The sequence below is a fragment of the Benincasa hispida genome, chromosome 1 (genome assembly GCF_027475165.1).
Source record: "Benincasa hispida cultivar pf3 chromosome 1, pf3_genome.v1.1, whole genome shotgun sequence".
Taxonomy (NCBI): Eukaryota; Viridiplantae; Streptophyta; class Magnoliopsida; order Cucurbitales; family Cucurbitaceae; genus Benincasa; species Benincasa hispida.
Window position 1 is genome coordinate 56,734,042 of NC_143478.1, and position 72,089 is coordinate 56,806,130.

Here is a 72,089-nt window from a genome sequence, read left to right on the forward strand (position 1 = left end):
CACTGCTGTAACCTTGTTGAAGAACCTTTCTTCAAATCAGTTTTTCTCTCAAAACTCTATAGATTGCATGCCCGATTTTCACTCCAATCTCTTCATTATATTGCAGATCAACATGCAAAGAGAAGAGTTGCATGAGTTGCTGATAACGAGCAGAAATGCACGTTATCATAGTGCTAAGTTCTTAAACAATGTTGAATCGCGTTGATAGAATATGTTAAATTGTGTCCATTAAGCATAAATTTTATACTTTTGCGGTTGCATGCATCCAATGCATTAGAAAAATTAATCTCTATATTTTTATGCAGAATAATGTGATAACGCAGTGCAAAGAATGCGATCATAGGCATACATCGGTTGAGCACAACTTCATCGCAAGACTTTGCGTTGATCGTGCTCGCAAATATTCACCTAAGAAGAATCATTGCAACATGGTGGGCGCATCTAGACGAAAGGACAATTAAGATCGATGGGACAGAAAGCTGATAGCAGTTGGATCTAAACTATGTTGACAGCTGATAACGGTCACAAGTACATCCAGCTTTATCTGTGACAAATATCCAGCGCGTCAGTCAAGAATTAAAGCTATCCCATCTATACAACAAGGAAAGTGAAGCTGCCTTTCACTTTTGATGCCCTATAAGTAGCAAGAGCATTCTTCAGTTAAGGGGTTAAGTAGCCGACTACTTCAACTCTTACAAGTTGCCACCTTTGTGCATAGTTTCTTTACCATTTTTTACGGTGGAGCTAGAGAAGAGTGGTGACACTGGAGATCGTCTAAAGCAGCTCGAGAGAGAACCTTGGGGCGTAAGAGCAGAGAGCGGGCCAACTCTCGTGAATGCGAGAATATCTTTAGACCACGAGTAGAAACTGTGTAACGCCTGGTGGCAAGAAATTGCTCTAGGCTCTTTACTTTACTTGCATTGTTATTCTGTACATCTTATATCTATTCAATGGAAGTTCTATTTCTACATCTGCTCACTCTCTTAATATGCATGAGTCGCTAAACTAGTTGATTGAGTTGAGAGGAACTAAGCTAACATGATCTAGGAAGTTCATTGCCCATGATTGTCTTGTTTTATGTTATGCAAAATACCCCTTCAAAGTTACTCGAGAGAGAATCTAAAGAAAGAACCTAATGTCTCGAGAGAGCTAGGTTAGAATCTGGACTCGAAAGAGCAGGATTAGGTTTGCATAAACAAGAGATAGGGACTTAGAGGTAAGCTCTGTTTACCAACTTGCATCGCATGCATCCTAGAAATAGGAGTGATATTATGTGGTCGCATATTTGTGTGAATGTCATGTCATCATCGCATAAATAGAGATAGAGGTTTATATGTAAACACTGTAGACTTATCGCATAATTATTGCATGTGTTCTAGCCCTAGAAGTCATGGCATTCATGTCGTTAGGTGGTTTACTATTGTATGCATGTTGCATGATCGCAAGGCATGAACGCATCCTAGGGAGTGTTAACCGAAAGGTTTCTCAACCCGTTCACTGCATATTCATCATATTTCCCATTACTAACTCTTTTCAAATTCTGCCGCATTTATTATTAATTTCATCAACACAACAACCACTCAACACTCACTATTTACTTGGTTACCACAAAGTTTTCATAAATATCACCAACATAACATTTTCACAAGTCCCTGTGTTCGACCCTGAACTTATCAGGAAACTCAAAGAAATTTACACTTGGATTCTACTGGGGAAACTTGAGTGCACAATGCTATCCATCAACACATATCATCCATATTTCCACACTTCATAAAAATAAGCATCAGTTGCAGCTCATGCTTGGAGAAGACAAAGGCAAGAAGATGCAATATGTGTGAGCTACTTCAAAAGATGGATAATGGAAAAATCATTTTTTCCATTTTGTGTTTTGTTTATTTTTCCTTTTTCAATTTTATCTCAAAATCAAAATTTGATTTTGTAAATCTATTTTGATTTTAAAAATGAAAATTTAAATAATTTCATAAATTAATTATAATTATAAAATAAAACTTAATTAATTTAGTATCAAATATTAAATTAATTTCAACACATATCCATCTTTATATATTTAAATCATATTTAAATATATAAATTGTCCCTATTCCGTTTAATTCTAAAATTAAACATAATTATATCTCATATAATTACTAATTCCCTTAATTCTAATTTGAACGTTTCAAATTAACATATCATGCTATTCTAGAGCTAGTCCGTTACGAGCTAGTAGGGGGACCTCGCGGACCTACAGATCATGGGCTCCAACGATCCGAGATTAATTGGCTAAACTCATTAGACCAAATTAATCTCTATTTGTTAACTAATGGGCCATTCCACTAAAGCCCATAGTTGCACTCCCCTCACTGTATATATATTATGTCCACATGATTTAACCATAATCTGTAAGTCGACCCTTCATAGGTTGTTCGTAATAATGGCTGGGTCAAATATCTGTTTTACCCCCGAGATTACGTCTTATTCCTTAAGTCCCTACTGATCCTCTAATGAACGACTGTTTTGTGATCCAATCACCAAACCAACTCTCTATGCCTAGTGAGAGGATGGGGCCCCTTATTCAAGACCTGGATTCAGTACTTGAGAGAACAACCTTTCTCCTATCCCTAATCAGGTAGGCGTGAACTCCAAATCTTGTACCCTATGTCCCCAACTATCTATCAGGTCTTACCCCTGAAATGGGAGTCTTATTGAGCCAGCGTTGTTGAGCCAACCCTCAACTATGCAAATCTAAGGGCAATCTCAAATAAACAGGATTTCATAGTTAGCTCAGGATTAAGATCGAGTACATAGGTCATCTAGGTGAATGGTTAGTCTTAAACAGTAAACAACATTATAAAGTAAGAGTGACTTATTTCTTGGTCTTGATCTTATGCAAACTCATTACATAGGATGCCCCCATTCCTCATGTCATAACATGTACGAATTATGATCAGATTGTATGTAGCACTTTACAACTCTTTGTAACAACTATATAGTAGGCCGCATCCAATTGTGTTACCAGAATAAGGTACCCAACCTCATTCATGTACCATAGATCATTTTGACTATTTACTCGAACCCGATCTACTCTTATGTCTCCACATAAAGTTCAAGTACTCATACAATAGTCATGGGTCTTAGTTTATTGGATTTAGACTTTTATACAATTTATGAGACCAATAACAAGTATATTGATAATAGAAAATGTTTATCATTTTACAAACTGTGAGTTTTTAGGACATAAAACCCAACAATACTCTCACTTGGACTAAAACTCCAGTGGATCAATATATACAAATATATACAATGTTGAGTTTTCATGGAGAGAATAACATGTACAAATACAATAAACTAGAGCATTACAATACAATAAACTCGTAGACCTAGTCCTACTAGGTGATCCTCGAACACTTTAGCCTAGAGGGCCTTCGTAAATGGATCAACTAAGTTGTCTTGGGAAGCAATCTGAGTGACAATAACGTCTCTTTTGTGTACAATCTCCCTGATGAGATGGTACTTTCGTTTGATATGCTTTCCCCTTTTATGGCTTCGTGGTTCCTTTGAATTTGCAACTGCTTCACTGTTGTCACAACAGAGAGTGATAGGCAGGTGCATGTTAGGAACTACTTCTAAATCTGTCAGGAACTTTCTGAGCCATACTGCTTCTTTTGCTGCTTCGCTTGCAACTACATACTCAGCTTCCATTGTGGCGTCCGCAATACAACTCTGCTTGATGCTTGTCCACACAACTGCTCTAGAATGAATACTGACCCCGAAGTTGATTTCCTCGAATCAATATCGATCTGAAAGTCAGAATCAGTGTATCCAGTAAGGATCAGATCCTTAGGACAATACACGAGCATATAATCTCTCGTTCTCCGAAGATACTTGAGAATGTTTTTAACAGCAGTCCAATGGTCATGACCAGGATTAGACTGAAATCTGCTGACAATTCCTACGACATAGCATATATCGGAACGAATACACAACATTGCATACATTAAACTCCCAACTGTAGATGCATATGGAATTCAATTCATCTCCTCAACTTCTTGAGCTGTCTTAGGACTCTGTTCCTTAGACAAGTGAATTCCATGCCTAAAAGGTAAAGATCCTTTCTTGGAATTTTGCATTTTATACCTAGACAACATCTTGTCTATATAAGATGCTTGAGATAATGCCAATGTTGTGTTCTTGCAATTCCGAACTATTTGGATTCCAAGAACATACTGTGCTTCTCCCAAATCTTTCATTTGAAATTGTGAAGCCAGTCATCTTTTAACGTCAACTAGATATTCTACCTCATTCTCGATGAGTAGAATATCATCAACATACAACAACAGAAAAGCGACAATTTTGTTGATGATCTTCTTGTATACACAGGGTTCGTCAATATTTTGTTCAAAGTCATAAGATTTGATCGCAGCGTCAAATCTCATATTCCAGGATCTAGAAGCTTGTTTTAATCAAATGGATCGATTAAGCTTACAAACTTTTTGCTCTTGACCTTGCTGTATAAACCCTTCTGATTGAGACATATAGATACTCACTTTAAGATAGCCATTGAGAAAAGCTATCTTAACATCCATTTGCCATATTTCATAACCATAAAATGTGGCTATGGACAAGAGCAGTCTAATAGACTTTATCATGGCAACTAGAGAGAAGGTTTCTTCAAAATCTAACCACTCTCTTTGGGTAAACCCTTTTGCCACAAGTCTAGCTTTATAGGTCTGTACCTTACCAGTTTGTTCTCGTTTTCTCTTGTAGATCCACTTGCAACCGATGGGTTTTACCCCTTCCAGTTGATCTACAAGATCACATATAGAATTGGAATACATATATTCCATTTCAAGGTCCATGGATTTAATCTATTAGTCTCTGTCCACATTGTTCATTTCTTGATTAAAAGACAACGGATCCTCTAAACCATCATCTGGTATGATGACTTGAGTTTTAGTTAAACCCATGTACCGGTCAGGCTGTTGCACAACCCTTCCACTACGACGAGGCATTCTCAACTCTTGAAAAGGATGTGGAGTATCAGTTTCATCAATAACTCTTGTTGACGAACCAGCTCTATCAACAACTCTTGTTGAAGGACCTGCTCGATCAACAACTCTTGTTGATACATTTGTCGTTTCTCTGGACATCTCTTCTATTACTAGTTTACTGCGAGGTTGATGGTTCTTTATATAATCTTCCTTTAGGATGGTTGCATTTGTCGATACAAACACTTTATCTTCCTGAGGATTATAAAAGAAACCACATTTTGTTTTTTTTGGGTAGCCTACAAATGAACATACTTTTGAACGGTATTCCAATTTTTTAGGATTTTGCACCAACACATGTGCTGGACAACCCCAAATCCTGAAGTGACGTAAATTTCCTTTATGTCCCATCCAGAGCTCATAAGGCATTTTAGAAATGATTTTCGATGGAACTATGTTCAAAATATACACTGTAGTTCCAACTACGTGTGCCCAAAAAGAATTTGGTAACTGAGCGTAACTCATCATGGAACGAACCATGTCCAACAAGGTTATGTTTCTCCTCTCTGCCACACCGTTTTGCTGAGGGGTGCCGGGGCTGTGAGTTGAGACTGAATTCCATGTTCTATCAAATAGTTATGGAATTCTATGTCCAAATACTCACAACCTCGATCCGATCAAAGTGTTTTAATCTTTTTACCTAATTGGTTTTCAACCTCAGCCTTATACTCTTTGAACTTTTCAAAAGTTTTAGACTTTGGCGCATTAGGTAAACATGCCCATACCTGGAATAATCATTTATAAAACTGATGAAATATTCATACCCTCCTTTTGCTCTAACATTTAGAGGCCCAAAAAGGTCTGAGTGAATCAGCTCTAGAGGTTTTTTGGCTCTAAGACCTTTTCCAGAAAAAAGATCTTTTTGTCATTTTACCCTCAAGACAAGACTCACATAGTGGTAATGAACTAGCTTCCAACTTATTTAGATGACCATTCTTAACCAATCTCTCAATCATGTTGAGATTTATGTAACCCAGTCTCAAGTGCAAACTATAGGCATTTGGAGAAATCTTCCTCTTCTTATGAGTCCCAGCAGTTTTAAACATCTCTATGTTCAACACAACTTTGACCTCAGTTGGTTTTAACATGTAAAAGTTATTTTCTAATTTTGCAGAAAAAATCTTTTTATTTCCCATTTTAATGAACACTTCACCATTTTCGAAATAAACTTTATAATTTTGTTCTAGCAAACAGGAGGCAGATATTAGACTTCTTTTCATAGAAGGAATATGATATACATTTTTCAAATAAATGTACATATCTCCTATAAATAACTTAATATCTCCCATTGCTTTGGCTGAAACAATCTCCCTGGTCCCTACCTTAAAAATTGTTTCACCTTCTGTCAACAGTCTCCAGGAACTTGTTTCCTTTGAGATAGTACATACATGATTAGCGGAACCTTAATCAATTATTTAGATTTTATCATTTTCCACTAAACATGATTCGATAACTAGTAAATCATATTTATCTTGTTGTTCGAATTCAGCATTCTCATCTACATAATTTATAATTTTAGATGAGTTGGGAGATAGAGGACAATCCTCTGTTAAAACTCTGTTGGTATAATCAACCGCTAGTAATTTTCTTGTTGATTTGATTTTACTGTTATATACATCGAAAGTGAGTAGACTAGAATTCGACATGCTGATAAAATTCAAACAAATTCTAATTAGCAAATTGTAACTAAATCCAAAATCAAGTTTTAGCAAAAAGAAATAATGTACCCACAATCATTATTTATTTGCAACGATATTTTAATGAGTCAGAATATGTGCTACCATGGGGCAGTCAGATACTCCTTCACTAAAACAAACAAATTTGACTAAACGCTATCCTCGGAATAACTCTTATTCCTATAGTCGTTTAGTTATCGTTTTCGGTCAAGATATTTACTAACTTAGTAATTCTTGTATGTGTGACCCGCCATTTTTTCAGATCCTATAGGACGGTATGAATTTGCCTCCGAAATAGAAGGCAACATCCAAAACGGAAGTATAAGACCTTATTCATTTTCCTGAAGCCTGGGTTGTTTTGAATCCTATGTTACAACCCTCCATGGGGATAGCCATCACTAAACGACTAGCAAAGGACCGCTTAAAGCTAACCAGTAGGTGCAACATAGGAATCTTACGGTTCAGACTAATGAAGGAGACCGTAGGATATACTGACACATATCCTTCACCTACTTACTATGAACTATTCCTCCATTTACCTTGATATTGACTCATACAAAACACTCTCCATAGGGAGGCCACTTCCAAGGTGACACGTAGTGTCATATGAATCTCACGGTGTAAACTATATGGAGATGTGGCAGTTGAAATCTATTTATCGTATAATAGACTTATGTTTGAACAACTTCCTCTTATTCACCAAAATCTAGATTTAAGCTAAAAATACTTTCCGTAGGGAGGTCACTTCCAGGGTGACACGAAGTACCGCTTAAATCTAGATTGTGAACTCTTAGAGATGTGAGAGCTAAAAATAACGTATCATATATGTTATTAATCTCCCACTGAAGTTTTCTAATAAATCTATCATATAGAAGTTATTAAACTTCCACTGAAGTGTTCTATTTGGGTATATTTATACTTAGGTTCTTTTCGGCTAATAAAACAACCCTAAGTCTATGTGGTTTATCCAAGTATAACTCTTATAATTGGATTTTAACCTAAGATGTCTAGGTGATAAACAATTTTTTTACCTCACATCACTCACGTATACTCATAAAATCGGTTACCAACACTCAATTATTCGGCCATAATCCTTAGGTAGGAGGTGTTCTGTAAACCGTCAACTTAAGTACCCCCAGCCTTAGATAGGATTATAGACCGATTGAGTTTGTAACCTAGGTTTTATAAGTTTTAACAATTAAAACAGGTGGTCAACCTACGTGAGCATGCAACTGTTGTTTATGGATTTTTAATGTCTAACCTAATTTTATAACAACTTATAAAACTTTAAACATGCGTATAACATTTAACATTTCATATAACATTTATATTAAATACGAGAAACATTTATATTAAATACGAGAAACGCTAACATGCATACTATATATTATAACAATTATAACATACTTTCAATGTATGTAACATGCTTCCTATGGTGGGATTTTAAATCTAAATGGCATACTATATGCATTTACAAGATTTATTTAATTATAACAATACATCAAATGCATTAAATAATTAAACCTCTGATTGATTGGTTTCTTTCTTTGGCACAAAAAAAAAAAAAAAAACAACAAGCAAACAAAACCGAATTATTATAAAACAAGCTTCCGAACCGCTCCCGAACTGCTCGAACTGCTCCAAAACGAACTCAAGTAGCTTGAACCAGACCCGAACCGTCTGAACTAGACCAGCCAAGTCTGAACTGGACTAGCCAAGAACCATTCGAAGCTGAATTGGACCAGGCTACAAGAGAACCGGTCGAACCGACATACCTTGCACATGTTCAACATTTCGCTAAATCTCATTGTTTAGCAATGACGACCATCGTCTTGCATTTTTCCTTATCGTTTAGTAAATGCTTGATCATTTAGCGCGCATAAAAGATAAACGATCATTTGATGCCATCGCATAGCATTCAACGCATCGCCCAGCTATCGTAAAAAGGTATGCGATCGCCTAGTGCTATCGCATAGTAACTCGACGCATCGCTTAGCTGTCGCATATAGGTAAACGATCGCGTAGTGCTATCGCATAGTAACTCAACGCATCGTTTAGCTCTCGATCAAAGATAAACGATCATAGTAAGTGATTGCTCAGGGCTATCGTATAGCTCTTCATCACATCGCTTAGTTCTATCGTATAGAACCAAATGATTGCTTAACACCATCGTCTAGCAATGCATGTCATTGATTAGTATCCACTTAGCTAAACGATCGCTTAGCTCCATCGTATAGAACATCATCGCATCGTTCAACATTGTAGATAAACAATTTGTTTAGTTCCATGGCATAGAAACTTTAACTCATCGTTTAGCACTTCGTCTACATGATCGCTTAGCTCCGCATCTAAACGATCGCTCAACGCTATCACATAGCACTTCATCGCATCGTTTAGATCGCATCGTTGCTGAATGATCGCATATTACCATCGCATAGTAAATTCAACGTATCATTTAGTTCCCACGCCAAAGCTAAACGATCGCTTAATGCCATCGTATAGCAAATTGAACGCATCGTTTAGCTCCCGCAGGTACACGATTGTCTAGCGCAAGATACCTCAACGATCGACGCCCAAAGCTACACGATTGCTTAGCTTTTCTTCACATCGTCTAATGCATGAAACTAAACGATCGTTGAGCTACTGAAGCTCAACGACGATAAGAACGGAGGCTGATTTTCTGGAATTCCAACTCGGCCCCTTCGCTTGTTTCTTCGATTTACAGCTTAATTTCAACTCTATTGAATCCAAATAAATTACAGACTCTTGGGAACACATTAAATCTCATCAGGCAAGAGCCAATTACAAATTTAAATGAGAAATTAAAGAGAATTAAACAGCTAAAACTCAGAAAACCATATCAGTGCACCAGTTTCATATTTCTCATATAAAACACCCATCAAACCAAAATTAAACCGAATTGAATGCTTATTTGATGCTTTGATACCAATCGTAGGATTGTATCAATAGCAGCGGAAGCACAAAGATCATCTAAGCATTCAAATTCACTAATTTTGGCAAAATATAAAGCATGCTTTTGCAAAAAAAATTGAATTTCAAGACATACCTCTTGTAGAACTTCTTCAAAGCTCCATCTCTACTGTTATCTTCTCCATATCCTGTTATAGACCACCTCAATATCTTCCCTACTATTCTCTTGGTACTCTAGATTGAGTTGTCAGACTCAAAACAAGCTTGAATCAAGGGATGAAGGAGAAAAGCTCACTGTTGCAACCTTGTTGAAGAACCTTTCTTCAAACCAGTTTTTCTCTAAAAACTCTATATATTCCATGCCCGATTTTCACTCCAATCTCTTCATTATATTACAGATCAACATGTAAAGAGAAGTTTTGCATGAGTTGCAGCTCATACATGGAGAAGACAAAGGCAAGAAGATGCAATATGTGTGAGCTACTTCAAAAGATGGATAATGGAAAAATCATTTTTTCCATTTTGTGTTTTGTTTATTTTTCCTTTTTCAATTTTATCTCAAAATCAAAATTTGATTTTGTAAATCTATTTTGATTTTAAAAATGAAAATTTAAATAATTTCATAAATTAATTATAATTATAAAATAAAACTTAATTAATTTAGTATCAAATATTAAATTAACTTTAACAAATATCCATCTTTATATATTTAAATCATATTTAAATATATAAATTCTCCTATTCCGTTTAATTCTAAAATTAAACATAATTATATCTCATATAATTATTAATTCCCTTCATTCTAATTTGAACGTTTCAAATTAACTTATCACGCTAATTTAGAGCTAATCCGATCATGGGCTCCAACGATCCGAGATTAATTGGCTAAACTCATTAGACCAAATTAGTCTCCATTCATTAACTAATGGGTCATTCCACTAAAGCCCATAGTTGCACTCTCCTAACTGTAGATATATTATGTCCACATGATTTAACCATAATCAGCAGGTCAACCCTTCATAAGTTGTTCGTAATAATAGCTGGGTCAAATATCTGTTTTACCCCCGAGATTACGTCTTATTCCTCAACTCCCTACTGATCCTCTAATGAACAACTAGTTTGTGATCTAATCACCAAACCAAACTCTCTATGCCTAGTGAGAGGATGGGGCCCCTTATTCAAGACATGGATTTAGTACTTGAGAGAACAACCTTTCTCCTATCCCTAAATCGGGTAGGCGTGAACTCCAAATATTGTACCCTATGTCCCCAGCTATCTATCAGGTCTTACCCTTAAAATGAAAGTCTTATTGAGCCGGCGCTGTTGAGCCAACCCTCAACTATGCAAATCTAAGGGCAATCTCGAATAAACAAAAGTTCATTATTAGCTCAGGATTAAGATCGAGTTACCTTGGTCATCTAGGTGAAATGGTCAGTCTTAAACAGTAAACAGTGTTATAAAGTAAGAGTGACTTATTTCTTGGTCCTGATCTTATGCAAACTCATTGCATATGATGCCCCCACTCTTCATGTCATAAAATGTATGAATTAGAATCACATAGTAGGCCGCATCCAATGGTGTTACCAAAATAAGATACCCAACATCATTCATGTACCATAGATCATTTTGACTATTTACTCAAACCCGATCCACTCTTATGTCTCCATATAAAGTTCAAGTACTCATACAATAGTCATGGGTCTTAGTTTATTGGATTTAGACTTTTATACAATTTATGAGATTAATAACAAGTATATTGATAATAGAAAATGTTTATCATTTTACAAACTGTGAGTTTTTAGGACATAAAACCCAACAAAAATGGACCATTATGTTCAGCATATGTTCATGAACAGAGGTGCCTTCCTCCATTTTAGAGTTGAAGATGTATTTCAGAGCCTTATGCTTGAGTTGTCCAGACGGTTGTTCGAACTTCCCCTGCAGGGACTCTATGATCTCACGTGCTGAGACCATGGGCTCATGCTTCTTGGCCAACACGTCACTAAGACTGACCAAGATATAGGCTCAGGCTTTCTCGTTTGCCCGTGTCCATCTCTCGTACGCCTCTCGAACATTTTGAGCGACGTTTGGAGTTGGAATAGGAGGACAAACCTCCATAAGCACAAACATGAGACCCTCGATGATGAGTATCATCGTGATCATATGTTTCCAACTCGAATAGTTGTCGCCAGATAGTTTTTCAGCGCTTAACAAAGCAATTGTGGCTATAGCCATTTTAAAACCGTAGCTAAAAAATGAACAAACTTTTATAAGACTTTGCTAAACCACATTTTAACCAATTAGTTTGAGCAAAATAGTTTCCAAGTACCCTAAGTGAGTAAGACTTCTATTTTGCAATGATGCCTCAACGAGGAAGGACAAACATCACTGGTGGGGTGATCAGATGCCCCTTCATTGGTTCGGTCCAGAACTATTAACCCTTAACAATTTTGCGTAAGTGTGACCCCCCTATTTTCGGCCCTAGAGTCCCGCCCTAATGCGCCCACTGTAGGGAAGAAGCAGATTAGGACAAGAGACTAAGTAACCTTATCATCTTATAGGAGATCAAATAAAGAAACACACAAAACTGCCATCCTATAGGGGGACACTCTCAGGGTGCCTCTAGGCGATGCGCAAAAACTTTATTCAACCTAACGAGAGAGACTATAGGATATACTGTCGCACTTCCCATTCCCACTTACTATGAACATTCTCTCCATCCACCTTGATATTGACCTACCCAAACACAATCCTTTAGAGGGACACTTCCAGAGTGCCACGAGGCCGAGGATAGGTCTCATGGTGTGGACAACAAAGGGAGAAACACGAGAGGTTTAAATGAAGCATCAAATGCCCTAAATACCTCCCATTGAATGCTCTACCTAGGGGTTCATTAACCTAGACAATCCGACTACTGATTTTAGTCTAAGTCATTCTTTAAGTCAACTTAAAAACAACTTTTGTCTTTGAAATAAAACAAGTTCAAGTAGTCACATTAAACTCTTTAATGGACTGTCCTTAACCTTGCATGCATGCATTAAATCTATCTAATTCACCTTTTCAGGTAGGTTCCTAGGTAGGGATGTTCCATTTCCGTCACCTTAAGAACCCCAGCCTAGACAGAACCCACCTTAGACAAAAGGTCCCTTATAGATAGATTTGCTACACTTTAACCTTTTATTAGTCAATTTAATCCTATTAAACTGATTAAAAGATTAAAGCCTAAGGTTGCTAATCATATTAGAACCGTGATCTTAGGTCTATCTCATCCAAGTTTTAAACATTTTAAAACCATGGTTTAAACCTAAGTTTGCATGCATGTATTTCTTATTGATTTTAGTTCTAATTTCTTTATAACTTTTATAAGAAAAAAACAACTAAAACCATACATTGCCACACAATGAGGTATTTATAACGCTTATAAATTTAACCTATGTGTCAGCTTCATGCAATGTCCAGTCATTACAATAAATAACTTTTATATACAAGTAACAACCAAGCACACATGCTTTCTATACACCCCTATACTATAACAATTATAATATAAAGATAATGCATGTCAATGCTTTATGCATGCATAAAGATAACTCTTATATTATATGATACATGAGCATCCTCTTACGTAATTTGAATCATACTTTTCTAAATCATAACACTTAATAAAGAGATGATGCATGACCAATGCATAACCTAAGGTGGGATTTTCTATATGTGCATACCATATGACATATAAATAAAACATACATCCTATGTATATTAACACAGATTAATGGACCGGGATGAACCACCTCAAAAACCAGAATGAAAAACTCTATCTATTAAATTTTTCCACTGAGCAAACCGATTCACAGGCAAACCGAGTCTTGAACCGTCGGGCAAAGCTCCGATCTTTTAGTAAACATCTCCAAGTAAACGATCGTGTAGTGCACAAGACGAAAAAATGTTGATGCTAAACGATCGTTTAGACGACAACAAAGTCGTGAAGACCGATCGTCTAGACGATCACTTAACATGCGATAGGTAAATAATTTACTCTGCGATCAAATAGTCAGTAACTAAGCGATGAAGCTTACTGAGCTATACGATCGTCTAGTGCGCGCGTGTAAAATAGCTCCCAAGAATCTGATACTCAATGATCCTCTACCCCATCGTCTACATAACTCGACCAACAGTTGGTCGTCTTCATCCTCGAAGAACAGCAACCCTTGTTACGAAGCTTCTTTGCGAACAACTTACAGACTCAAACTCTTTGAAATTTCAGACTGATAGTAGTTAATATGCTAAAAAACACAGGGGCTCTTACAATTAACTTCAAATGTAAAAGAATTTAACAAACTAGAGGTTTCATCCCCGAGACTCCATTAATCCACACATCCACAAATAATTTAACACTTAAACAGAGAGTAGACATACTTTTACCCATCGAGAATGCAAATGTAATTCTTTACATAGATGAATTTGGAATATCAAAAACCTGACTCTAATACCAATTGAAGGAATTCTTGTACAAGAGTACCTCTGAGCGGATACAAATCTTTCCAAAGACATTGTGAAAGAACAACCACATTTACGTTCAAACAAACAGATATGCATCATATTGTAAAATTATCCGCATGTTATAAGATTAACAAACAAGAGAACAAGAAAACTTACCAGTTGAAGACTCTTTCTTCTCGAAAAATGTCATTCTCTCCAAGGAACGGGTGCTCTCACTCTCACTGGAACGTCAAGCTATCATTCACCAAGACTCCAATTGTCTACCACGAACGGCCTCCACACAAACAGATGAAGATGGGGATGACACCACCACTTGGAACCCTTAGTATTCTCGGTGTGAGAATCCAAAGGGTGACCTCTGTTCGGATTTGGTAGAGAGGTGGAGGAATGACGATCGTATACAACGATCAAGCAAATGGGAGAAGAATGTGTCTATCATATAGACAAAATTCTTGATCGTTTAGGTGAAGTACACGATCGTGTAGTAAATAGGTAGCGATCGTCTATACGATTGTTTAGTAAAAGGTACGCGATCGTTTAGAAAGATGGGACACATGTGTAAGCGATCAGGTAGTAAAAGTGAGCTATCGTATAGTCTCTCAATTTACTAAGCGATAGGAAGCCAACACTTCGTGAGCAATTAACCATGATATCTGTAAAATGAAAACAATTTTCATTATATTCTTTAGTTATGAAAACCGAATGGAACTTCCTGCTAACGCACAGTTACGGAGAAAACGACATGCTTAATTATCCTATAATTGTCAAAAATAAAATAATAAATATAATCATATTATATTCATTAACCTATAGTTTAATATCATATATCAACCATAGTGTTTTTTCTTCCACTAGATATAAATCATATTTATATCCAATTCCTCCAATTAATGTATCTCAAACATAATGTCAATCATATCAAATATAATTAACCAGTTCAATCATATCATATATAATCGAACTCCCTCTTGTCAATTTGAATATTTCAAACTGACCCAAAAATTGATTCTCAACTTGAATCCATTGAACTACCAAGGGGACCTTATGAACCTATGGCTCGAAGCTTCAACGGTACGTGAATAATTGACGAAACTCTTTAGCCACGAGATCCACCACCTGTTAACTGCCAGGCATTCCAATAAAGACGGATAGCTGAATTCTCCTTACCACAACTATATTTTTGTATCCATCGGATATAACCAATCAAAAGTACGATAACCTTTCACAGATGCTCGTAAGTACAGCTAGGCTAATTTACCATTTTGCCCCTGTAGTTACATCTAACTCCTTAAGTATCACTGATCCCTCAATGAACAATACAACATAGTCCTAGTATATGTAGACACCTCTCGGGCCATGAAAAGGTGTGTTGCGCCACATCGTTCAAGTCCCGGGGTCAACCCTTAAAGGAGCAATCTATCTACATACCCTTGCTTCGGGGAAGGAGTGAATTCCATCTTGTGTAGTTGAGTTCCCAACTCCCAAATCAGACGAATCTCCAAAGGACAGCCCTCAAAGGAAGGAGTTCCCAACTCACTCAGGATTAAGGTCATATTACCTATAGTCATGAAGTGAAGTCTCTGTCATGAATGGCGTTATATAACGAGGCGTCAACACTTCGTGGTCAGATCTTATAAAAACTCTTTGTATAGCACGCCCCCCCTTGCATTTCTGCACACGAATGATCAGGATCAAGCCATCTATAGCACAAGCCATAACACTTGTAACTATTCCACAAAGCGGGCCGCATCTATAGCGTTACCAGGATAAAAGTTTCCTTCCTATATCCATATACTACAGACCATTTTGATTATCACTTAAGACATGATCCACTTGTGTGTCACCATATACATGCTTAAGATACATAATGTCAACGAGGGATTTTAGTTGATTTGTTTGTGGTAAAGTAAATAAAATATCCAATGTTCATAAATAAGTAATGAAAAAATATCATATATTATACATCACAAGCATTCGTACAAACTGTGTTTACAAACTACAGGACACGAGACTTTAAGGCATCATCCCCAACAGTTACAACCTGTACAACACTCATTTTAAACCTCACAGATACGATTTTGAGGCAGGTAATCAATGAATCTACAACTCATGATGTCTAGGAGAAATTGAAGTTGTTATATGACAAAAAGAACCTACCTAATAAGATCTATGTTCGTGAGAGATTTTTATCATTCAAAATAAACCATTCGAAGTCTCTTGATGAGAACTTTAATGAGTTCAAGAAGCTCACAAACAGCTTCAACTAAGGGAAGAAAAACTTGGGGCAGAAAGTGAGGCTGCATTTCTTATAAACTCAACACATGAAGCTTATAAAAAGTTAAGTCAACCTTAAGCTTACAATGTGACGGCGGATTCAGTGATTAATGCGCTAAGATGCAAAGAACTTGAGCTGAAGACAAAAAATAAGGCTTGAGAGGCCGAGTCTCTTTACTCTGAAGGAAAAGACTTCACTAGAGGGAATCGTTTACACAAAAATTAGAAGAACAATCATAACAGACCTCCCTTGAAGTTCTTCATTTGTCACAAGGAGGGGCACTTCAAGAGAAACTATCTTGAGAAGGGAAAACCCTATAGAAGAAATTCAAAAAAGCAAAGAGACAATAGAAGAAATGACAGAAACAGAGATCATGAAAGAAATGACAACAAAAAACCAAGAGGCTATGGTAGAGGTAATGTTTCAATGGGTGAAAACTCTTATGAATACACTGAAATTTTAACAACTCACTTAAAGCCCATGGGATATAAGACTGAGGAGAAGGGAGACTGGGTCATGGACTGAGGGTGTACCTATCATATTACTTCGAAAAAGGAATGGTTTGTAAGTTACAAATCACGGGAAAGAGGCTTAGTCTACATGGTTGATGATCACGACTGTAAAGTCGTAGGAATTGCCTCTGTATGCCTAAAATTAGAAGACAATAGAGAAATACTTCCAAGGGAGTTAAGACATATACCTAAACTTAAAAGGAACGTAATCTCATTGGGAATGTTAGTTGACCAAGACTGTTACTACATTGGTAACAAAGAAAATCTACAAGTAAAGAGGGTTGGGAAGACAATCCTACTTGGACTAAGAATGAATGGTCTATACTACTTGACAAATTTGTCTCTTCCTAACATTGCTTTACTATCTCAAGCTAGCAAGTCAAAAAGCATTGAATTATGGCATAGGAGACTCTCACACATCACTGAACAAGGCTTGAACGAACTAACAAAACAAGGGCTGATTCAACCTAAAGACACTAAGAGACTAAGCTTTTGTGAGCATTGTGTATATGGTAAAGCTAAGAGACTCAAATTCACAAAAGGAATCCATACTTCAAAAGATAAACTCAACTACATACATGCTAACTTATGGGGACCAGCTTGAACTCATTCAGAGGAATCCATACTTCTATCTCTAGTAGATGATTACTCTTGGAATGTGTCGACTTATGTGCTAAAATCTAAAAATCAAGCCTTTGATAGATTTAAAGAATGGGTTGCAAAAGTCGAAAATCAAACTGAAAATAGAGTAAAACCTCTTAAAACAGATAATGTCTTTGAGTTTATGAATAATATGTTCACTAATTTTAGTAATGAGCATGGTATAACCAAACACACAACATTTACTTATACACCCCAGCAAAATGGGTAGCTGAAAGGATGAATAAAACTCTTGTGGAAAGGGTGAGGTACATGCTATCAGAGGCTAATCTCAAAGAAGTCTTTTGGGCAGAAACTCTAGCACAACCACCTACACCATAAATAGAAGTTCCTACACTTCCATTGACATGAAAACACCGTAAGAAATGTGGACAGGTGTACCTCTAGAGCTATCAAACTTAAAAACCTTTGGGTGCACAATATATGTACTTGTGAGGCAAAGGAAACTAGAAATTAGGGCCTTAAAGTGCATGTTCATAAGGTATCGTGAAGGAAAAAGGTTTAATGCTTTGGGACTTCAGTTCTAATTGAAATATTATGAGTAGAGACATAATTTTCAGAGATGAAGAGATGTTTATAGTGTCAGAAAAGGGAAAACAGCCTGCTGAAGAAGTGTTAAATGAGAATTCCACTATTTGTAAGGTGGAGCTCTTACCTATAACTGAAAATGCCTCATCAGAGAGAGATAACCTGAATCCTCAGGTCATTGGAACAGAAGCAAGTGAACAAACAGCTCAAGACCAAGACTCCAAGCCTGAGAACCTAAAAGATTATACTTTGACAAGATATAAAAGAAGAAGGGAAATCAGGCCCCCAGCTAGATATGCAAATACTGATTACACATCAAATTTTGCTAATATTACATAAAGTACTCTTGATGAAGAACCTCGAAACTTTGAAGAAGCAATTTAATGTAAGGAAAAAGATAAGTGGGTGCAAGCTATGGAAGCTAAAATAAGTTCATTAAAGAAGAACAATGCTTGGGTCTTAATGTCTCCACCCTCAAGTAAAAAATCCATAGCCCGTAAATGGATTTTCAAGAAAACATCCTTGAAAGAGTAAAATTCAATGCAAGACTAGTTGCCAAGGGATTCAAATAGAAAGAAGGCCTACTATACAAAAATTCTCTCCTGTAGTCAAACACACCTTAATCAGATTGCTACTTGCAATTGTGATTCTCTCATGTAACTTTTCTACATGGAAAGTTAGATGAAGAAATCTACATGGATCAGCCCATGGGTTTTGAAGTTGAAGGAAAAGAAAACCTATTATGCAAACTGAACAAATCACTTATGGCCTCAAATAAGCACCAAGATGTTGGTACAAGTGCTTTAATGAGTTTATGAATAAAATTAACTTTACTAGAAGTCAGTATGATGCTTGTGTGTTCCACAGAAAAGCTAAAGATGGAAACCTAGTCTACTTACTACTATATGTTGATGATATGCTCATTGTAGGGAGAGATATAGGAGAAGTAAATCAAATTAAAGAACGACTAAGTTCTGAATTCGAGACGAAAAACTTAGGTCCAGCTAATAGGATTCTAAGGATGCTCGTTGAAAGAAGAAGATCTCAGGAAAAACTGTTTGTCTCTCAAAGTGACTATACTAGAAGAATCCTAACTAAATTCAATGTTGGATGTTAAGGATATTGGTAAACCCCGGGCACAACACTTCAAGCTCTCTATTAAAGATTCTCCTAAGTTTGAAGAAGATATTCAAAAAATGAATAAAGTTCCCTACTCAAGTGCAATTAGCAGTCTAATGTATCTAATAGTCTGTACAAGACTAGATTTAGCTCAGAAGTCAATCTTGATTAGTAGATACATGAGCAATCCAGTGAAAACCCACTAGGAAGCAACTAAAGGGGTCTTTTGTTACATAGTTGGAAGCATAAAAAGAGGTTTATGAAGGGAACTCGAGATGAGGAGATCCTTGAGTAGAAGCGAATCATCCAGATTCCATTAATTATTAAATACATAATTTATAGTAAACATACAAAAGATATGCATTTAAAATTAAATTAAAGCATGCTATTCGATGAAAAATAGGTTTCAAGAAACCTCACCTTTGAAGAACCTTTCTTTAAGTAATCCCACAAACAGAACTCCTTCTTCCTGAATCTTCTTTTTCACGCACGGACACTACCAGTCGAGAACTCTCTGTATTCACTTTTGGGATTCAAAGACTTAAGTAGGAGTTGAGCGCTTTACTTGAGTCTTTGGAAGAGGGAAGGAGATGGAGAGTATGAGAGGAAAGTTTTCTTCTAGTGAACCTTTCTCTTAGATAAAACTTCTTTGTGTGTGTGGATCTTGGAAGAAGATGATAACTCAACTTCTTTTATCACAGTTAGTTATTGAGAGAAAAATGGGAGGGAGTTATAACTTCTTCCCTTTTATTAATTTCAAATAAATTAATAAAATAGAATATATAATAACTACTTTATTATATATACACTATATATTATATCAAATATAACATATTGCCTATAGTTTTATGTATCAAATACACATAAACTATAAATTTTGTTCTCTCTTAACTATACATGGCACTTAATATAAATCAAATTTTTGTTAAATTCATTTATATGACTCTCATCCGTATAAATGATATTTGGATCATATCCAAATATTTTATTCCTCTCAATGCAAATCATATTTATATTTAATTACATAAATCTCATTCATATAATTGGTATTTGAATCATATTCAAATTCCTCTCATAATGTATCAAATACATTTTAGTTAATTATATCATATATAATTAATTCTTTCAATTAATTTGAACACTTCAAATTAATTCAAAAATTAAATCCCGGTTGAGCTATAATGGGGACCTTATGGACCTGTAGATTGAAGCTCCAATGGTACACAAATAAATAATTAAACTCTTTAATTAAATTATCCAACATCCATTAATTGTCGATCACTGCATTAAAGATCGACAACTGCACTATTTGCACTACAAATAAATTTCTGTGTCCATTGGATATAACCAATCAACAATGCGATGACCCTTCACAAATTGCTCATAAGTGTAGCTAGACCAAAATACCATTTTACCCCTGTAGTTAAATATAACTCCTTAAGTACCACTGATTCCTCTAATAAACAATAAATCATAGTCCCACTATGACCAAGTTCTCTCGAGCCAAGAGAGGGTGTGGCCATTATGTTCAAGACCCAGAATCAGCCCTTAAGGGAGCAATTTATCTACTTGTCCCTGTATCTGTTGGGGTTGATGCCCTAAAGTCTCGTGTTCTTTAGTTTGTAAACAGTTTGTACGAACGCTTGTGATGTATAATATATGATATTTTACTTCACTTCTAGATTTTGTTTAGCTGAATGTTTTATTTGCTTTACCACAAACTAATAAACCTAAAATCCCTGGTTATCTGGATGTAACTTAAGCATGTATGTGGTGACATACAAGTGGATCATGTCTTAAGTGATAACCAAAATGGTCTGTAGTATATGGATATAGGAGGGAAACCTTATCTTGGTAACACTACGAATGCAGCTCGTTTTGTGGAATGATCATAAGTGTTGTGACTTGTCACAGATGGTCTCATTCTGATTAATCGTGTAGGGGACATGAGAGTGGGGACGTCCTATACAAAGAGTTTGTATAAGACCTGACCACGAAGTGTTAATGTCTCATTATATAACATCATTCATGACAAGACTTCACTTCACTAGGATGACCATAGGTAACATGACCTCAATCCTGAATGAGTTGGGAACTTCTGCCATTGAGGGCGGTCCTTTAATTTTCATGGGTGCGAGTGGCCAGGTCGCCGACTTAAACCTACCACTTTGGGGATTCGTCTGATTTGGGAGCTGAGAACTCAGCTACACAAGATGAAATTTACTCCTTCCCCAATGCAGGGGCAAGTAGATAGATAGCTTCCCTTTAGGGCTGATTCCAAGGCTTGAATAATGTGGCGCCACACACCTCTCGGCCCGAGAGGTGTTCACTCATAGTTGGACTGTAAAACCCGAACCCTAATTACTTTAAGTAAGAGTAAGTAATGAGATGTCTCCTAATGAGTTAAATGAAGCCATGTTTTAGAAGGGTTAGAGGTTGGAAGCAAGAAGAAATAAGCTCTTGTTTAGCTAAGTGTAAGCCCCGAATTCAAAGTTTCCTAAACCATCATGTTTGGCTAAAGGAATATATATTAAATATCATATAAGTGAAAATCCATGTTATTTAAAGAAGTTTTTTAGAGAGGAAAAGAAATACACAAAATAAAGAAACTCACTTATTGGCTTGGGCTGGAGGCAATAAATTTGAGTTGACGTGGCGGTTACTCCTTGAATTTGGGAAGCAACAGGAAGGTGAAAAGGAAGAAGAATTTCGAAAGTATGGTTTCGGCAATTTACATGAGAAAATTTAGTGAAATCAGTGCCATTTGAAAGCTGGGAGAATCTAGTTTTCAAAGTTTTCATGTCGAAGAAAGATGGCAGGAGAAGAAGAACGGAAAGTGATGAATTACAGAAGAGACAGAATCTTGGGTTAATTAGGACTCGAGATGAATATTGAGAGCTCTAGGCCAAACTATAAGGAATTTATGGCCGAAATTTTAAGGTAAGAAAGTTAACTCAATTCTAAACATGTTTGTAGAAGGAAGTTTCTTCAAAAGAGGTTTGAATTTTGATTTATGAATTTTTAAAAGATGTAACAGAGAACCTGTGCATAAGCAGACAGCTGCTTGGGAAGAACAAGCAAACAGTTCACCGTGGAGATTATAGCGAGATTTTGTGAAGAGGATCTCGCTAATGAAGGAGATCTCGCTAATGAAGGAGATCTCGCTAGAATTTGGGCTGGTAGCGCTGACATCATTGGTAAGGAGTATCGCTGGTGTCGCTGGTAATGGGTATCGCTGGTGTCGCTGGTAAAAAGTAACACTGGTGTCGCTGGTAATGAGTATTGTTGGTGTTGCTCGTGGTGATCTCGCTGGTGTCGCTCATGGTGATCTCGCTGGTATTGCTCTAGAGGATCTCGCGGTGTCGCTCATGGAGATCTCGCCAGTAGAGCTGTCTGTGTAAAATTCCTTTAATAAATGAATTAATTCAGGTATTCTACTAAGAATTCTCAATGGTTTAACTGGGAATTATATCCTTTTAGGCCAAGAAGAACTAGGAGAGGCGTATGACCCGTTAAGAGGCCAACAAGCTGTGAGTGACCATATGATGGCTTACTATTTTAATGATTTAGAAATTATGATTTCTTTGGAAATATGTCTCATGCTAAGTGTTTAAATGATGTGCCAAGCAACATGTTTGTGAAACTGTTTCTCATGCTAAGAAAAGCACGTTTTTCCGTGGGATTGATGTAGATATGTTATCTTGTCCAAATACTTTCAGTAGGTTTAAGTAACTCCATTTTTATGATGAACCAGTATGATGGATGAACTAGTATGATGATTTGAGCACTAATCTTTAGTGTTCAACTAAATGTTTGTGACTAGTTATGTGACAGATACTGAAGGACAATGAGAAGGTATCCTTTCAACTAAATGTTTATGACTAGTTTTACTTAAAATGAGGTACCAAAGGACACTTTAGAAGGTACCTGGCCAATTCGATACGGAAGAACTTTTGAGAAGGTATCTGGCCAATTTGATACCAAAGGACATATGAGAAAGTATCATAGAAGCTCGATACTGAAGGACAAATTTGAAAACGTATCTGAGCAAAAGTATCTAAGGATATTGAAGGACAATGAGAAGGTATCCTACTCAAGTACCTGAGGATACTGAAGGACAATGAGAAAGTATCCTAGTCAGGTACATAGGTATGACGATACTCCGTTATAGCCACATGCACGTAGGTAATACGACGTCGAGGGTTTGAGCAAAAGAGTTCTCCCCGATTAAGATTGACGTTGGGGTTAGAACTATTAGTTCACTGTCAACTAAGGATAAAGGCAGTCATATATTCTTCTAGGCTAGAAGGATAGTTTGAAATTTCCAATGTTTGTGAATGTTTATCAACGCTTGATGTTTACTAATGTATGAGTTTTTCAAGTATGTTTTCCATGTCTAACGCATGATTAGTGGTTTTACAAGCTAGTTCGATATGTTTTAAGCCAACTTGTTTCACAAAATATGAAGCATGCGTTAAGGTTAAAGCTAAGATTGAATGAAGTTTGACATACTATGTTTTAAATACCTAAGGTTGCCAAAGTACATGCGTTGGTATTTCTAAACATAATGAGGAGGCATACTGGTAGGGAAGGTATCTGAATAAATGTACCTAAGGTGTTGATGGTACATAGCAAACTCCATGTGTATGTAGGCAGGTGTGAATGAGAGGTCGAAGTATGGGTCTTTTGGTCGATAATAGACGTTGGGAGCTAGAGCGGTGTATGCTCGTTCTCAACTAGTATGTAATGATGATTATTGATGTATAAGAGTTGTTGTCAACATTTATGTCTTAAGGATGTTGCTTGAGATGCCATCGGTATATTTAAAGAGATCAACGTAGGGATCTCTTTTACCGAAGTTTAATGTGAACAGGTCGAGGTAGAAGTCTCATCTGGCCATAGCTTGACGTTGGGAATTAGAGCAGTGGATGCTCATTCTCAACTAAGATTCAGGTTCCAGATACAATGGTTTTAAATGTTTTTATGTACACGTTTGCTTGGTATACTCTAGTATTAGTATTATGTTTGCAAGCTTAGGGTTTTAAGCATGAGATTTATATTTTTATTAAGTCACTCACTGGGCTTCTAGCTCACGTTTTCGAATGTTTTTCTTTTTCAGGTAGCGGTTAGTTGCCAAAGGACTATTCTGCCGCTGCTCTTCCACTCAAGACATAGGTTGAAGGAAGTGTAATTGAAGACCTGTATTAGTTAGTACACTTATGTCTGTCTAGTGACTACAATTCTTGATGAGGCTGACTAGGTTGTATTATCTATGTAAAAACAATGTTGCAAAACCCTGTAATGTAAATGTGTTAAGCTCTGTGTTATTATGTATGTATTCAGGGTTTGTATTATTTTAAGGTAAAATAGGCAGTAAGTGCCAGCAGAAGAGCTGGTAACTGCTGCAGTCACCATTCTGTCCAGGTTAGGAGGGTAATCTGGTGCGGGGTGTGATAAGTTGGTATCAGAGCAAAAGATTTTGGGAAGAGATGGGAAAAGTTTATATATATAAGTCTGAGTCTTGAGTCTTTAGCATGTGTACTACTTAGGTAAGAGGAAGATGTCAAGAAAAGTGGCAAGCAAAGCAGGCAGACTGACAACGGGAATCCTGACCCTACCTTTAGAAGTTCTGAGATTTGAGGGAATTCAAATGTTAGTGAACAGAAAGGTAAAGACCTGGTAAATCAGGAAACGACTTCTAACGGGGAGTCGAGGATTCCGCAAACAATAACAGATCCTCAGTTAGAGGACAAAATATTTAACACGATCGCCAAGAGGTTGGCAGAAAGTGTTGAATCTATTCTGGCAGATCCGGAAGGGAAGTAAGTTATTGAGTATAACCTAATAGGTATTAATAAAGGACAGAGAGTTACAAGTCAGCATAAGGTAGGAAGGAAGAAGCCAAGACTTGTGATTGGTATGGATGATAGACCAAGGTTTTGGCATCTTACTAAGCTGGTAGCTGACACAGGTAAGAAAACTCTTATGTACGAATTGTGGTAAGCATTTACGAGAGACAGGTTATAAAGGGGAGAAACGTATGTTTCCAGTATGGACAGGTAAGACATTTCAAGAAGGAATGCCCAGCTAGGTTGAGGAGTTCAGATGGAATGCGGCATGACTTTACGGATGATAGATAAGCCTAGTGGCTCAAGAGCCGAGGAAGTTATTCAAAGGAAGGGAAATGAGAAAGGAAGCAGGACGACCTCAGCGTTAGGGCGGGTCTTATGAAGTGTCCTACCGGGAGCTAGATAAAATGGTGGTACCGGAGGGATGGTTAGAGTGGGAAGGGGTACCAGTAAAGAACTTATTTTATGGTGAGTACAACAATCGCGTTCCGGGAGCTGATGTCTCTAAAAGAATTAATTGGATAGATTTTCATGTATTAAATGAACAATCGACCATTACAACAATTTCATTAAGGGATCTACTTGATTGCCAAAAACTGGCATACCTTTCAAATCTGGACTGTAATTATGCTGGATGAAATGATTGAATTTCCTTTGTTTATACACTTGGTTATTTAGTAAATATGGTTTTTTTTTTTTTTTTTTTGTGTGTATAACCTTTCTATTTTAAAAAAATTAAAGAGATTAATTAATTATAAATTTTTTTGTATGCGGGTTGAAATCTCAACATTTATATAAAACCTACATAACCCTACTATTGTTTAAGAAAATAAATAATAAATTAATTAAAGATCCCTTATTATTAATATTATATTCATTTTGGAGAAAGATAACATGCAAATTTGATTTAGTAATAATAGGCACCTATGTGTGAGAGAAGAGAGTAACTTATTAGTAGTTGAATAATTCTTTGATCATGGCACTGATTTTAATCGAGGGATACAAGCCACATAACGATTACATTTAATAAGATTTCTCATTGTTAATGATTGTAATAACAATGAATAGGAGTTATTATAACGAGCTTGCCACTTTGGAGGGACATAGTATCCTTCAAAATCATCAAAACATCCTGTTATAGTGTCAGCACTTCCAACTGGTAATTGTTCTACGTCTATACCTTCTCATTTTGTGAGTAAAATTTGCAGTGTTTCTTGTAGTCTTGTAATTCCTAATTGAAAAATCCGATACAAGATTCAAACATTTCTTTTGTAGTATGATCAAGCTTCGCAGAACTTATCTCATTTTTCAAGAACAAAATGCTCTTGTTGAAGTCATTGTTGCTATGATTTACAAAGAGAATCAAAAGACCAATTAAGTTGGCCTTCAAATCTTCACGAGGACCTGAATCTACTTCTGGAATGCATAATTTATCTAGTTCCTCATACTTAATTTTGTTGCAAATATCATGAGCAAAATTGTGGTTTGTTGCATTCTTGTCTGTTTTTGTGGGTTCTGAGAGAATGGAAATTAAAAAGAAAAAGATCATAAAAACAAAGAGAAATTGTGGGGATCGGGAACCCATCTTCTTCCTTCTCAAAATTCTTTTTCTTTCTTATTACTACGGAAGAAAAACATGTCTAAAGTCCATATTTATAATGAAAATCTTTATTAAACACTTTAAACATTCTTGGAAATTAATTACTACATTTTTAAGAAGGGAAGAATTAGCTTTTTTATATGGCATATGATACAATTCTTCATAATGAATAATTACACCCAATAATTATTATTTCTAAATATATAAAAAAAGAAGATTTTATTGTAATGGGTTAAATACCTTGTGCGGTATCCTAGAGAAATTACCTTATGTATTGGCCACAAATATTTACCTTACATTTCACTACTTGAAACACATATGGTAATGTTTCAACTGGGACACCCAAAAATTTTATTTATTAATTATTTTTTATACAAAATAATGTACATATTCATAATAAATAATTAGATTTTTCTCTAATATGTTGTTAGGAACCCTCCTAACAAGAACAATACTAAAAAATATAGAGAAACTAAAGGACCATTCAATTATAGAAATATAGGAAAATGTATTGAAATATGCTATAAACTCACAAACAAAATAACAAGATAAACCCTAGCTTTTCAAGAGGGCTAGTCTCTCCCAAATTCCCAATTAAGAAATCCTCACATAAAGTTCTTCACACCCTCTCAATACTCACTCTCCTTCTATTTATAAAAATATTCAGTAACTAACTTCCCATTTAATTACCCCTATACCCCTTACTAATACCATACTAATATTCTACTAATACTCCTATTATTTCTATAGTTAGGGCCTTACATAATTATTCTATGTTATATGAACTTAACTTAATACTCTACAAAAGCTCTAAAGCAAGGAGATAGATCTTGATCGTACATTTGAATGTTTGTTCCTCACATTAAGTGAATTGAAAGTCGGATGTGGACTGTGTTTGACTGTTTGGTTTGTTATCAGTTTCCTTCAATGATATTTTAGCTCTACCTTTTATAAGTTTTTATGTATTGTCTTCATGTGCTCAGTTAGATTGATAATGTTGAATACTAGCAAAGGAGTCTGCTTTGTGAGGGTCTTGACCATATGCATATTACCATTTTGCATATAAAACAAATTGGAACTTCTTTTGTTCTGGACTATTGGTTTCTTTCAGAGCTATTTTAGCTGTTGGTGGATGGAAATAATTGACACAAAATGATTAATGTTTGCTTGAATTCTGATTGTTACCATAGAAAAGTAGCAAAAGAGTTTTGTTTGTGAGGAATTTGATCTGGGAAGTTGCTGGCTTTGCCCCATATGAGAAGAGAATCACCGAGCTTCTTAAAGTTGGAAAGGATAAGAGAACACTAAAAGTGGCTAAGAGAAAGTTGGGAACTCACAAGCGAGCAAAGAAGAAGAGAGAAGAGATGTCCAGCGTCTCCACAAGATGAGGTATTTTCAGATGGCTTTCAATTTTTCCTCATTATGATTGAATTTTATCCTTAATTCACTTCTGACGTGCTATCAATGGTAATACATAATTTAGTTACGTTTTTTTCCATATACTAAAACTTTTTTCTTTGAATATCTTTTTGATACAAAGCTGGTGGAGGTGGCGAGAAGGAGAAATGAAACTTGTGTGGTTAATTCCCACAATGTATAAGGACATGCTCTAGATTGATATTTTTCTTATCCAGAAGGAAATTGAGTGGATTTTTTAACATTATGTTAGATATGATAACTGTGATAAACGAAAAGAAACCAACAATAGACATAACCTAAGTTTGTAATACCATCCTTAGATGTTCTTTATGTTTTTCCGCACTACTGGAATACACTAGTATGTCATCTATGAATACTATCACAAACTGATCTAGATAGGAATGGAATATCCTATTTATCAAGTCCATAAATACCGTAGGAGCATTTGTCAATCCAAACGGCATTACTAGGAACTAAAAATGTACATATCTAGTTCTGAATGCAGTTTTATGAACATCTGTGTCTTTCACCTTCAACTAGTCATAGCCTAACCTCAAATCTATCTTAGAGAACACCGTTGCTCCCTTAACTAATCGAAGAGATCATCTATACGAGGCAATTGGTACTTATTCTTAATGGTCACTTTATTCAACTGTCTATAATCTATGCATAATCTAAGAGTATCGTCTTTCTTCCTAACAAACAAGACTGGCGCTCTCCAAGGTGATACACTAGGTCGAATGTACCCCTTATCCATAAGTTCCTGTAATTGAATTTTTAACTCTTTCAACTCTGTTGGGGCAATCCTATATGGTGCTTGGGATATAGGTGCAGTACCAGGAATTAACTCAATAGTAAATTCCACTTCCCTATCAGCCGGTAAGCCTAGTAATTCTTCAGGGAACACATCTAAGAATTCTTGTACTACAGGTACATCCTTAGGTTTTAGTTTCTTATCTTTGGAAACTATTACAAATGCTAAATAAGCTTCACATCCTTTACTCAACAGTTTTCTAGCTTTTACTGCTGATATTAAACTTCCTGGGAGTATTCTTTTACTTCTTACCAAAGTTATTTCTTTTTCACCGAGTTTCCTAAATACTATTTCTCTTCTAAAGCAATCCATAGTGGAATAGTGTTTACTCAGGAAATCCATACCTAAGATAATATCAACTTCTAATAATTCTAATAGAATCAAGTCGACCCAAAAACTTTGGTATCCAAGAATTACTTCACAATTCCTATAATACTCATGTACCACTAGAGTATCTCCTACAGGCGTAGAGATAAATAATTCCTCATCCATACGTTCAGGTATTTTATATATATGTAATGCACACATACTAGATATGAATGAGTATGTAGCACTGGGATCAAATAATGCATAAGCGGATTAGTTACATAAAGTTATCGTACCAGTTACGATATCTGAAGCCTCTTCCGCTTCCTGGTGTGTCATAGCGTACATTCTACCCCGCTGCTGCTGCGGTTGCTGTTGGGGCCGTTCAACTACCCTTTTCTGCTTAGCTACATCGGATCCCTTACCTCTAGTTTCGGTCGTTCTAGATTGGTTTACCGTCTGTGTTCCTTGTCTTTGTTCATTTTGTGTTCCACGACTTAGCTGAGGACAATCTCTCCTTAAATGCCCAGCTTGTCCGCACTGGAAACACACATTCCTATTACCGTAGCATACCCCTGTATGAGGTTTACCACAGTTTACACACAGCGGTTTCCTCCCCGTACTAGCTACTGACTCGCTAGCGCGACCTGATACCGATCTACCACTCAATCCAGCTACAGGTCTTGACCTCTTACGACTTGAACTTTGTTGGTTCATACCTCCAAAGCTCCTTATACCCGACTGTCCAGAGAACGGGGGTCAAATTTTTTTACTTCTCATTTCTCCAGGCATTCTAAACTGTCCTTCTCCTGGTTGAAGTTCATCCTCCTTCGCTACACCCCGCTGTACTCGGATGGCGGTCTCAACTAACTTAGTGAAACTCACCCAATTAGATGTAGAGGTAACAGGTGTACAGGCCACTCTCAAATCTCCTACACCTCTCATTCTCTTCCGCGATGATCGAAAGGGCATACTAAGATAACTCAGTAAATATTTGCTCATACTCAGCAACCGTCATTACTCCCTGAGTTAGCCTAAGGAATTCCTCCCTCTTCGCATCTCTAAAAGAACTAGGGTAGTATTTATCCTGAAATACTTGTCTAAACTCAGACCAAGTCATAGTTTCTGAACTACTCCTTCTAACCTCAATCACTTTTCACCACTTCTCAGCCCCTTTTAGATGCAAGAATGCCACTAACTCGACCTTACGGTCTTCAAGGAATCTCTAACTTTAAAACACTTCTCAATCAAATCCAACCAAATTTCAGCATCTAATGGATCTGTGGTTCCATCGAACGTCGTGGCTTTTAAAGCTTTCAGCCTCTTGACTCCGAACTTCTTTTCTGGATCATTTTGAATCAATCCTACACTCGCCGCTAATCTTTGATTGATTCTATCGAATACTCGATCCTCCATCTGGGATTCTACATCTACTTTTGGTGTACTAGACTCGTTTTCAGAAGTTGCCTCCTGTTCTACTGAGTTTCTAACTCTTTTTCCCTTCAGATCTAGGTCCCGTCTAACTTCAGGACCTCCGCTGGTAGGGTTAACATTCCTCTCCTCAGTCTGCTTGCTCCGCTTGCCACTTCTTCTCAGCATCTTTGTCTAATTATTAGGTACACATGTTAGGGACTTATCTATGGGACTTAATCTAATGCATGAACTCTCTCTTTCACCCAAAGTCTTATGTTTTAGTACTAAGCTAGCTTAAATCTTTCCCAAACTTATGTATAACCCATCCTTTAATACCAAGCTTGTACCAATTTAGACTTTACACTCAACCTTTTCCTAAGTTTTACGTAAACCTTTGTTCTGATACCAAACTGGTACCAGTTAACTCTTTAACCTTCCCAGAAACTTATACTGGATACCAAGCTGGTATAAACTAATTCCTCGATTGTCCCAAAAACATTGATGGATAAGTTTGGTATCAATTCGATGTGTGACGTTCGAATCGGACAAAGCAAGGCTAACGCATAGGCGCTCTCACTCTTTCCGCTCTCGGCAGTGTCACTCTCTCCACTCTCAACAGTGTCGCTCTCTCCCACTTTCTCGATGGTCTCGCTCGCTCTCTCCAGCAATCTCACTGGTCTTGCTCTCTCCAATCTTGCTCTCTCTCTCGCTCTCTCCAGCTTTCTCTTTTTCTCTCCACTCTTGCTCTCTCCAACTTTCTCACTGGTCTCGCTCTCTCCAGCTTTCTCGCTGGTCTTGCTCTCTCCAATCTCACTCTTTCTCTCACTCAAAATCTTGCTCTCAATGATCTCGCTCTCAACGATGTCGCTGATCTCACTCTCAACGATCTCGCTCTTAGCTACTGTGAACATTGTTTGTCTCCGTGCAATTTCTACACGATTGTGCCACTAGTCACTTGCCTTCCAGTGCTTTGTGCATAACACACATTTCACATAAATTTTCCATACTTAGCCAATTTTTCTCTGTCCTTCAGCCATAACCCACATCACCTAATTTCTCCATACTTAACTGAAGTTTCCCCAAATTTTCCAAACTTAATTTCCATATTATTCCACACTAGTTCAATCTACTTATTATTTTGCCCCAACTTTCCAACTCAAATCCATATTTTTCTTTTCGAATCCCCATTCTACACTAGTTGTTTCATCATCCTACTTATTAAACAAATTTCATCACAATTTTACCAATTAAAGCTCAACTTAATTTATTCAAAGAAAAATCTACTTAACACTTAGAAATTTCCTTCCTCTTAACTTAGAATTTAACTTTCACTTAGTTAATTCCTTTTATCACTTGCTTAAGTAAGGAAAATAGAAATCCAGGTTTCACACACATACTCAATCAACTTTGAAATTACAGATTCGATAGCAGTTAATTTGCCCAAAAACACAGGGGCCCTTACAATTAACTTGACAAATAAAAGAATTTAGACAACCAGAGGCTTCATCCCAGAAAACTCCATTAATCCCACATCCATAAACTATTTAATGCTTAAACAGAGAGCAGACATACTTTACCCACCGAGAAAGTAAATGCAATTATTTGCATCAATGAATTTGGAATATCAGAACCTGGCTCTGATACCAATTGAAGGAACTCTTATACAAGAGTACCTCTGAGCGGAAGCGAGATTATTTCAAACTCATTGTGACAAAATTACCACATTCACAATCTAAATAGAATAGATATACATTTTATAGTTAATTACAGGCATGCTTTCAAAATTAAAAAATAAAAGAACAAGAAATACGTACAATTTGAAGAACCCTACTTCACAGAAAACTCGTTCTCTCTAAACGAACTACTCCCTTTGCTCTCGCTGAGAACGTCCACTTCAGTCGTTCACCAAATCACGATCGTCTACCCACGAACAGCCTCCACACGAACACAACAATGGAGAGGACACCACTTAGAACCCTCATTATTCTCGATGTGAGAATCTAGGAGGCGTGAGCTCTGTTGGATTTGGCAGAAGGAAGGAGGAAGAGAAGATCACATTCCACGACCAAGCAAATGGGAGAAGGCTGATGTCTATCATATAGACGATGCTTGATTGTTTAGAAGGTACACGATCATTTAGTAAATAGGCCGTGATCGTATAGACGATCGTTTAGTAAATGCCCGGTAACGCGATCGTTTAGGAAAGAGCTAGAAGATCATTTAGCAAATCATATGCGATTGTTTAGAAAGAAGCACGCGTGTATACGATCGTGTAGAAACGTTGAGCTATCGTGTAGGCTCTCGATTTGCTATGCAATCTGCAGTATACACTAAAACGTGAGCGAATGACTGATATCTTTGCAAAATGAAAACGATTTTCATTTTATTCTCCGGTTACGAAAACTGCAAGCAACCCATTATCACACAGTTACGGAGAAAATGCCGGCATAATTATCCTATAATTGTCCAATTAAAAATAATTAATATAATCACATTATATTCATTAACTTATGGTTTAATATCACATCATATGCAATACATTAACCATAGTTCTTTTCTCTTCCACTAGATATAAATCATATTTATATCATATTCCTTTTCCCCTCCAATGGTACGTGAATAGCTGACTAAACTCTTTAGTCACGAGATCCACCATCTGTTAACTACCAGACATTCCACTAAAGATCGATAGTTACACTTTTCTCAGCACAGATATATTTCTGTGTCCATCGAATATAACCAATCAACAATATGATAACCCTTCACAAATGCTCGTAAGTACCAGCTGGGCCAATTTACCGTTTTGCTTCTGTAGTTACATCTAACTTCTTAAGTACCACTGATCCTTCTAATGAACAATACAACATAGTCCTAATATGTGTGGACACCTCTTGGGCCATGAGAAGGTGTGTGGTGTCACATTGTTCAAGCCCGGGGATCAACCCTTATGGGAGCAATCTATCTACTTATCCTTGCTTCGGGGAAGGAGTGAATTCCATCTTATGTAGTTAACTTCCCAGCTCCCAAATCAGAGAATACCCAAAGTGATAGATTTGAGTCGGCGATCTGGCCACTCGCACCCATGCAAATCAAAGGACCGCCCTTAAAGGCGGAAGTTCCCAACTCAGTCAGGATTGAGGTCATGTTACATATGGTCATCCTAGTGAAGTGATGTCTCTGTCATGAACGGTGTTATATAACGAGACTATAACATTTCATGGTCAAGTCATATACAAACTCTTTGTATAGGACGACCCCACTCGCATGTCCCCACATGAATGATCAAGACCAGACCATTTGTAGCAAGTCACAACAATTGTAACTAGTCTACAAAGAGAGCCACATCCGTAGCGTTACCAGGATAAGGTTTCCCTCATATATCCATATGCTACAGGCCATGTTGGTTATCACTTAAGACATGATCCACCTGTATGTCTCTACATACATGCTTAAGTTACAAATGACAACCATGGATCTTAGTTTATTGGTTTGTGGTAAAGAAAATAAAACATCTAATGTTCATAGACAAAAGTGAAGAAAATATCATATATTATACATCACTAACATTTGTTCAAAACTTTGTTTACAAATTACATGACGCGAGAGTTTAGGGCATCATCCCCAACAAATACCTCCACCCTCAAATAAAAAATCCATCCCCTGTAAATGGATTTTCAAGAAGAAACTAGTTAAAACATCCTTGAAAGAGTAAAATTCAAGGCAACACTAGTTGCCAAGGGATTCAAAGAAAGAAGGCCTAGACTATACAAAAATTTTCTCTCATGTAGTCAAATACATCTCAATCAGATTGCTACTTGCAATTGTGGCTTGTGAGAACTATGAACCTGAGTAGATGGATGTGACAACAACTTTTCTACATGGAAAGTTAGATGAAGAAATCTACATGGATCAGCCCATGGGTTTTGAAGTTGAAGGCAAAGAAAACCTATTATGCAAACTGAACAAATCAATTATGGCCTCAAACAAGCACCAAGATGTTGGTACAAGTGCTTTAATGAGTTCATGAACAAAATTAACTTTATTAGAAGTCAGTATGATGCTTGTGTGTTCTACAGAAAAGCTAAAGATGGAAACCTAGTTTACTTACAACTGTATATTGATGATATGCTCATTGTAGGGAGAGATATAGAAGAAGTAAATCAAATTAAAGAACGACTAGGTTCTGAATTCGAGATGAAAGACTCAGGTCCAACTAACAAGATTCTAGGGATGCTCATTGAAAGATGAAGATCTTAGGGAGAATTCTTTGTCTCTCAAAGTGACTACACTAGAAGAATCCTAACTAAATTCAACATGTTGAATGCTAAGGCTATTGGTACACCCCTGGCACAACACTTCAAGCTCTCTATTAAAGATTCTCTTAAGCTTGAAGAGGATATTCAGAAAATGAATAAAGTTCCCTACTTAAGTGCAACTAGCAATCTAATGCATCTAATGGTCTGTACAAGACCAGATTTAGCTCAAGCTCAAGCTTGATTAGTAGATACATGAGCAATCCAGTGAAAACCCACTAGGAAGCAACTAAATAGAAACTAAATGGGTCTTTTGTTACCTAGTTGGAAGCATAAATAGAGGTTTATAAAGGGAACTCGACGTGAGGAGATTCTTGAGCAGAAGCGAACCCTCCAGATTCCATTAATTATTGAATACAAAATTTACAGTAAACATACAAAAGATATGCATTTAACATTAAATTATAATATGCTATTAGATGAAAAATAGGTTTCAAGAAACCCCACCTTTGAAGAACCTTTCTTCAAGTAATCCCTTGTACTAGCCACGAACAAAACTCTTTCTTCTCAGATCTCCTTCTTCACGCACGGACACTACCAGTCGAGAACTCTCTGTATTCACTTTTGGGATTCAAAGACTCAAGCAAGAGTTGTGGGCTTTGCTTGAGTCTTAGGAAGAGGGAAGGAGATGGAGAGGATGAGAGGGAAGTTTTTTTTTCTAAAGAACCTTTCTCTTAAATAAAACTTCTCTGTGTGTATGAATCCTGGAAGAAGATGATCTCTTAACTTATTTTATCACAAGTTAGTTATTGAGAGAATAATGGGAGGGAGTTATAACTCCTTCCCTTTTATTAATTTCAAATAAATTAATAAAAGAGAATATATAATAACTACTTTACTATATATACACTATATGTTATATTGTATATAACATATAGCCTATAGTTTTATATTGTATCAAATACAACATAAACTTTAGATTTTATTCTCTCTTAATTATACATGACATTTAATATAAATCACATTTATATTAAATTCATTTATCTGACTCTCCTCCATATAAATCATATTTGGATCATATCCAAATGTTTTATTCCTCTCAATGTAAATCATATTTATATTTAATTACATGAATCTCATTCATATAATTGGTATTTGAATCATATTTAAATTCCTCTCATAATGTATCAATATATTTTAATTAATTGTATCATATATAATTAATTTCCTTAGTTAATTTTAGCACTTCAAATTAATCCAAAAATTAAATCTGGTTGAGCTATAGTGGGGACCTTATGGACCTGTAGATTGAAGCTCCAATGGTACTAAGATAAATAATTAAACTCTTTAATTAAATTACCCAACATCCGTTAACTATCGATTACTCCACTAAAGACTAACAGCTACACTATTCGCACTACGGATAAATTTATGTGTCCCTTGAATATAACCAATCAACAGTGCGATGACCTTTTACAAATTGCTTGTAAGTATAGCTGGGTCGTTTTACCCCTATAGTTACATCTAACTCCTTAAGTACTATTGATTCCTCTAATGGGCAGTAAATCATAGTTCCACTATGACCAAGTTCTCTCGGGCCAAGAGAGGGTATGGCCACTATGTTCAAGACCCGGAATCAGACTCTAAGAGGGCAATTTATCTACTTGCCCCTACATTGGGGAAGGTGTGAATTTCGTCTTGTGTAGATGAGTTCCCAACTCCCTAGTCATACAAATCAAAGGACCGCCTTCATTAGCAGGAGTTCACAACTCACTCAGAATTCATGTCATGTCACCTATGGTCATCCTAGTGAAATGTAAGTCTCTATTATTAACGGCGTTATTTAAAGAGATTATCATTTCATGGTCCGGTCTTATATTAGCTCTTTGTATAGGATAACCCCGCTCGCATATCTCCCCATAAATGATCAGGATTAGATCATTTGTAGCACTTTACAATACTTGTAACACCTACAAAGTGGGTCTTATCCGTAGTGTCACCAGGACAAGGTACCCAACCTTATCCATCTACTACAGACCGTTTAGGTTATTATTTAAACAAGATCCACCTGTATTTCTCTACATACTTGTTTAAATGACATGAAATAACTTCAGATCTTAGTTTATTGGAATGAGTATATGCTTATAAAATAACACTTATTATATTAACGACAATATATTTATACAAATTTTACAAACTAAAAGATTACAAGGAGATTTAGGACACCATTCCAACAGTTTACTCTATAAATTCCCTAATTCCACTAAGTTGGTGCTTAAAGGTTATGTGGACTCAGATTTTGCAGGTGATCTAGACAGAAGAAGGTCTCTCACTGGGTTTGCCTTCCTATTTGGAGGCAATATGATCAGCTGGAAGTCTAATTTGCAATCAATGGTTGCTCTCTCAACCATCAAAAAAGAGTTTATAACTACATTAGAGGTTGTTAAGGAAGCACTATGACTATAGGTATTAACTGCTAAGCTATTGTATGAACAACCAGAGGTAGAGCTACTTTGTGACAATCAAAGTGCAATTCACCTAACTAAGAATCGACCATTTCATGACAGATCCAAGCATATAGATGTAAAATTACACTTTGTCGGAGATGTAATTGAAAAAGGCTCAGTGACAGTGACAAAGGTAAAAACAGAATACAATGCAACAAACTTCTTAACTAAATCAATAGCAAAAGCTAAATTCAAGCACTACCTAAATCAACTCAATATAGTATATCAGAACGAGAAATAACATACCAGAAGAGTAAGAAACTTCAAAAGTCAAAATTATTTCTAGGTGGAGATTTGTTATTCTCTGTGAAACATTTTTGCTTCTCAACTGAATCATGTAAGAACCTGTAACAAAAGGAAAGGAAATTTTAGTTAGTTACTTTTTAACTAACTCTTTTGTAAACCATTACTCTTATAAAAAAAGAAGAAAAAGAGAAGAAAAATGCATGTATTATGTATAAAGAAACAAAGACTTATCTTGAAATAAAATCCTTGACAGCTGAATGCTTTGAAAGTGGATGTAAGTTGTAATAAATCAAACCACTATACATCTTCTTTTCTTCTTCCCCTTCTCTTCATGATTCAAGTGTTGCATGCTTGATTCACCTAAAATTTTAACAATCAAAGTTCATCAAAAATGAAGGAGAAAGGAAAGGGTTTCTCAGTAAGATGATGAAAATCGAGAGAGAGAGGGAGAACTTAATCTTATATGCCATTTTTTCAAGTTTATTTCTGATAGACATCATAATCTTAAAGTTCTATAAAAAGGAAAAAAACAATTGCCATGTTTGATATCGTTCATTGTTTCTCAAATTGAGAAATAAACTTGTCTAATAACTATTCTCGTTTCTTATTTCAAACTTTCAAGAAATGTTTCCAAAAATGGTCCAAATTTGTGGACTAGAAAAAATAATTTCTTTCAAATTTGTTTCCATTTGCTATTTATATTTAGTGTTTCATTATAATAATCGAATTTGATGATTGGCTTGTTGGTGTTAGGTCACTTATGAATTAGATACTTTCAAGTCTTAGGTATGAAACTCAGTCTCATAATTCTTATGAAAAGAAAAGAATGAAGCAAGAATTGGATAAATGAAAGAAAATTAAAAAAAATAAAAAATAAAAAAAAATAAGAAGCAAAAACTAGAGAAAGGAAAGAAATTTTTTATAAAAAAGGAAGAATGAAAAATCGGAGAAAGAAAAGAAAAGAAAAAAGAAAAAAGAAGGGAAAGAAACAAAAACTGGATAAAGAAAGAAATAATAAAAAAAATTAAAATAATAAAGGGAAGAAGTAAAACCGGAGGAAGAAAGAAAATAAAAAAAAGAAGGAGAAAGGAAAGGAAAGAAGAAAAGAAGCAAAAACCGGAGAAAAGAAAGAAAAAAAATAAAAAAGAAACAAAAGAAGCAAAAACCGAAGAAAATAAAGAAAGTAAAAGAATAAAAATAAAAAGAAGGGAAGAAGAGAGAATTGACCCCATGAGTTTAGAGTGGTTTGATTATTATACTAGATCCACTATATTGAGTGAAGAATTTTATTGAAGAATTTCAGAGGAGTTTTATAGCATGAATCTCAGATAAGCATGAATCTCACTTGCATTCTAAATCCCTCCTATTTATAGATTTTAGTCCTGCATTGATTTGTTATAAACTAAACTACCTTAACTGATTTTCAATTTCACACACAAATAACTTTTAGGTCATTTTTTCTTCTACAAATTTTCCATTTGAAATGAAAATTAGTAAAATTTCTAACTCACTTTTCTGTCCTATTTTAGTTCGCCTCAGTGAAGCCAATCAGCTCGAGGTAGTGCATAAACCTCAATCGAGCTATTGGCTTGGTCAGCATATCGATAATGTTTTCTAAGGTATGAACCTTCGAAACTTCAATTTCTCTCTTCTCTGTTTGATCTCGTATAAAATGAAATTTGATGTCGAGTGTGCTTGGTTCTGCTGTTTTGATTCTTTGACAAATGTATTGCACTTTTGCTATCACTGTATATTCTTACTATTTTCTTGTGTAATTCCATAGTCATTTAAGAGGCCTTTGAGCCATAGGGCTTCTTTGGTTGCTTTTGATAGAGGTATAGATATTCCGCTTCAGTGGAGGAAAGAGCCACTATAGATTGAAGTTTGACTTTCTGACTCATTAGGTTGTTTCTAAATAGGAAAATATACTTTGTTAGAGACCTTCTCCAATCTAAATCTCCTCCATAGTCTAAATTAATATACCCATAGATCTCATATGGTTCATGTTTAGATTGTTTTTACGTTAGTTTAGCTTGTTGAGACCCTTTGAGATATCTTAGGATCCATTTTGTGGTTTCCCAGTTCCTCTTTCCACGATTAGCCATGTACCTACTTACCAAACTAGTTGCATAAGATAGATCAAGCCTAGATAAGATTATCAGATACATCAAGCTGCCAACCACGTGAGAATATGGTACCTATGACATATAGTTTAGATGATATTCATCATCCTCATTAGAAGAATTTTCAGCAAATAGTTTGAAATGCTAGGTTAAAAGGATATTGACAGGTTTAGCTTCAAACACATTGAATCTCTTTAGGATCTTTATGCTACAATCATGTTGGCTTATACATAAAGTTCCCTGTTCTCTATTTCTAAGGATTTCCACCCCTACAAAATTTATTTAATGAAAACTATAATACACCTACAAAATTTCATTGCTTTTCGTATTAGTAGCATTTATAAATTTTTGACAGCTTTCTTGAAGGTTATTATTACATTTGTTCATAATGTCATTATCGTATCTCATGCGATACAAATTATAAGTCATATAATCCATAAAATAAATATAATCAAAATGTATATATATCTAAATAAGCATTCATACAAACTTCATATAATCCAATAAAAGAGAGATGTAGTAATTAGTACTAGACTTGGAGATGAAACAAAACACAAACTTTATAAATTACAAAAGATGTCTATATTAAAAATCAAAATAACTCCAACTTAATTGTGTTATGGTCAAGACGTTGCATGCATTGGTAGTCCATCAACCTAAAAAAAAAATATCAAGTAGAAAAAAATCAAGTAAAATTATTGAAATAAAAAGATAAATAAATAAAATAATCAATAGATCGATCTACGTACTAATTAAAATTTTGTCACAAGACCATGTAACTATACTACTTATTGGTATTTAGTAAGAAACTGGGCACGAGGTGGTTTAAATTATTCCCTTCTCTGCAAGTTCATAATAAGAGCTAATTTTTGTAACTTTCAAATGTTGAAAATATGAAAGGCTTGACATGGCAGCTATAAATATTATGGACCTATTGATAACGGGAAGAAATGCACGTTAGTACAACGCAAAGTCATGAAACAATGCAGGATTGCGATGATAAAAATATACAATATTGCGTCCAAAAGCATTAAGTTCACAACATTGCGATCGCATGCGTCCATCGCATTAAAACAGTTAATTATGTATTTTTGCACAGGAAAATGCATTGACGCAAGGCGGAAATGCGATCCGAGGAAATTAACGCATAAGAGATTGCGACCTCAAGGCTATGCGATCGTTTGCACTCACGAAACTCAAGATTGCGACTACAAGGCTATGTGATCATTTGCATTCGAAAATCTGCTCGAGAAGATGGCCGCATAGAGCCGCCGCATCATGGTGGGCGCATCTGTGTGAAAATCATAATAAATCATAATGGGACAGAAAACTGATGATGTCGATTCCGAATTAAGTTGACAAGCCGTTAACGACCTACTGCAGCAACTACACTCAACTTTTCGGTGACAAATATTCGGCGCATCAGATAGAGAATTAATGTCATTCCATCAGTGCAATCATAAGAGAAAAGAAGATTTTCACTCTGAAGCTTTATAAATACCGAGGGCCATCTTCAGTGAAGGAGTTCGTTCAGTTAAAAACTAAGAATGAGAATTCTAAGTATAACATAGCATAATAACATTCCATTCGTATCCTTACAAGTTTATGTCCCCGAAAATGGTGCCATAAACTTGTAAGGATACAAATGGAATGTTATTATGCTGTGTTATTGTATTGTATCGCTTATGCACACTACTGATGAAAGAAAGAATCATACAAGCTCATGTTGCCATAAACTTGTTGACCAAAATTTAATATTCTTTTCTTTATCTATTGCGCTGATGAATGAAAGTGTGATGTTGTGCCATGCGCTCAAGTGCTTTGCGATAAAGATACTTTGCGATACTACGTTCTAAATGTATGCGTTGATAGTGATATGCTCGTAGTATGCGATGATGTAGTACGTGTCACAAGTTTCCTTGAGCTGGAACCAAGTATAATTCCAACGCAAGTTTCTCAGAATGATCCGAGGTTGAACAAAGGGATTGTTGTCGTTAGATGCGATACTAATGTGGTATATACGACCGGTTATCATAAAGAATAAACAATTTGGTTGTGCAGAAAATATAAATTGCGTTCAAAATAAAATGCGTTGTAAATAAATTTCTAAACTACTATGATACAGGGTGAGGACTGGCTGTGAATTTGTACAAAAGAATTTAATGAATGTGATGGCAAGTCTTGTGAATGAAGCAGAAAGAGAATGAGTAGAGAGAAAGGACATTGCAAGTTCGTCAATCGCGTTAAGGAAGCAACTAAGGTTCCGCTTTCCCTTGGCTTACACCTTTCAGTGATCGGCCGTGTTCCTATACGTTTATGGTGAAACAGAGATGAATGTCACGAATGCAAGGTTGTTTCCATCTCTGGAAATACATCTCGCTTTAGTTAACGCATTCTTCCAACCCTCTCTCGATAGGCATAATAACATCTTCACTTCTGCTCTCACAGGTGAAAATGTCGTTGATCATGCTTTAGCTAAACTTAGTCGATTACCTTAACACAGATTAACTCACTCGTTTAATTCTTCCTTTTTACCCAGGGGATTATGAACACATCATGGAGAAAATGGATGATGAATGTATGGAAAGGGACAGAAAGATGATAATGATGACGATAATAGCATTTAAATCTAAAGATAAGTGTTTGATACGTGATTGTGAATGAAAGATTAAAGAAGATGAACACAGAAGATGAATTAAATAATAGAAACAAATATGGAAAGAGTGTCAATGTCTTGACACAGATCCTGATCGGAGACGTTGTGCTTGCCGGCATATGGATGAAGTGGAGAGGAAAGCCTCCCTCTCAAGCTTGCTTTCCCGGTAGGAAGTGACCTCTTTCATAAAGCTTCAGCTTTGGGAATCGGAAGAATTCCTTGCTCGAGACTCACTTTTCAGCCTTGTCTTGTCGTTCTCTCGGTTTTTCTCTGTAAAGTCTCTTCAGACCAGCCTTCTTTGCAATGAATTCAAGGATGCTATTTATAGACAAGACCTTGGCTCTTCGTATTGGTGGTCCCACTGTATAATTCTGATAATTCCTGCCATGGCGTAATAGAAAATTCCTCTATGCTCCACGATCAATCTGTCAGAATCGTACAACAGCAAGTTGTACATTTGTTAACATCATCAGCGAATGCGTTGCTCTTCACATCTTCGATCGATCGTCGCATGCGTTGTTGTTTTCTTGATTACCGCATGCGGTTGAAATGCATTGATCGCTAGAGTTCATGATCGATCGTCGCATGCGCCGCCATTGTGTTGATCATTTTATCGTTCTTGATCGATTGGCGCATGCGATGTAGATGCATTGTACATTTTATCCTCGAGCCATTAACGCATGCGGTGACCTATTTCCTGCAAAACAGAGATTGGAACATTCTATTTCACCATCGCAATGGGGTTAGTGGATACGTTCACGATATTTTATAATTTTCGTATTTCTCAGCCAATTCTTATACTATCGACGCAACTTTCCTCTCTTTTTGCCGCAATATCTAAATAAAACAGCATAAATAACTTGTATTTCTACAAGTTATCATGTCACCTATGGTCGTTTAGGTGAGATGCAAGTCTCTAGTATCAACGGCATTATATATAGAGTCTAGTCATCTTGTGGTCTAGGTCTTATATAAACTCTTTGCATAGGACACCCCCGCTCGCACATCTCCACATGAATGATCAGGATCTACCCTCTGTAACAGTTTACAACACTTGCAAACTTCTACAAAGTGGGTCGTATTCGTAGTGTCACCAAGATCAGGTATTTTACCTTAATCCTTATACTACAGACCTATTTAGGTTATCACTTAAGACATGATCCACTTGCATATGACATATACATGCTTAAGTTCACATAAGATAACCAAGAAGCTTTGTTTATTGGATATGAGTAAATGTCAGAATTAAATAACACTTATTTTATTCACCTTAATCCTTATACTACGGACCTATTTAGGTTATCATTTAAGGCATGATCCACTTGTATATGACATATACATGCTTAAGTTCACATAAGATAACCAAGAAGCTTTGTTTATTGGATATAAGTAAATGCCAAAATTAAATAACACTTATTTTATTCATTAAACAATGTGTATCTTTACAAAACAACGATACTCCGAGAGAATTAGGACACCAATCCCAATAGAAAAATGAATTAGAATTACAATCGGAAAGCCAGGGTTTAAGAAGAGAGCTGTCAATTGGAAGTTGAAGAAGACCAACCTGTGAGAACTAGGTGGGTGCATCGTGTAGCACTCAATGCCTCGTGCATAACTTGTGCCTTGTTATGCGTGCACCAGCCGCACACATTCCACAGCTACCATGCATCTAACATTGCTCACACTCGCATACTCTCAATGCCTATCAACACGCCTCGTTAGTGAACGCTCGACACTGAACATCAAGTGTCCAATGGTCGCACGCTCTCACCTATGTGTGCACTCAACGCCTCTGTGCGTGAGTTACCACCCATCAACGTACTTTGTGCGTGCGTCCTTCACCCACACCCTACCTTCGTTGTGCACCCAGCTACCCATTGACTTGTCTTAGTTAGTTTCCATTTTGGTTTTGAGTCTATTAAAGGTTTTCTTGGATTTTTGGCTATAAAATGCATAGGTATGGACTTCAAAATGATTTTAAGGATATTTGAGATAATTTAAGAATTATTAGACCTAATGAATTACTTAGGGAATAACCAAGGGTTCATGATCTAATTTTCCAGCCAAACAATGATTAAAGTGGCCTAAAGACCCATGTATGCCCAGGGGAATAACCTAAGGGAGTTAGCAATGGACTGTGAGTGACACATGTTTTTTTTTTTTTAAAGTAAACTCTTTTATGGTTTATGACTAATATTTCTTTTGAAAATGAGTTATTTATCTAAGTATGCTATGGTTTTGAATATGATTTCCATATTTTGAATTGTTATGGTTTGTTTTCTAAATAAAATGCTTGTAAAGGAAAGGAATTTGTTTTCCATGATTTTTTACCCATAGAATGTTTGTAGATTTGCTTAAGAAGGTTGTTAATGGTTTATATAAGCTAAAAGAATGATGTATGAGTGATGTTTATGAAATCTAATGTTTTTAAGGAATAATTTTCAAACCATTATGCTTTGTACCCTGTGTATGGTTAATAAGATTCTTGATACTGAAGAATAGAAGAAGGTAAACAAGAAGACCAGTATCTAAGTATGTTATAGGTCTTTGGGACCCACCCTAGCATATATAGAGGCGTTGCATCATGTGAAGAGGTGCTAAGCCCTTTGGAGGCATTCTACCTGCACGTATGAGAGATATTGATGCTGAATGTTTCGAGTTTACTCTACATCTACTAAGGTTGACGACGTTAAGCGTATTGACCTTATTCTACCTTAACTAAGGCTTAGGGTACAGGTTTAATGTGATGTTATGGATGATGAAAGTATGAGAATGATTTACTATGTTTCTAAGGTTTATTGAACTTATTGATCTTTTAAGCATGATTTGTGAACTTTGAGTTTGGGAATTATTCTTAAGTCTATAGAAATATATTTCTAATCTTAAATTGCTTATAAATATTTACAAACATTACTATTTTAAACTAGACACTCACTGGGTTTTCCAGCTCACCCTTTTCTATGTTTTCTTTCCCTCCAGGTAGCAGAAGAGTTCTCGGTGCCTAGCCTACACGAGTCTAGTCTACCACTGCATCAAATTATCATCTAGTTCCACTACTTAGATTTATGAATTTTTATAGTTTTGAGTTCGATGACTTATAGTCATGTTCATTTAGAGATGAGAAATAGGTTATTTGGTTGTACATGTTGGGTTGATTTTGTTGTATACAAGTATGTAAATAACTAAGGTTGAACGAATGGTTAAAGGCCGCGAGAAGTTTTGGAATGTTTTTATGGCTGTTAAGTATGATAATTGTATATGTATATTTATATTTGTTGTAAGCAGGAAGCAAGTGGATAGTAAATGTCACAGGATAGTTGATATTTACTATCTTCACATCTCTTTTTAGGTTAAGAGGATAATCTGGAAAGGAGTCTGATAGTAGCTCAATCTCAAATCTTAGAACACATGCTTTAACTATGGTCAAGGAAAAATTGATTAATTTAGTTAAGCTAACTTGCTAATTAATCACACAATGGAATCCTAAAACTCAATGCACATCTTCTTAATTCTATATGGATGCTTTTCAGAGCCAATAGACCTAGAAACATGTAGTTTAGTTATAGCTTAGTGTTACGTGGTTGTTGTTTGCAAGCAACCAAACATACGACACTTGTTGTTTACAAGCAACCAAACATACAACAACTCAGTGGATAAAACACTCCAAGGAAGCCTTAGAGAGGTTTAAGGCTTGTTCTGGCACAAGAGAATTCAAAATGGGACAAGAAAGGGTAGACACACGAGTTTGGGAGAATGTTGAAGGATCTCTTATTCAAGAGAACTATTGAGCAAAAGCAATATCGTTCCAAAAACCATTGTGAAAGAATAAAGCATTTACAAACATACAACTACAGTTATGTATTACAGAGAAAATTACAACATGTTTTTTTTAAAAAACAAAAGGAATTGAGTATCATACCTTTGAAGAACTCTTCTTCAAGTATTCCCTCGATCTACACCAGTCACGCGTCCCAACAAACTTGATCACGAGCACGAACGCAACCAATAACCAGTGAATTCCACGAACTGTCAAATCATCAAACCCAATCAAGTAAGACTCGATCCTTGACCCTTGAACAGCAACACTCGACACTACTACTCGGTTACCTTGGTATTCTCGGTATGAAAATCCAAAAGATGTGGGCTCTGTATGGATTTGGTAGAGGGAAGGAGGAAGTATACGATCAAGTTAAACGATCGAGTATGTGGGAGAATGAGAAAACTCTATTGTATAGAGTTGGATGCTCGATCATTTAGTAAACGAGATGCAGTCGTCTCGTAAACTCGCTCGCCATTCACTCTCTCAAAGGGCTATCGTATAGCACTTTCTTTCACTCGATCAAATGATATGCTATCAATCTCTTAATGAAAAAATGAAAACCATTTTCATTTTTATTCTTCAGTTATTAAAACTGAAAGAAACTTCCCACTTTACGGTTAAAGGAGAGAATAACCAACCAAACAATTATCTCATAAATGTTTTTATTATAAATAAATATAATAACTTATTTATCATATTATATTTATAACTTATAGTTTTAATATGACATCACATATAATATATAAACCATAGTTCTTTTCTCCTTTATTTAATATAAATTATATTTTATTAATTCCTCCAATTAATGTAATACATCAAATCAATTATATCACATATAATTTAATTAATTTAATTATATCATATATAATCAAATTCCCTCTTGTTAGTTTGAATACTTCAAACTAACTCAAAAACTTATTCTCAACTTGAATCCTTTGAGCTACCAATAGGACCTTATGGACCTATAGTTTGAAGCTCCAACGGTACGTGAATAATTGACTAAACTATTTAATCACGATATCCACCATCTGTTAACTGTCGGGCACTCCACTAAATACCGACAGTTGCACTCTTCACACTATAGATATATTTCTGAGTCCATTGGATATAACCAATCAATAGTATGATGACCCTTCACAAATTGCTCGTAAGTACAACTGGGCTAATTTACTATTTTTCCCCTATAGTTACATCTAACTCCTTAAGTACCACTGATTCCTCTAATGAACAATACATCATAGTCCTACTATGAGTGAACACTTCTCGAGCCATGAGAAGGTGTGACGCCATATTGTTCAAGTCCCGAATTCAGCACTTAAGGGAGCAATCTATCTATTTATCCCTAGTTCGGGGAAGGAGTGAATTCCATCTTTTATAGTTGAGTCTCTAGCTCCCGAATCAGATGAATCCTCAAAGTGTTAGGTTTGAGTCGGAGATCTGGCCACTCGCACCCATGCAAATCAAAGGACCACCCTCATAGGAAAGAGTTCCCAACTCACTCAGGATTAAGGTCATGTTACCTATGGTCATCCTAGTGAAATGAAAGTCTTTGTCATGAACGGTGTTATATAATGAGACTAAACATTTCGTGGTCTAGTATTATACAAACTCCTTTGTATAGGATACCCCTGCTCACATGTCCCCACAGGAATGATTGGGATCAGACCATCTGTAAGACTTTACCATACTTGTAATATCTACAAGGCGGGCCGTATCTGTAGCGTCACCAGAATAAGGTTTCCCTCCTTTATCCATATACTACAAACCGTTTAGTTTATCACTTAAGGCATGATCCACTTGTATGTCTCCACATACATGCTTAAGTTACAACGATAACCAGGGATTTTAGTTTATTGGTTTGTGGTTAATGAAACTAAAATATCTCATATTTCATAGACAATAGTGAAGAAAATATCTCATATTATTACATCACAAAAGTTTTTTCGTACATGTGTTTACAAACTACATAACCCTACGAGATTTAGGGCGTCAACCTCAACAAATGTGTGTATTTCTTGAGAGCTTTCAATTGATGGTTTGTACGAGTAAGCCTCTTAAGCTATGTATAGACATGGACACGACTTTATGGAGCTTCCACTGACTTGGTGGAAGGTTCCAACCACACTAGAAGGTCGATTATGAACCTATCTAGAAGCTTCTACTCATAACTTTGTACATTTAAGCCTTCTCTAGAAGTTTCTAGACATATCTAGATAATGTCTGCCTATGGCCTTCATTAAATGGTTCGGAATGTTCCAGAGTAATCCACCGCCTTCCAGATGGGTCTAAGGCCTTCTAGAGGCTTTTGCACTGTGTGGGACTGCCTAGGTCGTTTTAGACATGTCTCAAGCCTTCTAGCGGTCACTAATGTCGTCTAGGGTCTTCCAGATGCTTGACGTAGGTGCTGACATTGTCCAATACCTTCTAGAAGCTTCTAGGTCAGTCTATAACATGCGCTAGGTGTCTGAGATCTTTGTCGTACGTCTGGATTTTAGGCACGCACACATAGGGCATGCATCTGGCATAGTGCACTAGTGATGGGTCATGCGTCTGGCATAGTGCACTAGTGATGCGGCATGTGCGCATGTCCACGTCTAGATTTTGGGCACGCGCGCATAGGGCATGCCTAGAAAGGGATGCACGTGATGGGGAATGCGCCTAGCATAGTGCATGCACAGATGCTGTGCACACAAGGGTCGTGCCTACAGTTCCTTTGGACTTCGTGAGGCTCCAAGGCTCCCCCTTGGTTGATGCTAGAGAGCTTTTGCAAAAATTTTAGGGACTTTTTGTAGGGCGTGACACCCTTTCCCACTCAACATCGCAACATCTCCATTGTGTCATTTTGTCGGTATCACTTGATGCCATCTTCAAATTTCTAAAGCAAGTCTTCTCGTTACCAGCTAGCCTTGTTGTCTTGTTGTAATCCTTGCCATTTAACAAGGTATTCTATGTAGCTTAGGACTCCTCTTCTACTTATCTTCCGATCTGCTAAGATTCCCTCAATTTTCCTTTCAAATTATGTTATCACAGCAGTCGGTGCTCGATCTGACTTGGCTCGCTCAAGGTCTTCCTCATCTTCATGGAATGGCTTGAGCATGCTCACGTGGAAGACATTTTGTATTATGAGTTTTGGTGGCAATTCTACTTGATAGGCTGCCTTCCCAATGCATTTAATTATAGTGAATGGGTCTTCGTATCTTCGCACCAACCCTTTGTGTACCTTTTGTAGGGACTTGAATTGATTAGGTAGGATTTTGAGCATTACCTTTTCTCCATCTTGGTACTCCTTCGGGTCAGCTTTGTCAAGCAGGCTTGAGTGATATCTTGCTCCTTTTTCCATTCTTTAGCAAATTTGTAAGCCGAAGGGTTGGACCTTTCATAAGAAGTAAGGCACTAGATGTATTAGGTTGTCGCCTAACCAATATCTTGAACGGACTCTTGCCAGTAGACTCACTTCTTTGGAGGTTTTAAGAGAATTGGAAAATGTTAAGAAGACCGGCCTAATTTTTCTGATGTGCAGTAACACAGTGCCTCAAATATTGCTCGAGAAGAGAATTGATTCTCTTTTTCTGGCCATCGCTTTAGGGATGAAAATTGGTTGAGAAGTTCAAGTGTTTCCTCACCAGCTTGTATAACTCTCGCAAAAAATTTTTTGTGACGCGAGGATCTCAATTGCTGATGATGCTTTTGGGCATCCCCCATAGCTTCACCACATTCTTGAAGAACAAGCGGGCTACCTCTTCCACATTGACATCGGCAGGGCAAGGGATGAAAGTGGAATATTTGCTAACCGATCTACCACCACCATAGTGCTCTCATAACTATTGGGCTTAGGCAATGGTGTAATGAAGTCCATGGTAATGTTATCCTAAGGCTCTTTGGCGATGGGTATTGGTTCTAATAGGCCCACGAGGTTCTATTGTTCCACTTTGTCTTATTGGCAGACTAGGCAAGTCCTTACATAGGCCTTGACATCGTCTTGCATTCGTGGCCAATAATATTTGTCTTGGACAAGGGCAAGAATACGATTCATACCAGGGTGGCCTGCCCAGAGAGATTCATGGCATTCCTTCAAGATGTCACTCTGTAGGTTTCCCCATTTTGGTACCAAGATTTGGTTGCCAAACATGAGGAGAATGCCATCCTTTTCCAAAAATATTTGGGTCTTCCCTTCCTTGGCTATCTTACATAGTCTCTTAGCTATCGTATATTATTCCATGTCTTCCTTGATTCGGTCAAGGAAGTCTTGCTACACTCATAAGAGGAGCAAGCTCAACCTTGCGGCTTAGTGCATCAGCTACTACATTGGCCCACCTTGGCTTATACTCAAGTTTATCATCAATCTCTTCTAAGAAATCTTGCCATCGAGATTGTTTTTGGGGTCAGCTTCTTTTGTGTTTGGAAGTAGCTCGTGGCTGAAGGAACTCTTATGGGAGATAACCTTGAGCGGAAGTAGATCGACCAAATTCCATTTCATTGAATACAAAGTTTACAATAAAGAAAGGAACAAGATAAGCATTTAATTTTAAATTATAAAATGCTTTAGAAATAATTAAATTGTTTCAAGAAATCTCACCTTTGAAGATCTTTCTTCACATTTTTCCCTCAAATAGATCACGAACTCCTTGAAGACCTTCTTTGAGAATAACCTCGAACAAAATCGAACACTACCACGAATGTTACCTTGGTATTCTCAAGGTGAGAACCCAAGAGTGGTGGGCTCTGACTATTTTGGTTATAAGGGAAAATGTAATGTAGAGGAGGAGGATTGAGAATTTTCTCAAAAAAAACACAAAAAACTTATGTTGTTTTCTCACACTTTCAAAATCGATTAATCAACTAAGAAGAAGAAGAAAACATTTTTCTTTTATTTTCCTTGCAAAAAATAACCAACACCCACTTATGTGGGTGGAGAGAAAAGAATGGGAAGGGAACTGTAACTCCCTTCCTTATTATTAAAATAATAATAAGATAAATATAAATATGATAACTAACTTATCATATTATATACATATATTAAATTATATGTTATATCATATATAATATATAATCTATAATTTTAATGTTGTATCACATACTATAAACTATAGTTTCTTTTCTTTATTATATGGAATTTAATATAAATCTTATTTATATTAAATTTAACAACTACGAATCCAATTCATAGAAAATATATTTAAATCTCATTCAAATATTTATTTCCTCTCATTAAGCTATAATGTATTAAATACATTATGACAACTATATCACATATAATTGAAACAACTTAATTATATCATATCTAATTAAATCCCACTACTAATTTGAACGTTTCAAATTAATCCAAAAACTGATTCTCAACTAAATCCTATTGAGCTTCTAAGGGGTTCTCATGGACCTATAGCTTGAAACTCCAACGGTACATGAATAATTAATTAAATTTTTTAATTACATTATTCACCATCCATTAACAGTCGGGCACTCCATTAAAGACCGACAGCTGCACTCTTCATACTACAGATATATTTCTGTGTCCACTTGATATAACTAATCAACAATACGATGACTCTTCACAAATTGCTCGTAAGTACAGCTAGGCCAAATTACCTTTTTTCCCCTATAGTTACATCTAACTCCTTAAGTGCCACTGATTCCTCTAATAAACAATAGATCATAGTCCAACTATGACTAAACCCCTCTCAGACCAGGAGAGGGTGTGGTGCCACATTGTTCAAGACTTGGAATCAATGCTTAAGGGAGCAATTTATCTACTTACCCTTGCCTCGAGGAAGGAGTGAATTTCATCTTGTGTAGTTTTGTTCCTAGCTCCCCAATCAGACGAGAATCCCCAAAATGGTAGGCTTGTTGAATCAGGAGTTCACAACTCACTCACGATTCAGGTCATGTTACCTATGGTCATCCTGGTAAAATGTAAATCTCTATTATGAATGACATTATATAATGAGACTAAACATTTCGTGGTTCGGTCTTATACAAACTCCTTTGTATAGAATATACCTGCTCGCATGTCTATATAGTAGTGATCAAGACCAGATCATTTGTAGCACTTTACAACAATTGTATTACCTACAAACCTGGCCATACTCATAGTATCATTAGAATAAGGTAGCCAGCCTTATCCATCTACTATAGACCATTTAGGTTATCGCTTAAACATGATCCACCCGTATGTCTCTACATACATATTTAAATTACAAAGATAACCTTGGATGTTAGTTTATTGGTTTATGGTTAATGCAACTAAAATATCATATATTTTATAGACAATGAATAAAATATCATATATTTTATTAAATACATAATGAGTTTTTTCAACAATGTTTATAAACTATAGAACCCTACGAGATTTAGGGCATCAACCCCAACAGTGGCAACGTTGTCGGTCATCATAGTGAATTGACTTCTAAGTGGGTAATGCATCCAAGTCCGCAAGCAATGTATAACGACCGTTATTTCCTTTTCTGTACGGTGTACCACTGCTTTGTTTCATTTAGCTTGCAGCTTTCATATACAACCGGATGTCCTTATTTCATCAGCACACTACCAATAACATAATCGGATGCATTAATGTGCATCTCAAATGGTTTGAAGTATTCTGGAAGTATCATGACTGGCTCATGCGAGACAGCTTTCTTAAGACCATTGAAGGCTCGTCGACACTCTTCTATCCACTACCATGGTTGATTCTTTTTCAACTGGTGAGAGGGGTAGCTATAGCTGAGTATCCCTTGATAAACCAACTAATAATTCACAAAGCCCGAAAAGGAATGCAATTCATGTATTTTGGAAGGAGGTTTCAACTCTTGAATAGCACGTACCTTGGCTGTGTCCATCATCAACTTCCTTTCGTTGACCCAATGCCCAAGGAATTCTACCTTCGGTTGAGCAAACAAACATTTTTCTCGTTTGATATAAAGCTCATTATCATGGAGTACTTGAAAGACTTGCCTTATATGTTGCATATGCTCTTCAAGGGTCTAGCTGTACACCACAATATCATCCAAGTACACCACCACGAACCAGTCTAGGAACAAGGAATAGCTTATTCATGAGTGTACTAAAAGTAGTTAGGGCATTTGTTAAGCCAAACGACAAGAAGAGGAATTCATATGCACCATTTGGCCTCACACGCGGTTTTGGCTTCATCTTCAGCTTTGATCCTGACATGGTAGTCCCCAAACCATAGATTTATCTCGTTGAAATACCGAGCCTATCCAAGTTGATCAAAGAGATAAGATATCAAGAGTATTGGGTACTTGTTCTTGATAGTGATCTTGTTGAGTGTTCTATAGTCAATGCATAATCTCAAGGAACCATCCTTTTTCTTTTGAAAGAGCACAGAGTGCCATAAGGTGCTTTTGAGGGTTGAATGTAGCCAGCATCAAGTAACTCCTTTAATTTCTTCCTTAACTCCTCAAGTTCTGAAAGGGCCATATGATATGGAGCCATGGCTGGAGGCTTGGCACCTAGCTCTAGCTCTATCTCATGGTCTACTTTATGTCACTGGTGTAACGTTTTTGGCAACTTAGTAGGCATGGTGTCTTCATACTTGTCAAGGACATTTTGTATGCATACTGGCACCGGGGACTGACTTAAGCCCTCTTCTTCATCACCTCGAAGGTCCCTTACTAAGGCCAACATGTAATTTAGGCTCTTTTGAATTGCAAGGCAGAGACCATAGTGGTTGATCTCTCCATGCTTCTTAAGGGAACCACACAGAGCTTGTGTTCATCTAGTATCATAAGGGACTTCGAGAAAGAAAGCTAGACTGAGTACTAATTTGAAGTCATCCATGGGCACAACAGTAAAGGCTAGCATACCTTGCTAGTCACCGACCTTGGCTGGGACATTTTTGGCTATCCCCTTGATGGGTCTGGCCTCCGAGTTGAGAACCTTAATGGTGCCTTGTTCCTTTGTGAGACTTAGACCAAGTCTTTTGGCTTCCTGCTCACCCATGAAATTATGAGTGGCACCAGTATCGAGCATGATCCTCACAGTCTTCCTATTTAGTGAGGCATCAATGTATAGTAAACCGTTATCTTTCTTTCTTTTGGGGAGAGGCTCTTTATAAGAGCGCCCAATTGTTGGAGTGACCCCATCATGGCTTTAGGCTCTCTTACTCCCTTTTTTGTTTCATTGAGCTTAGCCACAAGGGAAATTGTAGCTTTACGGTTTGGAGAATCGCTTTTCTAATATGGTCGATCATATATAAAGCATGGCTTAGGAGGTTTAGAGGATTAACCTTTATTCCCATTATGGGGCTTCTCATGCTTACCGTGGGAAATCTTTAAGATTTCACCATCCCACTTATGATGATCTTTCCGTGGATGGGACTTGTCTCCCCCACTCTTATTCGGACCAACCTTTTTTCCCTTTTCTTAGGAAGAGTAATCGACGAACACTTTAGCAGTAGCAATAGCATCGTCAAGCATCTGGACATTTCTTCTATCCAGCTCCACCCTAGCCCAATCTTTCAAGACATCATTAAAGTGGAAGAGGGCGTCCTTCTTAGAAAGGTCCTCTATTTCGAGCATGAGAGTGGTAAACTCCTTGACATAATCAAGCATGCTACCAGTTTGCCTTAATTGTTTGAGCTTTCCTCATACCTCCATATCAACATTATGAAGGACAAAATGTTTCTGAATCTCCGGCTTGAATTTTCCCCATGTGCTAATGTTGTACATGCCACGCTCATGTTCAGTGTGCTTTCTATGACACCATAGTTTGGTAGCATCCTATAGATGTTGGGTTGATGCCCCTAAATCAAGTAGGGTCCCGTAGTTTGTAATTATATTGTAGAAACATCTTATTTATTTAATAAAATATAAGATGTTTTATTTGACATTTAGTAGCATTAAACCTACAAACAAATAAACTAACATCCAAGGTTATCATCTGTAGCTTAAACATGTATATAATGACATATAAGTGGATCATGTTTAAATGATAACCTAAATGGTATGTAGTAGATGGATAAGGTTGGATATCTTATCCTGGTAACACTACGAGTACGACCCTCTTTGTAGATGTTACAATTGTTATAAAGTTCTACAAATGATCTGATCCTAATCATTCATGTGGAGACATGTGAGTGGAGGTATTCTATACAAAGGAGTTTGCATAAGATGGACCATGAAATCACTAGTCTCATTATATAACGCCGTTCAAAATTGAGACTTATATTTCACCAGGATAAACATAGGAGACATGACTTGAATCCTGAGTGAGTAACTCCTGCCTATGAAGGCGATCCTTTGACTTGTATTGGTGAGAGTGGCCAAATCCCCGACTCAACATGCCTAACATTTTGAGGATTTATCTGATTGAGGAGTTGTGAGCACAGCTACACAAGATGGAATTCACTCCTTCTCCAAGGTCGGGGTAAGTAGATTAATTGCTCCCCTAAGGGTTGATTATGGGTCTTGAACAATGTGGCACCACACCCTCTCCTAGCCCGAGAGGGGTTTGGTCATAGCTGGACTATGACTTATTATTCATTAGAGGGATCAGTGGTACTACAAGGACAAAATGGTAATTGTATCCTAGTTGTACTTACGAGCAATTTGTGAAGGGTTATCGCACTATTGACTGGTTATATCCAATGGACATAGAAATATATCTGTAATGCGAAAAGTGCAACTGTTGGTCTTTAGTGAGGTGCCCGACAGTTAATGGATGTTGCATAATTTAATTAAAACAGTTTAATTAATTATTCAATGGCTTCAAGCTACAGGTCCATGAGGTCCCATCTGTAGCTCAACAGGGATTAAATGAGAATCAATTTTTTATTAATTTGAATTCTTCAAATTAATTGATGGAATTAATTATATGTCATATAATAAATTTAATTTAATATATGTGATATAATTACTATAATCTATATGATACATTATAATATAAAGTTTATTTGAGAGAAAATAAATACTTGAATATGATTCAAATATTAATTATGTGAATTGGATTCATATAAATAAATTTAGTATAAATGAGATTTATATTAAATACCATGAATTAATGAGACAATGAAAACTATAGGTTATATTGTATTTGATACAATATCAAACTATAGATTATATGTTATATTTGATATAACATAAAGTTTAATATATATTACATGATCAAGTGGTTATCATATAAATATATATTAATGTCTTATTAAATATTTTTTCTTTTAATTAATTTAAATTTTTGAAAAACAACTCCCTCCCCCTTTTTCTCTCTACAACGTGTATGTGTGAGTGGGGAGCAGATTTGTTGGTTTTCTCCTTTTTCCATTTTTTGAGTTTTATAGAGAACTCTAGGTGAAAAACTTATAGAAGATTTCCCTAAGAAGAGTTCTCAAGATCTCACCGTCTCATTCCTCTCAATCTTCATTTTCCTCTCTTCCAAAATACCAAGAGCCCACAACTCCGTGGATTTTCATCCTAGAGAACATAGAGGAAACTTTTGTGGTGGTGGCCAGTTAGGGTTTCGAGCACGTCACAATTCTTGATTTTTTTGGAGAAAAGGATTACTTGAAGAAGATTAGATCTTCGAGGGTGTTTTTTCTATTTCCATCTTCTTTCTTCTCAATTTTATAATTAGCATGTTATAATCTTAATTAAATGCATTTCTGTATGTTTCTTTAAAATTTATGGTTCTATTAAAATTGGGATCGGTCCTTGGGACCGATCCCCACTTCCGCAGGAACCTTCACCGGTTCTTTCAATAGGAACATGGCATTAATTATTTAGGCTCTGTCATCGAACACCCTTAAAGCTTCGAAATATTGTTCAAGTTTGCACAAGAAGTTCTCTACTAGAATGGCATTGCGAGTGCCATTATAGATGTCCGACTTGGGCACCTTGAGGCCAGGGGCACTATGCGTACTGGGTGCATTGCTAGTGGAAGCTGGGCCACTAGCATCTCGAGGTGTTCCACTCTCAGTTCTAACAATGTTTATTTCAGTATGAAGGTCATGGATCTTACCTTCAACAAAATTGTAAAGATCAACTACCTCAGTCACCAATACATTAAGCTCCCTCTTGAACTACCGTCTAAACTCCTCAATCATTTCCTTAGCTACTGAGGTGATCTTGACATTCTCTTAGACTAGCCCTTCATATTCATCGCTAAGCCTACCAACCGTGAGCTGAACATCCTCCAATCCTTGCTCAAGATTGGCAAGTCGAGCTCGACATATTCTCCTACCGCAAGGCCCTTAGATTTTGAGAATTTCGTTGTAGATGATGCTATTTCCGTCTTGAAGTGATTGGTCCCTCAATGACTTGATCTACAGATTAAGTATGTCCTTCCTCAGTCTCCATATGCATAGCAAGAGCGTATGAGGTACCTAGGCCTTGAAACCATTGCTCTGATACCACCTGTCACGTGGTTGTTGTTTGCAAGCAACCAAACGTTTGTCTAAAATTCATTTTCATTTAAACAATTTGATAAAAACTCCTTAAAATAAAGAGTCATTTTCAAATAAAGAAAAATGAGCCAACTTATTTACAAATATAGGAAAATGTTACTGTCTATCAGTGATAGACCAAGATAGACATCTATTGCGGTCTATCGACATCTATCAGTATTAGCGATTGATGTCTATCATGGTCTATCACTCATAGACAATGACATTTTGCTATATTGTAAATATTTTAAGTAGTTTTATCATTTAAGAAAATTACCCTGAAATAAAAGCACACATATATATTTGCCAACTCTTCCTCCAAAGTGTTTTTATAGACAATTTTGTTTGGTTTGCTATCTACTAAAAGTGTTCTTATTAATGTCAAATTACTATAAAGGAATTTATCGTGACAGTCACCAGAGATGGTGGTTGAAAGTTTGTTGGCAATGGTCGGAAAAGGTGTTTGTCGGAAGTTGGCTGATGATAGTTACTGGAGGTGGTGGTCAAAAGTTGGCAGATGATAATCTCGGGAGGTGGTGGCTAGAAGTTAGTCGTCGAGTAGTCACTGTAAGTGGTGGCCGGAGTTAGGCCACGGGCGTTAGAAGTGGTGGTTGGAATTTCTCATACAAATAAAGAAGATATTAACCATTGAACACTCAAAATTCATTTTGGCTTCAAGTGTTTATCTCAAACCAACTTATTTTATAAACTCATTTTTCCAAAATCTATATTGAGTGCTTATCAAACCTAGTTGAACTTCTTTCCAAATACACCCTAAATTCAAAGATAAATGAAATATATATATATATATATATATATATATATATATATATATATATATATATATATTTTGTGAGTATAAATAATTTTTGGGTGAACGAAGACAATGGATAAAAGACGGAGTTTTGTTTGTGTGAGAATAATTTGAAGGAAGAAGACAATTGAAAAAAGAGAGCAGAAGAGGTTTTCTACCGGAGAATCATCACCACACACTCTCTCTACCAATAGATTAAAGGATAATAAGACATTTTATTAGGCGGAAATTTCTTCCAAATTATTGGTTTTGAATTGTTCCATATTTAATTTACTTCAAATGATACGATAGAAAAGAGCTCGAAGACTTTTCAACTTAGATCCGTCATTATCAAATATTGTCTTTGGAAGAAGACGCCACCATCACTTACACCAAATTTTAATTAAGACCTCATTTACTCACTCATAATGAAAAATGGTTTGAACATAATGGATTTTCGTTGATAAATCAATTGTAATGGAACTCAATCATAAAACTAATTAGATTGCTTTTGAATATATCTCCTTAACCATTTTGTAAACGTAATAACTATTTTGTAAATGTAATTTGATTACGATTAAGGTTATTTACTTAACTATTTTCCAACAAAATTTTTATTTTATTTTATCTAGCAAATAACATCCCAAAATTTTAGATTTTTTATGGATAACTTTTCGAACAAATAATATCCCACATTTTTTAATTTTTTTGAAGTTTTTTAACATAGCCAATAAAATCCCAAAATTTTGGATTTTTTTTAAATTTCTTGTTCATAACATTATCAAGCAAATAGCATACCAGCATTCGATAGTGTTACCAGAATAAGGTACCTAACTTCATTCATGTATTATAGATCATTTTAACTATTTACTCGAACCAGATCCACTTTTATGTCTCCACAAAAAGTTCAAGTACTCAAATAATAGTCATGGGTATTTTAGGTTATTGGATTTCTAAAACGAAATAAGCAGCACATATTTTCGATAACAACTTATTGAATTTTGAAAATAAGTTTTATTTTTTACAAACCACGATTTTTAGACATAAAACTCAACAGATTTATCATCCAAAAAGTTCCACAAAGATTCAACCTCTGGAACTAATTATGTACCTTCTTCCTCCGGCACCAATAAGTGGAAGAAAGAAAAGGGTGGAAAGGGGTAGACAACCAGTGAAGGTTGACAAGGGAAAGTGTTTCCATTGTAAACAGGATGGATACTAGAAGAGAAACTATCCCAGGTATTTGGCAGAAAAGAAGAAGGTCAAACAAGGTAAATGTGATTTGCTTGTTTTTTAAACTTGTTTAGTTGAGAATGATGATTCTACTTGGATTATTGACTCTAGGACCACTAACAATGTTTGTTCTTCATTTCAGGGAATTAGTTCCTGAGGACAACTTAATGCAGGTGAAATGATGATGCGAGTTGGAACTGGGCACGTCGTCTCAGTTGTGGCAGTGGGAGGTCTCCAGTTATCTTTACAGAAATTTCTCATTTTGAATGATGTATTTGTTGTTCCTAATTTAAAAAGGAACTTAGTTTCTACGAAGTGACTTTTAAAACACAATTATCAATGAAACTTTTCTTTTAATAAAGTGTTTATTACAAAGAATAGTGTTGATATATATTCTGCTAAACTGGAAAATAATTTGTATGTGCTAAGGTCGTTAGAAACAAATGCCCTCCATAACATAGAGATGTTTAAAACTGTCGTAATTCAAAATAAAAGACCTAGAATTTCTCCTAAGGAAAATGCCCAACTTTGGCACCTAAGACTAGGACACATAATCTCAATAAGATTGAGAGGTTGGTGAAGAATGGACTTCTAAACGAGTTAGAAGAAAATTCGAGTTAGAAGAAAATTCTTTACTTGTGTGTGAGTCGTGTCTTGAAGGCAAGATGACTAAAACACCTTTTACTGGAAAAGGTCATAGGGCCAAAGAACCTCTGGAGCTAGTGCATTCAGACCTTTGTGGTCCGATGAATGTAAGAGCTAGGGGAGGTTATAAATATTTCATCACTTTTACTGATGATTATTCAAGATGGTACGTTTATTTAATGCAAGATAAGTCTGAGTCTTTTGAAAAGTTCAAAGAAATCAAGGCTAAAGTTGAAAATGCATTAAATAGAACGATTAAAACACTTCGATTTGATCGAGGTGGAGAGTTTATGGATTTGACATTCCAGACCTATTTAATAGAACATGGAATTGTATCCAACTCTCAATATCTGGTACACCTCAGCAAAATGGTGTATCAGAAAGGAGAAATCGAACCTTGTTGGATATAGTTTGATCTCTGATGAGTTACACTTCTTTACCTAACTTATTTTGGGGTTATGTAGTGGAGACTGCAGCGTATATCCTGAACTGCGTTCCCTTCAAGAGTGTTGCCAAAATACCTCTGGAGTTATGGAATGGTTGTAAAGGTAGTTTACGTCATTTCAGAATCTAGGGTTGTCCAACACATGTGCTTGAGGTTAATTCTAAGAAACTAGAATCACATTCAAGGTTATGCCTATTTGTAGGCTACCCCAAGGGAACGAGAGGTGGTTATTTCTATGATCCTAAAGAAAAAAGTATTTGTATCGACAAATGCTACTTTTCTTGAGGAAGACGACATAAGGGAGCACAAACCTAGAAGTAAAATTGTGTTGAATGAAATTTCCAAAGAAACTACCGAATCTTCAACAAGAGTTATTGAAGAGCCTAATACCTCAACAAGAGTTGTTGAAGTAGGTTCATCTAGTAGGTCAAATCCACCTCAAGGGCTCGTTTTGGATGTGTTACTCAAGCAAACCAGGCGACATGGTACCATTGGAAAGCTCTTCGAATCTAGTTGCTGAAATCGAGCCTTTGGAAGGGAGATCTCACCGGAAAGAAGGCCGGAGAAGGAAGGAAGTGTTTGAGGTTCATTTTCGGGTGTTTCTAGGCACTCGATGAAGAAACCTAGATCTAGACCGAACCGCTTGGATTTTCAAGCCGAAACATTAAGGTATTCTCATAGACACCTTTTTAAGTAAGTTTGTAGAAAGAATCTTGGCAAGAGAAGGGCTATGGTTCGAATTATATATTTTGAGAAGTTAAGCCTAGAAATTTTACTCAAGCAGGAAGTAGCAGTTAGGGCTGTCGAGAAAGATTCGAGGGCCCAGATTAAACCACAAGGAGTTTCACGCTGAAACTTTAAGGTATCATAGGTAATGAAATTCTCAATTGAGTGTGTAAGTTAGTTTGATTGTGTAAGTTAGTTTGTTTGATTGTGTAAGTTATATTGTTTCAGTTGATTAAGTTAGTTTGTTTATTACGATTGAGAATAATTTTGGGGGGTGGGAAATGGGGGATGTTTCAGTTGATTGTGTAAGTTAGTTTGGTTGAGTTGATTGTGTAAGTTAGTTCGTTTATTACCAAGTTAGTTTGTTTATTACGATTGAAAATAATTTTGGGGAGGGGGGTATTTCAGTTGATTATGTAAGTTAGTTTGTTTGAGTTAGTTATTTTGTTTCAGTTGATTGCATATCTATATTTAAATACAAGTATGTTTAAGTTTAAGTTATGATTGAGTTGGTTTATTAGTTTGTTGGGTTTATGATTGAGGTAAGTTGGTTTTTTATGATTTAGATTAGTTGGTTTTTAGGTTTGTTTATAATTGAGATAAGTGGATTTTTTGATTGGTTTATGATTTAGGTAAGTTGGTTTGTTTATGATTGAGTTCAATTCATTAATATTCTTAGTTAGTTTCTTGGTTTTTTGGTTTATTTATGATTGAGGTAAGTTGGTTTGTTTAGTTGAGATTGATATATAGTATATTGAGCATTAAACTTATTTAAATTGGTATTTGTAGGTACGTGGAGATTTTTATTGAAGATGCATCTCTCGGCAAACGTATTTAAGTTGTAGATTTTTGTTAATATTATTTTGGATTTAAGAATTGTGCATCTCCCAATATGTACTTTGTTATCATGTAATGTTTTTTTCGATTAAGAAATTGTGGATGTTCTAGAAACTCTTGTAACCGTCGGTTGTAGATTCAAACGTGTTTTCTATATATTATTAGTCTATTATGGACATTTACATCATTTTGGCAATCTTATTTTAGTTTGATTGATATATGTAAGATTCAAACAGGTATGGCATTTAGAAAAAAACAAATCTAAAAAAAGAAAATAAATAAACAGATTTAAATAGGTATATAAACCTATTTAAATTTGTTTATTTATTTAAAGAAATCCCAACGGTTCTCCCGATGGTAGAGGGGTCGAACAAAGAATCCCGATGGTGACTAGACACTGTCGGGCTTTAAAGATATCCCGACAATGGCTATAGACCATTAGGGTTAAGGATATCGCCCAACGGTCCACGTCACCGTCCGGTGAAAAGTAAAACACCTGACGGCACCCGCACTGTCAAGATATATTACCTCATCCCAACGGTTCAAAGACCATCGAGCTAATAGTACAATCCCGACAGTACACCGTTGGGGGTTCTGCCTTTTTTCCCGATGACTTTCTTCAGGGTCGGGGGAAAGGCTCATCTTTCTCCATCGAGATAATTCTTTTCCCCTATGGCAGGGCTTCCAAACCGCCACGAAAGGTTTTCTCGACGAAGTTTCCCCGACGGTTCGGTCGACGACGTTTAATCCGTCGAGAAAGGTTATCTCAACGATGTTCTTAGTTTCTGTCGATGACCCCCAACGTCGAGATAAACCCAAATTCGTGTAGTGTATCTATAGTGTTACTAGGATAAGGCACCCAGATTTATCCATATACTATAAATCCTTTAGGTTATTACTTGAACATGATCCACCTGCATGTCAACTACATATTGTTCAAGTCTCATGAAATAACCTTAGATTTTTACTAGAATGGATAATTCATTATTGCATATTTAATAATTAAATTAAGTACTATATCAAATAACTAATTAATTACGAGGCTTTAGGGTACAAATTCTAACAATTAGTATATCAGTAGTTCTTAAAATTACATTTGTCCAAGTACATCGATTATATATCAACACACATGTTCAAAACCCGATTTGAAGTGTAACATTAGCATGTAGCAATAGTTATCAACAGTCATTCAAAATGGTTACTAACATAATGGACTGAACCATTATGAACTTATTATAATTGACTAGAAAAATAATATTCTATATTAGACGAATAAGGATTGAAATTAAGTCCCCAAGCAATGGTAAATGAACAAGCACTTCTTAATTAATAAATATAGTATATGAGAGATACATTTGATATATCTATTGTATAACTTACATACTTTATGTTCAGTATATTACTCAATTAATATACCAAATATAAAGTATATCAGATGACGGATATATCATATATAAAGTATATCAGATATATTATTGATATACATGTTGTGTATATATGGTACACCAATAAAGATAAATTTGGAATAATAAAACGAAAATTGGTTTTTATGTTTTTTTTTTTTTTTTTTTGCTATATTTATAAATTTTGAAAAATCGTTGGTAAATTTACAAATTTGGCAATGTTTTCTTGCTATTCTTACAAGTATCCCTGTTGTTTATGAGAGCAAATTGATTTTTTATTTTTATTCTCATTACATTATGTGATTATTAAAGTTATCCATTCATAATCATCCAATCCATATACTTAAATATATCATATTTTAAAATTTATTGTAAATTTTAACTTGTCAAAATTTTATTTCAAATTATTGATAGAACTATCTATTTAATATTTTGTTTTGATACCTTGCATGTGATTTATTATTTGATAAATGATGGATATAGTACCAGTGTCTATTGTTGATTTATCCACTGCAATATTTTTCTTGTATACTAGAATTCGGGATTTTAAATAATAATAATAATAATAATAATAATATTGAAGCATACCTTTTTCAGCACTGAAGCCTAGTTTTTGAGCCAATCAAACATTACTAGCGTTTAGTATATCCCCTAAAAAATTAGGACTGCTTCTTCACTCTCATATTTGGTGAACTTAAAAAATAAGGTTTTTTCTATAATCAATTTTTAAAATTTGTTTTTTGTTTTTAGATTTTAAAAATTAACTCTAGAAATACCATGTGTATTTGTTGATTTGTATGTTTTGATGTCTACACTTTAGTAGTATTTTTAAAATCAAAACCAAAATTTGAAAACTAATTAGAAAAGGAGGTTTGAAAAAAATAAGAAAAAAACTTATTTACACAAAATAGCAAAATTTTAATCTTATTTGATAGGGACCGATAGATGCGGATAGAAGTATATCAATGTCTATTACTGGTAGAAATTTATGGAAGTCTATCACTAATTGGTGTTGACAAAAGTTTATTATTGATCGACATTGATAGAAGTCTATCAGTGTTTACCAATATTTTTTTGTTATTTTTGTAAATATTTTGACATTTTTTTCTATTTGTGAATTTTTCGATAGCAAAAGTAGTTTATGAGAACTTATTTTTGTTTTTCGAATTTAAGTAAGAATTCATATGTTTACATAGAAAGTATGAAAACCATGATCAAGAAATTTTGTGAAACACACGAAAAATATGTCGAGAAAGGACTATTTGAACACATGGTAGTTGCACATCTTAGTGTATACCATTTGAATGTTTTAGGGCAAAGGGTATAAGGTTTTTAGAGTTTTTAGGGCATATAAACCAAATAGATATAGCTAATAGTTCATCATTATCTGTCGCAATCCATCATATATAGAGTGTGATATTTTGCTATTATTTGTAAATATTTTTATTCGTTTTACTATATTTAAGAATGATATATTTAAAAATGGTAACCAAAGAAGTTATGAAAATAAAATTTTTTTAAAAAAAAAAAAGAAAAAAAAAAAAGTGAGTGCGTCTATAAAATACAGAAAAAGGGAAGTAATTCCAAAAAGAAAAAGAAAAACGCGGTGAGTGCTAGAGATGCAATCCGTAAAAGACACGAAAAAGAGAGTGGTTTCCCTTTAGAAACAAACTGACGTCCATTTAGATGGACTTAAATATATATATATATATATTTCAAAAAATCATTTTTATTTAAATTATTTTGATAAAAATATATTAAAATACATTTAGAAAGATATTTTGAGTGGTTGTCAAACACTCTAATTTCTTTTAAAATGATTTATTTTTTAAATTCAATATTTGAAAATGTATTCCAAACATATCCTAAATTCAAAAAGTGATTTGCTTTAAATTATTTTATAAATTTTACCAAATTATAAAAACTGTTAAAATTTTCATATAATCACTTGAATCTCATACAAAATTAATCCCAAAACTCATCCCAAATGTCTATATAACTAATTTTAAGGGAAAAATACTTCTCTAAGTTTTGCATCTAGTTTTTATTTGATCTTTAGATTTCAAAATATTACACATTTAGTACTGAAATTTTGAGTTTAGTTTTAATTTAATCCCTAAATCTCAAAATATTATAATTTTACCCTTGAGATTTGAATTTTATTTTCATTTGGTCCATAAGCTTCAAGCCTTTATATCTACTTTAATTTTTCATTAAATACTCACTTTCAATCAATGTCTCTTAATTAAATTAAAATAATTATGAAGTAAAATTTTAAATTTAATTTTAGACGTGATAAAAAATAGTAAAACTTAAATAATTATAATTATATTAATTACTATAATTTATTAATATACATTAACACTAAAGATGAAAAAAATGGGTTTTTAGTGAAAATCGAAGTTAAAATGGTAAATCTTGAAATTTATGGACCAAATTGAAACAAAATACAAATGTCAATAGTACAATTGTAATATTTTAAAACCTATGAACTAAGAAAACTTAATGACTAAATGTGTAACATTTTAAAACCTAGATACGAAATAGAAATTAGACCCAAAACCAGTGATCAAAAAGATATTTTTCTCTAATTCAAATAATAAACGTTTTCATTAATTGTATCATTACAATTTAAAAAATAAATAAATAAGGATTTGTTTGATAACCATTTATTTTTATTTTTTTTTGTTTCTCAAAATTAAGCCTAGAGACACATCCATCTCTAAAATTTCTTATTTTGTTATCTACTTTTTATCAATGATTTAAAAAACCAAGCCAAATTTTGAAGAAAAAAAAAGTAACTTTTAAAAACTTATTCTTGTTTTTTGAATTTGGCAATGAATTCGAGTATTGTACTTAAAAAGATGTAAATCATTGTAAGAGATAGGAAATAGACTTAATTTTTAAAAATAATAAAATAGTTACCAACAATGAAAGATATATTTATTTTTAATTTAATTGAAATGTGGGCTTTTTATGTTAAAATTAATATATCATGACTTGAAGGGAAAGATACTGATCGTGGCATATACATATATGTGTGTTTCAATATGTATAACATTTTGAAATATAAGAATCTATCTTCCTTCCAAGTCCTTAAGTTGAGAGAAAACGATCCCCGACATTCCTTTATTATACACAAAACTTGAATTGTTGTTGCTGGTTGTGCTCATTTGAATATTGTTACTCGACATCCCTCCTCCAAAGAGCCAATCATCAACATTGTCGAGGCCATTAAGCTCAACATTTTCATCGTTCGAACTCTCTTGTAATTGGGATGCAAACTCTAGGCCTCGCATCACATCGTTCATTGATGGTCTTTTGACTCCCTCTTCTTCAATGCAACTCACCACAATTTGAATGAATTTTCTAAAGCATTCAAATCTAATTTCATCTTTGATTTTTGGGTCAATGATTTGAGTAATAGTCTTTTCGCGAACGTTTCGTTTGACCCATTCAGCTAATAAAATATGCATTTTGTCAGCAGTGCATATCAGTGGAGGACGAGCACACAATACTTCACACAGAACTACCCCAAACGAATATACATCTGATTTTTCAGACAATTGGAGGCGTCGATAGTACTCTGGGTCCAGATAACCAAAGCTACCTTTTACCATTGTGGTGACATAATCTTTGAATATGGTGGTGGCCCCAACTTTCGATAATCCAAAATCAGAAACTCTTACAACCCATTTATCATCTAGTAAGATATTAGTGGTTTTAACATCACGGTGGATGATGGTATGCTTGGCACCCGTATGTAGGTATTGCAACCCTTTTGCTGCTCCAATACAGATTTGGAGGCGTTGCTTCCACGAGAGAGGTTGTCGTTCATCAATATTGTTGCCATAAAGATGACTTTGGAGGGTTCCATATGACATGTAATCGTAAACTAGAATCATTTCATTGTCTTCGTTACAGTACCCGATCAGGGAAACAAGATGGAGATGACGGAGTTACGAAAGCATCTCGATCTCTGTTCTAAACTCCTGAGCTCCCTGTTTTGATCCTGCCTTCAACCGTTTGATAGCAACTTGGGTGGCTCCATCATCTATATACCCTTTATACACATTGCCGAAACCGCCGATGCCGACGATGAAAATGTCGTCAAAATTGTTGGTGGCCACTCTCATCTGTGCAAGCGAGAAGTAACGACATAATTCAGATGGAAGTTTTGAGGTGCGAGTCTTGATTCTGTTCCTCGACAATTGGGAAGTTCCATCAGAATCGGAGCTTTGATCTTTAAATTTTTTGCAGCGCCAAAATACAAAGAAACCCAAAACTAAGATGACAACCACAAGGGGCACTACAATGGCTATTGTTTTAATTTTTGAACTCTTCGACTGCGAGATTGGCCATTGAGGAAGATTGCTTGGGATGGGGGAATCGGTTAATTTGAAGATTTCAATAGCATTCAAGATGACATTGGTGAATCTAGTCTTACTATCATCTGGATTTGCTTGGAGTTTCACAGAGAGATTTACCTTCCCCTGTTCGTCGCTATTAGGCATAAGCAAAATGTAATCCTTTCGATATGGAATTCCTCTTCCACCAGCCCACTGAATCACATCCGCGGACTCCTCGGCCATCATGTCTGCGATGTGAATCAAGAACACTCTGTCACCTGGGTCGGCGACTCCATCCTCAAACTCACAGAAATGAAGTCGAAGTATGTAATAGAACCCAGGATCTACAGGGTACGCCCATGTGAGGTTGTAGCTCTTGTTAAGCGTAGCATTTGGTCCCATTGTTCGAGCAGTGCGATAGACATCTCCCGGCGCTGTATATGGCGGTATTTTACTATAATTAAGTTGGATAGATAAGTTAGCAGGTCGAGCATCGTATAGATATCCATCCAACAAATTACTTTCCTCTGTCCAAGTCCGAAACATTCCAGTGTCTTCTGTTGGGAAGATGACCCTTCCACCAATATTCTCCCTATAAATCACTTGAGACATGTAGTTATCAATTAGTGAGAACTTGATACTCTCACCGATGTGCTTCAATCCTCGGCTACCTTGGTAGTTGGGTTTCAATGGTGTATAAAAAAGATTGTCGGGCATGGACACAATTTCAATCCCATTGATAAAAGCATAAGAGTCTGGATTCGCCGGAGAGAATGTAATGTTAAGCATTTCATCATTTCCATCTGCGTAAACACAGAACTCGCGAGTGATAGTGCCGGAATTAGGATCATCGCCATTAGCGGAAGCATTGAAATTAGAAAGGAGGGTGTAGAGAGAAGTTTTGACAGAGAAAACAGCTTTGAAACGGTCGAAGTCAGAGTAGAAAGCAGAGTAGAAGTAAAGGCGAACGAATTTCGAGCCAGGACCCAGCGGAAAAGAGTAGGTGAATTCGGAGCGGGAGAGGCGTGCTGTTGAGTAAGGGACGTCGCTGACCGAAGAGGATTGCGTCTCGGCTCGTGAAATGACTGATGCGCCATTGTGATTGTAATCGGAAGGGAAGAATTTGGATTGAACGTCGCTGACCCACGTGCGTTCGTCCCCCAATGAAGATAAGTTTTCAGAGGAACCACAGTTAAGAAGTATGTAATCGGTGGGATTGTAGGGCGCCGGCGAGTCGCCGGAAACAGAGAGGGAGAGATAACGGAGATATAAGAAAGTAAATAGTATAGTTGGCAAAGAAAAATTGATTATGCACTTTTTCGCCATTAGAGCACAAATTTCTTGTAATTCCAGAAATAACCTACATATTTCTTTTATCATGCAAGGTTTAAGAAATAATAATGGTAAAATAGTCAACAGACAACAACTATTATAATTTATGGTTGGAAGTCATTATCATGGAGACCAATTTGTTTTATTAGCGTAAGAGAGTGCATGCGTTGAATTGTTTGTGATGAATGAGTCTTAACTTTCAAAAGTCACCCTCTCTTTTGCAGTCCATTTCTTCCAAAAGAAAAACATAGAAATAGGCTACGCTCAATTCGCACAATTCGCCCCGACTATTTTTGTTCGACTACAATTGGATGTAGGGCATTCAAACCATACACCTCGTGGTTATATATACATTTTATTCCATCATATTTCATTTTTGGATAAATTCTCTTGACTTTTTTTAAAATATATATACATAATTTTTTTAAAAAAAAAAGTGCACATATCTTTGTGTCGTACACGAATAAAAACCTACACATAATTTGTCATGTGGCAAATTTTTATAATGATATATAAACCCTACTTCTATTTATTGGTTTTTTTTTTTTTTCGTCCATTTTTAAGAGTATTTTGATCAAAAGGCAAGTTCTCAAAAATAATAGAAAAATTGTAATAAAAAAATATTAAACAATATTCATATCATATATATGGAAAATGTTTGATTTTAAATCTCTTACCATGCAGTAATAGTAAGCGTCGTTAGGTGTGATAAATCGCCTTGTGATCGAATTATACTAGGGAAAGTAGTCGTCTGATACAGCTGGCTCATTTGTTAATTCTCCATGTGCACAACGATCATGTCGTCCATGCTAGTAGGATAAATCCTCTGCATGGATTCGACGCCAATCTTGGTCGTGCTTACCTCTCAAATCGATTTGGTGTAGTGCTAGGAGTGTATAGGACAACGAAGGTATCGTTTGTCGCAGACCGAACTGTCTCAACACACAATCTGAATGATGCCACTTTACTATATGAAAACATATAAGAGGGCTAACGGTCAACTAGATGTCTTCACCATCACGACAATAATCAGGTAAGGATGACTAAATCTGTGTGTATGGCATCCAAATAACCTGAAAAATAAAATAATAAGTATACATATAAAATGTTTTAAATATTCATTTATATACACATTTACTATCTGATTGTGCATCAGCATGTTGAATATTTTTTTGTACACAAACAATATATTTGTTGACTGTTCAGAGGCAGCTAATACATCACTCCATCTAAAATTATAAAAATACAATTAATTTATATTCTTACATAAAATGGTAATGAAATAAATATGTAAATAAAATAATATCTGGCACTAAGTGGACGATGATCTAAGGCCTGTGGTTGGACTTGTGGTGCTATAATTGGAAATCATACTTGTAATAGTATTAGTGGCCCCGCTATTTCCAACGCTTGTGCATTGAAAGCCCGATAAAGTTCTCTATACAACCATGCAAGACATGCACCACCCCACGAGTACAAGTATATAAAATATATAAGTAAAAAAAAATACACCTAATGACCCGAAGACGACGAAGCACCCAGTGTACGTTGTGGACAAGTGCGTCTGTTATGTCATTCTCTTTTGCAAATTGTACATCACACTTTTTGGCTTGCTTCTCTCAAATCCATTTCATTATGAATGCGCGTACTTTTTGGCCGACCTTGTTCTCTTAGTAAGTCTGCATTTGGACAAACTTCTGTAAATGATAATTCTGGCCAATAATCTGGGTATTGAATTGGATGGAAGCGACCTTCATAACAATGCTTGAAATTGGACAATTTGTAGCATTCATCAATAAGTGGTAGGTATGTCATACGCATGTAATTACAAACTGCAATTATATGAAAGCATGAAATCTTGAATGATTGTCACTTATTGCAAGAACATGTCCCTTCTTTCAAGCTCAAAACTTGGGTGTGTTGTCCTTTATAGGGAGAAATCATACTTATGCCAGTTTGTACTTCGAAAGTTTGACTTTCCCTGTCAATGGATGTCACCTTATGTGCCGATGCTTGTTTTTTCCATCTCTTCAGTTTCTTTAGGGCATATTCTGTATATATGTCCCCACGATCGAGTGCTTCACTGATTTCTTATCTCCGACGTTCATAGTATTGTGCGATAGAATGTTAGCCTAACCAAAGAAGTAATTGGTAAGATTCTAGCACCTTTGAAAATACCGTTCATACATTCAGCTGCATTGCTTGTCGTCAACCCATAGTGGTACCCACCGTCGTGTGACTGTGTCCATTTTTCCAAGTTAATGTCTGAAAAAATTCAAGACATTCAGGGCGCAATTGTTTCAATTCTTTCATGCACTGAATGAACTTACGTCTTTGGTGTTGATATCCGACCTTAAACACCAAATTTTTTACTTGCTTTGATTTATATCATGGCGAAGACAATATCAATGGTACGCTCTGGGTTCACTCCAACCAATTTTTTCATTATTAATTGCAGCAAGAATGCCCTTATGTCTATTAGAATTCAAGCAAATACCCTCTCTTTGGGCAACATATTCACGTAATACCCACAAAAACCATGACCAACTGGACGGATTCTCACCTTCGACGATAGCAAAAGCAAGGGAAAATATATATCCATTTGCATCAATAGATAAGGCTGTCAATAATTTCCAGAGATGAGTTCCATTAATCTGGATTAATGGCCCACAACGGTTTAAC

At 35.7% G+C, this 72,089-nt stretch overlaps 1 long non-coding RNA gene and 2 pseudogenes across 2 annotated transcripts; 1 reads left to right on the forward strand and 2 right to left on the reverse strand.

The window, feature by feature from the left end:
* Positions 1 to 27,505: 27,505 nt before the first annotated feature.
* On the forward strand, positions 27,506 to 45,703 carry LOC150038566 (uncharacterized). 2 transcript variants are annotated; one of them, XR_016527787.1, is made up of 3 exons: positions 27,506 to 28,081; positions 39,180 to 39,269; positions 45,412 to 45,703. It is a non-coding gene; the product is annotated as an uncharacterized LOC150038566 (long non-coding RNA). The 2 variants fall into 2 exon arrangements; XR_016527788.1 differs by lacking the exon at positions 45,412 to 45,703 and adding an exon at positions 40,873 to 45,404.
* Positions 45,704 to 49,064: 3,361 nt separating this feature from the next.
* Positions 49,065 to 61,244, reverse strand: LOC150038567 (uncharacterized; annotated as a pseudogene).
* A 5,403-nt stretch (positions 61,245 to 66,647) lies between these two features.
* On the reverse strand, positions 66,648 to 69,419 carry LOC120085981 (receptor-like protein kinase FERONIA pseudogene; annotated as a pseudogene).
* Positions 69,420 to 72,089: the final 2,670 nt, after the last annotated feature.